At 42.5% G+C, this 72,089-nt stretch overlaps 2 protein-coding genes across 2 annotated transcripts; both read left to right on the top strand.

The window, feature by feature from the left end:
* Positions 1 to 21,349: 21,349 nt before the first annotated feature.
* LOC124284248 (coiled-coil domain-containing protein 158-like) lies at positions 21,350 to 59,764 on the top strand. Its single transcript, XM_046720317.1, is given in 26 exon segments — positions 21,350 to 21,740; positions 24,488 to 24,525; positions 26,180 to 26,262; positions 28,447 to 28,629; positions 28,896 to 28,965; positions 31,564 to 31,673; positions 32,302 to 32,629; positions 33,622 to 33,698; positions 34,462 to 34,494; positions 35,679 to 35,789; positions 36,039 to 36,153; positions 37,333 to 37,452; positions 38,235 to 38,432; positions 38,873 to 39,148; positions 39,150 to 39,672; positions 40,271 to 40,336; positions 41,402 to 41,514; positions 48,272 to 48,430; positions 48,741 to 48,833; positions 50,414 to 50,575; positions 52,796 to 52,950; positions 53,482 to 53,603; positions 54,077 to 54,250; positions 56,262 to 56,456; positions 57,096 to 57,203; positions 58,018 to 59,764. Coding segments are annotated over 26 exon segments (3,933 nt in total). The 5' UTR covers positions 21,350 to 21,505; the 3' UTR covers positions 58,104 to 59,764.
* An 873-nt stretch (positions 59,765 to 60,637) lies between these two features.
* Positions 60,638 to 61,111, top strand: LOC124284231. The gene has a single exon (XM_046720294.1). The coding sequence runs from the start codon at positions 60,638 to 60,640 to the stop codon at positions 61,109 to 61,111; it is 474 nt and encodes a 157-aa protein (XP_046576250.1).
* The last annotated feature ends 10,978 nt before the right edge of the window (positions 61,112 to 72,089 follow it).

Below are 72,089 nucleotides of genomic sequence, written 5' to 3'. Positions count from 1 at the left end.
CAATTCCGTAATATATCAGCGCTCCCGGTTGTGTGAAATGGTTTAAAAACATAATTTGGAACCGGACTGTTTCCAGTACTAAGCAACTAAAAGTAACATTTTCATATTGATTGAATCAGTGTTAGACATCATGTACTGTGGCAGTGTACCTTCACACACAGGCAACGAGCCATTCCACAAAGCCGACTGGTTGCAGGTGCGAACCAGATGTCCTGTAGATCTCCTGTATCCCAAGTCACAGGTATATGTGACTGTAGACTCATACAGGGTGGAGGTGTACATCCTCGTCCCATGCTGGGTGTCCGGGGGCTCGCCGCAGTCCACACCTGCAGAAACACAAGCCATTATTATGTTGTAGGCCTCACAGAGGTCCCAAGTCGCCCAACGACGTTCCATTCTATTATCCCGATTGCAATACACGTACATCACATATCATATTACATCTTTAACTTGAAAACGTAAAACCGTTATAAAGGAGCTACATATTTGATATTTTATGAGACGTTGGGTCACCCATGATCATAGGCTCAAATCCCATGTCTACCCTGATGTGTGTCTCGCTTCTTAGCGTCGTAAGTGTACTCGTGGGTTGTACTCGTGGGTTGAAGCACGGACAGTTGGAAATGTTTCTGAGGCAACTACTAGTATTGCTCAAGGCAGCGTCATATTCTACCAACAGCAGGTCATACTTACGCTGACATTCGACTCTGGTATCAAAGAACTGGTCAACGATCCAAGACCTTTCCTTCCCGCACAACTTCCTGCCTTTGTGTGCCGGAACCACAGACTCGTACCCAGGGTTACACACCTCGTCAACTGCCGTGAGGTACCACGTCTCCGTAGTCGACAAGCCGGCGTTAGCGTCGATAGGAGCAGGGAGTACAGGGCAGGACGCTGGAGATGTAGAGCACAACATGAAAACATTACACTTCATGGGAGAGTTATCATCAATGAATGTACGAAGCACCGGGGTCGCCCATCTACAGGGAGAGTTATCATCAATGAATGTACGAAGCACCGGGGTCGCCCATCTACAGGGAGAGTTATCATCAATGAATGTACGAAGCACCGGGGTCGCCCATCTACAGGGAAGAGTTATCATCAATGAAGGTACGAAGCACCGGGGTTGCCCATCTACAGGAGAGTTATCATCAATGAAGTTATCATCAATGATCAATGAATGTACGAAGCACCGGGGTCGCCCATCTACAGGAGAGTTATCATCAATGAATGTACGAAGGGTCACTACGGGGTTATCATCAATGAATGTCTACAGGGGTCGAGGAGAGTTATCATCAATGAATGTACGAAGCACCGGGGTCGCCCATCTACAGGGAGAGTTATCATCAATGAATGTACCGGGGTCGCCCATCAGGAGAGTTATCATCAATGAATGTACGAAGCACCGGGGTCTACTACAGGAGAGTTATCATCAATGAATGTACGAAGCACCGGGGTCGCCCATCTACAGGAGAGTTATCATAATGAATCATCAACCGAATGTATCTACAGAAGAGTTATCATCAATGAAGGTACGGGGTCGCCCATCTACAGGAGAGTTATCATCAATGAAGGTACGAAGCACCGGGTCGCCCATCTACAGGGAGAGTTATCATCAATGAATGTACGAAGCACCGGGGTCGCCCATCTACAGGGAGAGTTATCATCAATGAATGTACGAAGCACCGGGGTCGCCACTACAGGGAGTTATCATCAATGAAGGTACGCCCATCTACAGGAGAGTTATCATCAATTATCATCAAAAGGTACGATGTACGAAGCAAGCACCGGGGTCGCCCATCTACAGGGAGAGTTATCATCAATGAATGGCCCATCTACAGGGAGTTATCATCATCAATGAAGGTACGAAACACCGGGGTCGCCCATCTACAGGAGAGTTATCATCAATGAAGGTACGAAGCACCGGGGTTGCCCATCTACAGGAGAGTTATCATCAATGAAGGTACGAAGCACCGGGGTTGCCCATCTACAGGGAGAGTTATCATCAATGAAGGTACGAAGCACCATTGCCCATCTACAGGAGAGTTATCATCAATGAAGGTACGAAGCACCAGGGTTGCCCATCTACAGGAGAGTTATCATCAATGAAGGTACGAAGCACCGGGGTTGCACCATCTACAGGTTGCCCATCTACAGGGAGAGTTATCATCAATGAAGGTACGAAGCACCGGGATTGCCCATCTACAGGGAGAGTTATCATCAATGAAGGTACGAAGCACCGGGGTTGCCCATCTACAGGGAGAGTTCATCAATGAATGAATGTACGAAGCACACGGGGTCGCCCATCTACAGGGAGAGTTATCATCAATGAATGTACGAAGCACCGGGGTCGCCCATCTACAGGATCAATGAAGGTACGAAGCACCGGGGTCGCCCATCTACAGAGTTATCATCAATGAATGTACGAAGCACCGGGGTCATCCGGGGTCATCAATGCCCATCTACAGGAGAGTTATCATCAATGAAGGTACGAAGCACCGGGGTCGCCCATCTACAGGAGAGTTATCATCAATGAATGTACGAAGCACCACCGGGGTCGCCCATCTACAGGGAGGTTATCATCAATGAAGGTACGAAGCACCGGGGTTATCATCAATGAATGTACGAATCTACAGGGGAGAGTTATCATCAATGAATGTACGAAGCATCCGGGAGAGTTATCATCAATGAATGTACGAAGCATCTCTACAGGAGAGTTATCATCAATGAATGTACGAAGCACCGGGGTCGCCCATCTACAGGAGAGTTATCATCAATGAAGGTACGAAGCACCGGGGTTGCCCATCTACAGGAGAGTTATCATCAATGAAGGTACGAAGCACCGGGGTCTACAGGAGAGTTATCATCATCTACTAGGAGAGTTATCATCAATGAATGTACGAAGCACCGGGGTCGCCCATCTACAGGGAGGATATCATCAATGAAGGATATCATCAATACGAAGCACCGGGGTCGCCCATCTACAGGAGAGTTATCATCAATGAATGTACGAAGCACCGGGGTTGCCCATCTTCAGGAGAGTTATCATCAATGAATGTACGAAGCACCGGGGTCGCCCATCTACAGGGAGAGTTATCATCAATGAATGTACCAAGCACCGGGTCGCCCATCTACAGGAGAGTTATCATCAATGAATGTACGAAGCACCGGGGTCGCCCATCTACAGGGAGAGTTATCATCAATGAAGGTACGAAGCACCGGGATTGCCCATCTACAGGGAGAGTTATCATCAATGAAGGTACGAAGCACCGGGGTTGCCCATCTACAGGGAGAGTTATCATCAATGAAGGTACGAAACACCGGGGTTGCCCATCTACAGGGAGAGTTATCATCAATGAATGTACCAAGCACCGGGGTCGCCCATCTACAGGGAGAGTTATCATCAATGAAGGTACGAAGCACCGGGGTCGCCCATCTACAGGGAGAGTTGTCATCAACGAAGGTACGAAGCACCGGGATTGCCAATCTACAGGGAGAGTTATCATCAATGAAGGTACGAAACACCGGGGTTGCCCATCTACAGGGAGAGTTATCAACAATGAATGTACGAAGCACCGGGGTTGCCCATCTACAGGGAGAGTTATCATCAATGAAGGTACCAAGCACCGGGGTCGCCCATCTACAGGGAGAGTTATCATCAATGAAGGTACCAAGCACCGGGGTCGCCCATCTACAGGGAGAGTTATCATCAATGAAGGTACGAAACAACCTGATTCTGGGCCAAACCTTATGATCGAGACTAAGCATTCGCTTTGGGTCGAGGGGCGGTTGGGTAGCCTAGTGGTTAAAGCATTCACTCCCCATTCGTTTGATTCCCCACATGGGTACAAAGTGTGAAGCTCATTTCTGGTACCCCCCTCGGTGATATTGCTAGAATAGTACTAAAAGCGGCGTGAAACTAAACTCACTCACTCACTCACTTTGGGTCGACTTCCAGGGTTTACACACAACACACAATGAAATTAAGGTGGTGTTCGGCACCCATAACGTCAACAACGTCTTTGCGATTTCTTGCAACAAGTAGACACGTCGGTATATAACTGAAAAACGTGTTGAATCAACACACATGCTCATTTGATAACAGTACATTGATTGTATACACATGGAAAAATGTATCGCAACACCCCATTTTTTCATAGTACTAATATATTACCATTAACCATAACAAACCTAAGGAACTTAACCAAACCTCAATCTAACTTATTATCTGGATACATGGACTCTTAAGGAATAATTAAAAGGCAAATATAAACGAAAAGGAACAAAAAACTATACTGTAGTTTATTCATGGAAACCAACATGGCTAAAACTTTACTAATTTTGCAGTGCTGATAACCATTGTTGAGTGACGTGCGGTCATTTTATAAATTCTGGGATACAATCATGGAAAAATCACACAAGTATCAATAACCGAACACAAAAACAAAATCTGGTGTAACCCCACCATCTGCAATAACATCCCGCATCCCCCTCTTCATTATCTGCATCAGAAGTCAACTTAAATCATTGCGTTTATTCTTGTTGGAGGGTGTGCTCCAATACATCAGTATTTGTTTGTATTCTGCGACCCACAATATCCCAAACATGCCTTATGGGATTGAGATCCGGTGTCCTTGTGAGCCAAGGTAGAGTTGCGACCCACAATATCCCAAACATGCCTTATGGGATTGAGATCCGGTGTCCTTGTGAACCAAGGTAGAGTTGCGACCCACAATATCCCAAACATGCCTTATGGGATTGAGATCCGGTGTCCTTGTGAGCCAAGGTAGAGTTGCGACCCACAATATCGCAAACATGCCTTATGGGGATTGAGATCCGGTGTCCTTGTGAGCCAAGGTAGAGTTGCGACCCACAATATCGCAAACATGCCTTATGGGGATTGAGATCCGGACTCCTGGTGAGCCAAGGTAGAGTTGCGACCCACAATATCCCAAACATGCCTTATGGGATTGAGATCCGGTGTCCTTGTGAGCCAAGGTAGAGTTGCGACCCACAATATCGCAAACATGCCTTATGGGATTGAGATCCGGTGTCCTTGTGAGCCAAGGTAGAGTTGCGACCCACAATATCGCAAACATGCCTTATGGGATTGAGATCCGGTGTCCTTGTGAGCCAAGGTAGAGTTGCGACCCACAATATCGCAAACATGCCTTATGGGGTTTGAGATCCGGCGCCCTGGTGAGCCAAGGTAGAGTTGCGACCCACAATATCGCAAACATGCCTTATGGGGATTGAGATCCGGACTCCTGGTAAGCCAAGGTAGAGTTGCTACCGCCTTTTGAGGTAAGAAATCATTAACGACACGCGCACCATGTAGCCTAGCATTGTCATCCGGAACGACTGGATTTGTGTGTAGAGGATGACCATCGAAATATGGTAAAACAACCAGTGATGTACCGTTCTCATTCAGATTTTGTCGTCAAAGTTTTCAGACATGTCAGAAGCACCCTTCAATGAACTCCTGCCAAACTCGCCAAACGTTACTTCCTCCAAGATATTCCGTTCTGCATATGCAGAATTTCTGCTGTGCCAAAGCTAGGCCATCAGTAATGAAGAAAACAAATCTACTTTCATCCGACCCTGCCCCATGACCTCAAATTCCAGTGACGTTGAGGTGAGCCTGAAGCCAAGCTAGCCGAACTGCTTTGTGCTCAGAGGATAACCACGGCCGTGTGACAGGACATCTGGCTCTATACCCTGCCGACTGTAGGCGAATTTAGACCCTTATGCTGGACAACGTTGACGTAAAGGACATGAAGTCTTGTGATTGTGGGTAGACCTGAACGTCACAAGGTCAAGCTACAGTCATGTTAGAGTGAGTGAGTGAGTGAGTGAGTGAGTGAGTGAGTGAGTGAATATGGTTTTACGCCGCTTTTATCAATATTCCAGCAACATCACGGCGGGGGGACACCAGATATGGGCCTCCGCGTGACGAGCGAACGCTTTAGCCACTAGGCTACCCAAACGTGTCAGAGGCACTCCGTGACCATCGATGAACCCTCGCTCCATATTTGCTTATCAACAAAGAAAACAAACGATTTTCCGAGTAACTGAGCTGTAAGAACAATTACTTAATCTTAATATTTGGTTAGTCACGGAAGCACGTATTTTACGTGATTCTCATGTAGGGCTTCAATGAGTCCATTTTCTTGGACTCGAGTACTCGAGGGGTGAGACTCGACTCGGACCCGAGTACTCGAACTTCACACCTTTCAAACAAACGATAGCGTAAGCGGCACACAAGTGAACACTTACTTCATTCCGACTTCATATCGTCGTGTGACTAACACATTTCCTATTGGTCAGAATCCGTATTTGGATTTTTACTTGCCAAATGGGTTGTTTTTTTCATCGTACTGGTTGTACTGCCTGCATAACGCAGTAATATACCGCACAGGCGGCATTTGGTTATTTTTCTCTTTTCACTATCCAGATCAAGACGCCCATACATTTGATTTTTTTATCGTTCTCCATGTCTGTTAAGATAGTTAGCTAATCATTTTAAGAAGTGAAATCTCATAATGATTACTCTCATCTGCAGACTTGTAACAACTAATACCATACAGCCACACCTTATGAGGAGTAAACTACTTAATCTAGGCCTTAATAAAAACATTATTAGATGGGTTAAAGAATTCAGGGTACATAGAACTCAGTATGTCAGTGTCAATGGCTATCAATCTTCTTTCCTCTCAACCTCTACTGGAGCTCCACAGGACTGTGTTCTTTCATCCGTACTCTTCGTTTTGTATACCAATGACTGTTACTTGTCATTAAATGACTTGTTTACTGTGAAATTCGCAGATGACGCCACTGTTACTGGCCTAATTTCTGATTCTGAACCTTATTATCGTCAAGTCATTGACAAAACCGTTTTTATCAAACCTTTATTCAAAGTGTGTTGACCTACAATTTTCTGTGTTGGTATGGGGCCTGTCTGATCGCAACAAAAACAAACTTTTCAAAATTGTTAATACTGCCGACAAAACTTCGAGTATATTCCCTTTATCTATGAGCGCCAGATTGTCAAAAAGGCAACTAAAATTAGATTTGATAGTTAACATATTTTATCTCACCATTTTGAAGTACTTCTTTCTGGACGCTGCTGTCGATTACCTTCCCTCAAAACAAACAGAGCTCGACAGTCTTTCATACCATTAAGTATTCGTGAATGCAACAAATATTTTGCATTATCAACATGTGATAACAACTAGAATTATTCAGCCTTTTTTACCTATGTGGTTAATTGAATTATATCATGTCAGTTTTATTGTGTAAATAGCTTTCGTTTTGTGCATGTAATTATTGTGTATATTTTTTGTTAATTGTGTACATATTCATTTTGAGACAGTTTGGATGTATAAGAATTTCCTCCGGGGTAATAAAGTTATATCTTATCTTAATATTAGACGTTAACGGCCGCTCATGCTTATCACATGGCAGACAGACAGTCTGTCATTGTAATCCAATAATTCGAGTTATCTCCCCTTTTCGAGTCCTCGAGTCCTCGAAAATGGACTCGAGTCCAGCTAAACCCGACTCGTCCTCGAGTACTCGAGTACCCGTGGAAGCCCTATTCTCATGTTTGATCGTAGCACGTGTATATCTAAAATCTGTGTATGATGTGTCCGAAGGGTCAAACTATTTATACAAACAAAATTATTAATGGCTATGTGATGGGTTAAGAAAGGGTGTTGCGATACTTTTTCCCATGTGTATATATTGAATCTGAATACACAATGCTAGGAGGTGGTCAGATGGTGAGTGGTGTTTAACTTACTGGTCAGTCTGGTGTCACATGTGGATTTACAGATGTTGTTGAGGTAGATCTGGTTAGACTCACACTCGCCATTCTTGGCCCTCAAGAGACAGTCGCACGCATTGTCCACGGTGTACACATCTGCAGTAAACACACTTAAATATAGCCATTGTCACGAAGTCAGCACTTACCAGCACACCTGCAGTGGTTGTTACAGGACCAGGGGCACGTGGTCAGCACCTATCAGGACACTGACAGTGGTTGTTACAGGACCAGGGGCACGTGGTCAGGACCTATCAGGACACTGACAGTGGTTGTTACAAGGATTAGGGGCACGTGGTCAGCACCTACCAGGACACTGACAGTGGTTGTTACTGGACAAGGGGCACGTGGTCAGTACCTATCAGGACACTGACAGTGCTTGTTACAGGACCAGGGGCACGTAGTCAACACCTACCAGGACACTGGCAGTGGTTGTTACAGAACCAGGGGCACGTGGTCAGCACCTACCAGGACACTCGCAGTGGTTGTTACAGGACCAGGGGCACGTGGTCAGCACCTACCAGGACACTGACAGTGGTTGTTACAGGACCAGGGGTACGTTGTCAGCACCTACCAGGACACTGACAGTGGTTGTTACAGAACCAGGGGCACGTGGTCAGCATCTATCAGGACACTGACAGTGCTTGTTACAGGACCAGGGGCACGTGGTCAGCACCTACCAGGACACTGACAGTGGTTGTTACAGGACCAGGGGCACGTGGTCAGTACCTATCAGGACACTCGCAGTGGTTGTTCCAGGACTAGGGGTACGTGGTCAGTACCTACCAGGACACTGACAGTCCTTGTTACAGGACCAGGGGTACGTTGTCAGCACCTACCAGGAAACTCGCAGTGGTTGTTACAGGACAAGGGGCACGTGGTCAGCACCTACCAGGACACTGAGAGTGGTTGTTACAGGACCAGGGGCACGTGGTCAGCACCTACCAGGACACTCGCAGTGGTTGTTACAGGACAAGGGGCACGTGGTCAGCACCTACCAGGACACTGACAGTGGTTGTTACAGGACCAGGGGTACGTTGTCAGCACCTATCAGGACACTGACAGTGGTTGTTACAGGACCAGGGGCACGTGGTCAGCACCTACCAGGACACTGACAATGGTTGTTACAGGACCAGGGGTACGTGGTCAGCACCTACCAGGACACTGGCAGTGGTTGTAAAAGGACCAGGGGCACGTGGTCAGTACCTACCAGGACACTGGCAGTGGTTGTTACAGGACCAGGGGCACGTGGTCAGCACCTACCAGGACACTCGCAGTGGTTGTTACAGGACCAGGGGCACGTGGTCAGTACCTACCAGGACACTCGCAGTGGTTGTTACAGGACCAGGGGCACGTGGTCAGCACCTACCAGGACACTGACAGTGGTTGTTACAGGACCAGGGGCACGTGGTCAGCACCTACCAGGACACTCGCAGTGGTTGTTACAGGACCAGGGGCACGTGGTCAGCATGTAGGCGGGATTCAGCTCACACTGGTGGATACTGGCCCAATAACCACACCGGAAGTCGCTGTCTAAACAGGCTGGAAGACAACATCCAACACTGAGCATCATATTATGAATTCTTTAGCCTTTGATGTAATTTCCATGAATTTGTAATTTCATTTAATAATGAGTGAAGGAATCGTTGTTACATGACCTGTCCTAACGTAACCGTTTATCAAACCTCCTCAACGAGTGACAATGGTTTGTTTCTTCTATTCATGTCTGTCAGTTAGTATAAGTAAGTTGGCGAAAAGATCCGCCATGTTCAAGGAATTGTTTTACCTTGAAGGAAGGGAAAGGATCCGCCATGTTCAAGGAATTGTTTTACTTGAAGGGAGGGAAAGGATCCGCCATGTACAACAAGGTGTTGTTTTACGTGAAGGGAGGGAAAGGATCCGCCATGTACAAGGAGTTGGTTTACTTGAAGGGAGGGAAAGGATCCGACATGTTCAAGAAATTGTTTTACGTGAAGGGAGGGAAAGGATCCGCCCTGTACAACAAGGTGTTGTTTTACTTGAAGGAAGGGAAAGAATCCGCCTTGTACAACAAGGTGTTGTTTTACTTGAAGAGAGGAAAGGATCCGCCATGTACAACAAGGACTTGTTTTACTTGAAGGGAGGGAAAGGATCCGCTTTGTACAACAAGGTGTTGTTTTACTTGAAGGAAGGGAAAGAATCCGCCTTGTACAACAAGGTGTTGTTTTACTTGAAGAGAGGAAAGGATCCGCCATGTACAACAAGGAATTGTTTTACTTGAAGGGAGGGAAAGGATCCGCTTTGTACAACGAGGTGTTGTTTTACGTGAAGGGAGGGAAAGGATCCGCCTTGTACAACAAGGAATTGTTTTACGTGAAGGGAGGGAAAGGATCCGCCTTGTACAAGAAGGAGTTGGTTTACTTGAAGGGAAGGAAAGGATCCGCCATGTACAACAAGGTGTTGTTTTACTTGAAGGGAGGGAAAGGATCCGCCTTGTACAAGAAGGAGTTGGTTTACTTGAAGGGAGGGAAAGGATCCGCCTTGTACAACAAGGTGTTGTTTTACTTGAAGGGAGGGAAATGATCCGCCTTGTACAACCAGGAATTGTTTTACTTGAAGGAAGGGAAAGGATCCGCCTTGTGGAAGAAGGAGTGGGTTTACTGGAAGGTAGGGAAAGGATCCGCCATGTACAACCAGGAATTGTTTTACTTGAAGGGAAGGAAAGGATCTGCCATGTACAGAAGGAATTGTTTTACTTGAAGGGAGGGAAAGGATCCGCCATGTAAAACAAGTTGTTGTTTTACTTGAAGGAAGGGAAAGGATCCGCCATGTACAACAAGGAATTTGTTGTACTTGAAGGAAGGGAAAGGATCTGCCATGTTCAAGGAATTGATTTACTTGAAGGGAGGGAAAGGATCCGCCTTGTACAACAAGGTGTTGTTTTACTTGAAGGAAGGGAAAGGATCCTCCTTGTACAACAAGGAATTGATTTACTTGAAGGAAGGGAAAGGATCCTCCTTGTACAACCAGGAATTGTTTTACTTGAAGGAAGGGAAAGATTCTGCCATGTACAACAAGGAATTGTTTTACTTGAAGGGAGGGAAAGGATCTGCCTTGTACAACCATGAATTGTTTTACTTGAAGGAAGGGAAAGGATCTGCCATGTTCAAGGAATTGATTTTCTTGAAGGAAGGGAAAGGATCCGCCTTGTACAACAAGGTGTTGTTTTACGTGAAGGAAGGGAAAGGATCCGCCTTGTACAAGAAGGAATTGTTTTACTTGAAGGAAGGGAAAGGATCCGCCTTGTACAAGAAGGAGTTGGTTTACTTGAAGGGAGGTCAAGGATCCGCCATGTACAACCATGAATTGTTTTACTTGAAGGGAGGGAAAGGATCCGCCATGTACAACAAGGTGTTGTTTTACTTGAAGGAAGGGCAAGGATCCGCCATGTTCAAGGAATTGTTTTACTTGAAGGGAGGGAAAGGATCCGCCATGTACAACAAGGTGTTGTTTTACTTGAAGGAAGGGAAAGGATCCGCCATGTTCAAGGAATTGTTTTACTTGAAGGGAGGGAAAGGATCCGCCATGTACAACAAGGTGTTGTTTTACGTGAAGGGAGGGAAAGGATCCGCCATGTACAAGGAGTTGGTTTACTTGAAGGGAGGGAAAGGATCCGACATGTTCAAGAAATTGTTTTACGTGAAGGGAGGGAAAGGATCCGCCTTGTACAACAAGGTGTTGTTTTACTTGAAGGAAGGGAAAGGATCCGCCATGTTCAAGGAATTGGTTTACTTGAAGGAAGGGAAAGGATCCGCCTTGTACAACAAGGTGTTGTTTTACTTGAAGGAAGGGAAAGAATCCGCCTTGTACAACAAGGTGTTGTTTTACTTGAAGAGAGGAAAGGATCCGCCATGTACACCAAGGAATTGTTTTACTTGAAGGGAGGGAAAGGATCCGCTTTGTACAACAAGGTGTTGTTTTACTTGAAGGAAGGGAAAGAATCCGCCTTGTACAACAAGGTGTTGTTTTACTTGAAGAGAGGAAAGGATCCGCCATGTACAACAAGGAATTGTTTTACTTGAAGGGAGGGAAAGGATCCGCTTTGTACAACGAGGTGTTGTTTTACGTGAAGGGAGGGAAAGGATCCGCCTTGTACAACAAGAAATTGTTTTACGTGAAGGGAGGGAAAGGATCCGCCTTGTACAAGAAGGAGTTGGTTTACTTGAAGGGAAGGAAAGGATCCGCCATGTACAACAAGGTGTTGTTTTACTTGAAGGGAGGGAAAGGATCCGCCTTGTACAAGAAGGAGTTGGTTTACTTGAAGGGAGGGAAAGGATCCGCCTTGTACAACAAGGTGTTGTTTTACTTGAAGGGAGGGAAATGATCCGCCTTGTACAACCAGGAATTGTTTTATTTGAAGGAAGGGAAAGGATCCGCCTTGTGGAAGAAGGAGTTGGTTTACTGGAAGGTAGGGAAAGGATCCGCCATGTACAACCAGGAATTGTTTTACTTGAAGGGAGGGAAAGGATCCGCCATGTAAAACAAGTTGTTGTTTTACTTGAAGGAAGGGAAAGGATCCGCCATGTACAACAAGGAATTTGTTGTACTTGAAGGAAGGGAAAGGATCTGCCATGTTCAAGGAATTGATTTACTTGAAGGGAGGGAAAGGATCCGCCTTGTACAACAAGGTGTTGTTTTACTTGAAGGAAGGGAAAGGATCCTCCTTGTACAACAAGGAATTGATTTACTTGAAGGAAGGAAAGGATCCTCCTTGTACAACCAGGAATTGTTTTACTACTTGAAGGAAGGGAAAGATTCTGCCATGTACAACAAGGAATTGTTTTACTTGAAGGGAGGAAAGGATCTGCCTTGTACAACCATGAATTGTTTTACTTGAAGGAAGGGAAAGGATCTGCCATGTTCAAGGAATTGATTTTCTTGAAGGAAGGAAAGGATCCGCCATGTACAACAAGGTGTTGTTTTACGTGAAGGAAGGGAAAGGATCCGCCTTGTACAAGAAGGAATTGTTTTACTTGAAGGAAGGGAAAGGATCCGCCTTGTACAAGAAGGAGTTGGTTTACTTGAAGGGAGGTCAAGGATCCGCCATGTACAACCATGAATTGTTTTACTTGAAGGGAGGGAAAGGATCCGCCATGTACAACAAGGTGTTGTTTTACTTGAAGGAAGGGCAAGGATCCGCCATGTTCAAGGAATTGATTTACTTGAAGGGAGGGAAAGGATCCGCCTTGTACAACAAGTTGTTGTTTTACTTGAAGGAAGGGCAAGGATCCGCCATGTTCAAGGAATTGTTTTACTTGAAGGGAGGGAAAGGATCCGCCATGGACAACAAGGTGTTGTTTTACTTGAAGGAAGGGAAAGGATCTGCCATGTTCAAGGAATTGATTTACTTGAAGGGAGGGAAAGGATCCGCCATGTTCAAGGAATTGATTTACTTGAAGGGAGGGAAAGGATCCGCCTTGTACAACAAGTTGTTGTTTTACTTGAAGGAAGGGCAAGGATCCGCCATGTTCAAGGAATTGATTTACTTGAAGGGAGGGAAAGGATCCGCCATATACAACAAGGTGTTGTTTTACTTGAAGGAAGGGTAAGGGTCTGCTCTGTAAACAGGATAATTTGACTGCAGCGAATTGAGTGAAAGGAGTATCTGTGTAAATGTATTATCCTAACGGAAGGAACAGCCATGTGCAGCCACAAATAAAGTTGTTTAATAGCTTCTAATATGTCACGAGGATTTATAGGCATAAGAAAGTCTGCACACAGATACTCGCTTCCGAATTGGGGAATTATACCTGCTCCGAGTTAACAAAGCGTCTTCCCTCTTCACTACGTTCCAGGCATATGCTGTGAGGATATGCAAATGTATGAGGTCCTTTGTGTATGTTCATTGACATTGTGCATACCTGTATTACATTGATTGTAATCGCGGATTTTCTCCCCAAATCGATGATGTACACAGATGTTTAGGCGACTACTCGTGAATCAGGGTAAAATGGTGTCGTGGTGGGTGTAACTTCATCGACCTGTTGTGCATGTCATCGTTCTTATATCGAGTCTTATATAGTCAGCCTTTACATGCAATAAAGGTGAAAATGTTCAAACTGTAATATTCAACAGTCAATTATATATTTACAGTGAAACATTCACCAAGCAATTATGTACCTTGAATTTATGTTGAACTTCAAGGATGGATGATTGGTTAAATAGTATGATATAACATCTGTATGAAACTTTACATGAAACTTGAAAGATTAAATTCATCACTTTCGCATTTAATACCATACAGTTCAGATAATACATGTATGTTAGCAACACCTATGTGTGATGCAAGAGTATTTACGTGAACACTGAACATTGTGTGTTTTGGATGCAGATGTGTGTTAACAATCAAGTCCAAGCAACACCAAACAGGTATCGCTACAGGAACGCTACAGGAACGCTACAGGAATGTTGTAAGGATCGCTATCGGAACGCTACAGGAACGCTACAGGAATGTTGTAAGGATCACCATTGGAACGCTACAGGAACGCTACAGGAATGTTATAAGGATCACTATTGGAACGCTACAGGAACGCTACAGGATTGTTATAAGAATCACTATTGGAACGCTACAGGAACGCTACAGGAATGTTATAAGGATCACTATTGGAACGCTACAGGAACGCTACAGGATTGTTATAAGAATCACTATTGGAACGCTACAGGAACGCTACAGGAATGTTATAAGGATCACTATTAGACAGGAATGTTATAAGGATCACTATTGGAACTGCTACAAACCTTACAGGAATGTTATAAGGATCTAACGCTACAGGAATGTTATAAGGATCACTATTGGAACGCTACAGGAACGCTACAGGAATGTTATAAGGATCACTATTGGAACGCTACAGGAATGTTATAAGGATCACTATTGGAACGCTACAGGAACGCTACAGGAATGTTATAAGGATCACTATTGGGACGCTACAGGAACGCTACAGGAATGTTATAAGGATCACTATTGGAACGCTACAGGAATGTTATAAGGATCACTATTGGAACGCTACAGGAACGTTGTATGCATCGCTATAGGAACACTATAGAAACTACTCACCTGCGCTTGTAGTTTTAAACCCCAAACAGAAGCTCACAAACATAAGTTCAAAAACCTCCATTCCGTTGAGACATCACGGGCGGTACATCATTGAACTTTAAATCCAAGACTCTCACAAAGCACACCAATAGTCCACGAAATAGTATCCGTGAAAGTTCCCAAGTTGGAACCACAAACGACGAACAGTTCCCTTCTACCCATGGTAAGTGTAATTCAATAAATCGATCGTAATTTATGTTCCCTTTTCACATAAAACTCCTGGTCATGATGATGTTGTAGTCGATGTAGATGTAACAATGTGACGACGTCCCCAGGGCAGCCATGTAGCCACCTGGACACGCGACCCGGCTGTGGTCCCAAACCCAGTGGTACAAGTACACGATGTATTGTAGGTCGTATTGACGTTTTCTTAGTTGTTACTTGACATCAATGGCAATAATTACTTTTCTGCGCTAACACACACGATATGTAACCAAGTCAGCACGGAACTACACACTGTAGATACATCGGGCCCTTTCACAGGCTAGCACTGTGAAGAGAGTATTGACATTCGCTCAATTGGGTAACATTTTATTGTTTATTTTGTTTGAGTGTTTCTTTTCGCTTACGTTTTAACAAGATTTTCTTTTCGACAGAACACCCCGTGAGTTAAACGTCATTAACGTCCATGGAAAAATCTAATTAGTTGTTGATCAAACTTCCTCACTGCTTGATTTGTTTGTTTGTTTGTTGACTATAACTGTGATCAACAACATCCCAGCTGATGTGGGCAGTCAGTAAATAACAACACCTGGGCCAGACAATATCAGTCGTGGTACTAGTAGTGTCATTTATTACATCCTCTTTGTGTGTTTTTGTGCCCAGAGGACCAGCTCATCGCGTGTGGAGACGGCCATTTCCACTAATGTACGTTCCTAGCTGTATGTAATACATGGCACTTCGATATATAGCCCAATGCATTCTTTTAATGCAGCATATGCCAGCTATACCGTATCAGCAGATAAATGTACCATCCATAATTTATGTTAGCTATACCGTATCAATTGGTAAATATAACAGCCATATGTTAGCTATACCGTATCAGTAGGTAAACATACCATCCATATGTTAGCTATACCGTATCAGTAGCTAAATATACCAGCCATGTGTTAACTATACCGTATCAGTTGGTAAATATACCAGCCATGTGTTAGCTATACCGTATCAGTAGGTAAATATACCATCCATCAGTATCAGTTAAATATACCAGCCATGTGTTATCCGTATCAGTAGCTAAATATAATCCATATGTTATATACCATCCATATCCATGTTTAGCTATACAGTATCAGTAGCTAAATATACCATCCATATGTTAGCTATACCAGTAGCTAAATATATCCAGTAGGTAAAATATACCAGCCATATGTTAGCTATGTGTTATCAGTAGATAAATATACCAGTCATATTAGCTATACCGTATCAGTAGGTAAATATACCAGCCATGTGTTAGCTATACCGTATCAGTAGCTAAATATACCAGCCATGTGTTAGCTATACCGTATCAGTAGGTAAATATACCAGCCATATGTTAGCTATACCGTATCAGTAGGTAAATATACCAGCCATATGTTAGCTATACCGTATCAGTAGGTAAATATACCATCCATATGTTAGCTATACCGTATCAGTAGGTAAATATACCATCCATATGTTAGGTAAACATACCATCCATATCAGTAGGTAAATATACCATCCATATGTTAGCTATACCGTATCAGTAGGTAAACATACCATCCATATGTTAGCTATACCGTATCAGTAAGTAAATATACCATCCATATGTTAGCTATACCTTATCAGCAGCTAAATATACCATCCATGTGTTAGCTGTACCATATCAGTAGCGAAATATACAGGCTATGTACCGTATCAGTAGCGAAATATACCAGCCATGTGTTAACTATACAGTATCAGTTAAATATACCAGTTATATACCGTATCAGTAGCTAAATATACCAGCCATGTTAGCTTAACTATACCGTATCAGTAGGTAAATATACCATCCATGTGTTAGGTAAATATACCATCCGTATCAGTAGGTAAATATACCATCCATATGTTATATCAGTAGGTAGCTATACCGTTATCAGTAATCCATATGTTAGCTATGCCGTAAAAATATACCATCCATATGTTAGCTATACCATCAGTAGGTAAATATACCATCCATATGTATATAATTAGACCATCCACTATACCGTATCAGTAGGTAAACATACCATCCATGTGTTAACTATACCGTATCAGTAGGTAAATATACCAGCCATGTGTTAGCTATACAGTATCAGTAGATAAATATACCAGCCATGTGTTAACTATACCGTATCAGTAGCTAAATATACCAGCCATATGTTAGCTATCTACCTGCTTCCTGTCCTGGGACACATGGACACTCTAACACGCCATTATGTCAGTGGTTTCGTGTTTGGATTATTGTATAAGTAATGCTTGAGTGAGTGAGTGCGTTCGTGCGTTCGTGCGTGAGTGAGTGAGTGAGTGAGTGAGAACAGCATTTCTGTTATATCATGCTTTATCGGTTAAGCGTGGGAGGCAAGCCGGAAGTGATGCGGGTCCCTGACATTTGATGTCAGGGGGATAAGGGATTCGTAGTATGTGTAGTATAGTGACGCAGCCGCTAGCACTGAACGCAGTTGCGTTGACTGTACGCAGTATTTAGGTAGAAATAACTTCTTTACCCTGAAAACAGTATAGACCCGTGAAAATCCGGGATAGAATTGGCCTTCAGTAACCCAAGCTTGTTACCTGTAAGAGGCAACTAACGAGATCGGGTGGTCAGGCTCGCTGACTTGGTTGACACATGTCATTGTATCCCAAATGCGTAGATCGATGCTGTTGATCACTGGATTGTCTGGTCCAGAGTCGATTAGTTACAGATCGCTGCCAATATTGCTGAGTAACAACCAACCAACTGAAAACATTAACATCATGTCCGCAATAAACACATTTGGAAACAAGTCACCAGATCACTTGACCTGTAAGCAGAAGCGTATGCCGAGTTTGTGAGCCACGTTATTGTAACCTTCGTAATGGTACTTCAATGTTAGGGTAGTTAACGATGCCATGTATATCTACAGTTACGTATAGTAACCACTTCTCAGATCCAGATACCACGAACTGTCTACCAGCTGGTCGCACCTTCACAACAGGCGCTCCATCACCCATTGTGGTCCAAGCTTCATGGGTGCAAGGTAAATAACCAGGGATTAAAATTAAAACTCGTTACAGTATAAATAGCACTTAAGAGCGTCACCACTATAATCATCGGTTTGATCCCTCCATACTGTAGTTTCCAAGCGGTAAACGTGGAATTCCATCAAGTTGATTTCGGTATAAATCTGAAACACCAGAAGCAGGTGTCATAACGAATTTAACCACTCACTTCTTTTTGTGGCCTATCCATATCTTTGATATTATCATCCCATCAAAGCAAAACGGAACAAGTAATTTTCCCATTGCCCATTGCAGAAAATACTGTGCAGATGTGGACCATAATGAGCCTACCAGCACCACATGGGTTTTTTATGATGTGTGACCTTGCTGACTGGGTGACCTTGTACTCATCGCTGCTGCTGTCGAACAATAGAACATGACGATTCTAATGGATTGTTTACTACCCAAGCAATTGCTGCAATATTGTTGAGAGTGGCGTGAAGCAATATTGTTGAGAGCGGCGTGAAGCAATATTGTTGAGAGTGGCGTGAAGCAACATTGTTGAAAGTGGCGTGAAGCAACATTGTTGAAAGTGGCGTGAAGCAACATTGTTGGGAGTGGCGTGAAGCAACATTGTTGAGAGCGGCGTGAAGCAACATTGTTGAGAGTGGCGTGAAGCAACATTGTTGAGAGTGGCGTGAAGCAACATTGTTGAGAGCGGCGTGAAGCAACATTGTTGAGAGTGGCGTGAAGCAACATTGTTGAGAGTGGCGTGAAGCAATATTGTTGAGAGTGGCGTGGCGTGAAGCAATATTGTTGAGAGTGGCGTGGCGTGAAGCAACATTGTTGAGAGTGGCGTGAAGCAACATTGTTGAGAGTGGCGTGAAGCAACATTGTTGAGAGCGGCGTGAAGCAACATTGTTGAGAGCGGCGTGAAGCAACATTGTTGAGAGTGGCGTGAAGCAACATTGTTGAGAGTGGCGTGAAGCGATATTGTTGAGAGTGGCGTGGCGTGAAGCAATATTGTTGAAAGTGGCGTGAAGCAATATTGTTGAAAGTGGCGTGAAGCAATATTGTTGAAAGTGGCGTGAAGCAACATCCACCCACATTATCGTTTCGGATCACGAGTTAACCAAGTCACACGCAATGTAAATTCCCGAAACAAGCTCGCTATATATCCAACATATCCAGGTGGAGGGTCGGATTCTGCTTTGCTGACAGCTACCAACAGTTGAGTGAATGAGTGAGTTGGGTTTTAGCAATATTCCAGCAATATCATGGTGGGGGACGCCAGACATGGGCTTCACACATTGTACCCATGTTGGGAATCGAACCAGGGTCTTCGGCGTTTCCAGTTGGTGAAGCCCATGGAAACGACACTGTAAATGACAACCGAGAAACATAATTGGGATGAATATGACAATGGAAAAGTGTCTGGCACGCCTAGCCGTGAAGATCCTGGTTATCTAGAATTGATCTTCAGTAACCCATAGTGTTGGGAATTGGTTAAAATCTAATAATTGATGATTGGTCCATTACAACCGATCAATCATCGAAAATAATTGGTTAGCGTCATTTATCAAATGTTCCTGTTATCTTTGTTAATGCACACAAAAAATAAAGAAAAAACATGTAGTAATTTGGGTTTCTTGCAAATTGCATAAAGTCCATTTGCAAATTTTGCATATTTAAATGATCATTAGTATGTTAGGAACACATATTTCCTTGATTCTTTAAGATAAATTCAATCATGACTTGGAACGAGCTTGTAGTGCTTATGAAATGTAAATTTAATGATACAGACAAAACCATCCCTGTGAAAAATATTGTTAATGCAAACAAGTGTTCCAAGATCGGTCGTGTTCGATTACGAGAAAACATGTTCGATTGCTTGGTCGTTTAGTCACTGCGAGCAATCTTCGATTATTTCAATTAATCGGACCACCACCAGTAACCCATATGCTTGCCGTAAGAGGTGACCAACGGGATCGGGTGGTCAGGCTCGCTAACTTGGTTGACACATGTCATCGTATCCTAGTTGGGTAGATCGATACTCATGCTGTTGATCATTAGATTGTCTGGTCAGATTCGATTATTCGTTCTTGTTACGACTCGTGCAGCTCTAGATCTGTTTTGTACCCGTTGGGGTCTGTTGATGGAGGTTGTTCCGGAAATCAGAGAGTTACAGTAGTCAAGCCTGGAGGTAACATAACATCGGATAAGGAGTTTAGTGGTCTCGATGTACAGATAGCGCCTGATCTTCCCAACACGCCGAAGATGTAGTGACGCAGCCCTCGCTATGGCCAGAGAGTGGGAGTCTGGTGACATGGAACTTGAGAATGTCACGCCAAGATTTTTCACCTGTTGTGATGGAGCAATGGTGTCTCTACCAACTGAGAGTGAGGGATTAGAGATCTTGTTTTGTTGTACCTTGGTGCCAATTATCATGAATTCGGTTTTGTTGTCGTTTAGCTGGAGAAAGTTGGTGGTCATCCAGGTGCGGAGGTCACTGATACACTGCTCTAGAACTGCAACTGATGTGGTGTAGTTCGATGGACTGATACCTGTATAGAGCTGGTTGTCATCAGCATAGCCGTGAAACTCGAGGTTGTACTTCCTGATGATGTTGCCGATGGGGAGAATGTACAGGGAGAACAGGATCGGGCCCAACACTGAACCCTGCGGTACGCCGGGCTTTAGCCGGGATGGACTTGAAGCTTCAGCATCAACTTTGACCCTTACAGTTCTGTTGGTGAGATATGATCTAAACCACTCTAGGGCAATGCCAGTGATGCCTACAGTGTGTTCCAGCCTCTGTAACAGGATGCTGTGGTCCACCGTGTCGAAGGCGGCGGAGAGGTCCAAGAGTGTGCGTGCGTGCGTGCGTGTGTGTGTGTGTGTTCAGGGGTTCGAACCCCCTTTTGAAAATGACCCCCTTTTGAAAGACCACATTGAAAAAAAATTGCTCCCCTTTCAAAATTCCTGGATACGCTCATGCATTCACAGTTCACCATGCATCTTAATTTGTTATATTTATATATGAAAGTCATAACATGAATATATATTAAAACGATGGAGCTCGTAGCTGATCCCATAAATTCACACGCCTGTAGGGACACGACCGGGTTCCTCCTCACAGCCGCACAGAATGCGCATTCAGCCATGTTAAGACTTTAACAATACATGGATTACCTCCCTTCCACAGGTCAATGCGCCTGCGCTAGCGGAAACCCGCTTTATACAAAACAAACTGAATTTACGAAGTTTTATCGAAGTGTGTGACTTTGTTGACACGAAGTAAGTCAATATCAGTGATCATGACATACTCCTGACTGTCAAAGCAGTCAAACTGTATATGTCTCAACTCATGATCAAACATGGACACAATGAATTCTTCGTTTACAACTGTGCCCACAGTGAGCATGATCCCAGGGCAAGGGACGCCGTCGTCTGCATCAACGCCTGCAATGAACAACAACAGTGCCATGGATGACGGTTCTAATCTTACTGCTGCGGGTTTAAGACAGAGTAGTAGAGAGTTTGCTGAACAGATAAGAAGACTGGAACTGGAAGGAAATAAGCTACGAGAAGTGACATTAGCTAGTTTGGCAGGTAAGGACTAAGGTAATGACAGCCAGGCAGGACTAGGCATGTCAAGGGAAATCCGCCAAGTAGGAAACCTGAACTTCGTGGAAAGTTTGTGTTCGTGTCATGCAGGAGAAATGATCTTTCATGTCAGACAGCAGGGTGTCGATTTCACTTTAATGGCAAACATATGATATTTTTTCTGACCGGGAGGTATGACTCTAAACAATGTCAATAAAGCAGAAGACCTACTTCATGGCAGAAGTGAGCATGGATGCTCGATGGGTTAATAATCTTAGCCTTAGGCGGTTGACTAATGAAAGCTAACCTGGATTACAGTCTTAAGGTAATCTGACATCAAACAACTGAAGGTGTATTCCATTTCTCAGGGAACAAATTGTTTTCACGAGTTCACTGATATGAATGGAACAATATTTTCCTCAATATTAACATGCTAACAAGACTTAGTGACTCTAAATATCTTTAGTGAAATATCAGTGTTTTGTATAATTATTCATAAATTATACATAATAATTCTGAAGACTTACATACATACATGCTCATATTGTGTACTAATTTTGTTGTGGATACTTGTAATAATAACTAAATCATGATAATAATAATAACCATGATACATTTTGAATGAGATGAAATATTTTATTCTTCTTTTTTTGTGAAATATATTTTTACAGAAGACCCACTTTATTACGCTCATCAAGAATTGATTAGACAAACAGTTTCTCAAGATAAAATACTGTAATTATTAAATTAGTGTTTAACATGTTTAAACATATTTAAAATGTGCTACACAGCACAGTTCAACTTTACATGTTCATCAAAGTGGTCATCAAACCATTGTACCTGTTCTGCTGTAATTCAGAGTATTATCATGATTATCAAACCTAAGGAGGGATGAATGCAAATTACAAACACATATACCCTGAATGATATTGCAACAACAAATTATCTTGCCCACATATTTCACGCTGCCTTTGTACAAAAGTTAAAATATATTGAAAATTGATAGAAAGCATTTGTTTGAAAGTGCTGAGGTCAAGTTGTGCAGTGTTGCATGATTTTTATTGACATGTTAAATGTGTGTGGCTTTTTGCATCATGGTGGGGCATATAGGATTTATTCTTCCAGTGAGGACTATATTTCCTTCCCAGGGGAAATACTTAGTATTTTATCTGGATCATATCAACAATCATGTCTCAAGATTTTGACATAGAGCTTAGATAACATTGAATCCCCATGATAACACCTACTAATAGCAGGACTAGGTCTCTAAACCTTAAACATCACAGTCAATACTTACACACCTGGGCATGCAGAGTAATATGCATCTCGGAGTATGACAGTAGTGTTTTAATTACAGTACTTATTACCAAGCGCATTTGTAGTGCAGCACTCACTTTGTGACCACCAGTTATTGTTTACGACATCCCAACATCATTGTTGACATCATTCTAATTTTTATTGTTATTGTGATGTGAGGTAGAAATGATGTGATACTTGAAATGATGTCACTTTAGAAATGATGCCACACAAGAAATGATGTCACACAAGAAATGGTGTAACACTAGAAATAATGTCACAGCTGAAAGCAGTTGATGTTGGCTGACAATTTTGGTTGTGATCTGGGCATTGTTTGGAAGAGGAGTTCAAAAGGAATAAGAAATAATGGATAAAACATAAATCTTTACACTCACATTTGTGTCATACTTGTTTTCTAAAACCTATCTAAGAATTCAAGTATTACCCACACTCTCATTCACGAAGTACAGGAATCCTGACAGATGTGTAAACAATCAGTATTGTCCACATGCTGTTATCATCATATCTGTACATGCAGAAAGAAAAATGTTCTTTATCATGAAGAGCCTCCCAAATTGTAATGTCTTCTAGTGTCCCTCAGATGAATGCTTAAGGTTTAATAGATATTACTCAAGTACATACAGTTTAATACTAATAGACAGGGTAGGGGTTCAGTTGTTCACCAAACTTTGTTTCTTATCTGAACAACTCACAGACATCATTAACAGAGCGTGATAGCCAATGGAATAGGTACATGTACACCGTGCAGTAATGGCTAGTGGTAACAGGAAGCCTTTGCCAGCCTTATAAACCAGCTTGAATCTGTCAATATCCTATTGTCTGGTACTTTTCTATTTGGGATGCATGTAATTTCACAATGCAGGATAATATTTACAGCTGTGCTATGATCACTTTGTGACGTGTAAGAACTGAAAAAGATGGCAGAGTAAGGTGCTGTTATAAAACTACATTTTTCATCAATCAATAAGCATGAGTGGATTGCTATTTTGATCTGTGTAATGCACACAAAGTGCGTTACTGTAGAGTGCAATACACAGTGTGATGGCATCCCATGTTGGCATGTGAGTGAGTGAGTTTAGTTTAAGCCGCTTTTAGCAATATTCCAGCAATATGACACCAGGGGACACCAGAAATGGGCTTCACACATGTACCCATATGGGGAATCAAACCCGGGTCTTCACCGTGCTGAGAGAATGCTCTAACCATTAGGCTACCCCACAGCCCCTATGTTGGCATGTGGAACATCCTTATTATGTGCTTGTCTCATGTATCTAGTAACCCGTGTAGGTATTCCACCTTGTATCCATGTGATATCAAATGCTGTAACAGTAATTGTGGTTATCTGCAGTAATCGGTAGTAACAGGCATACTCTAATGAAGACTTCAGACAACCTTCGAACACGTGGATGTCATGTTGTCATGCTCTTACATTTCAGGAAATCTGAGCATGGATGCAACCGATACCAGTTTTGAGGTGAGTCAGTCTCCCTAGACTACTAGTCTAAACTGTCAAACAAGGTCTGCAACCACTGCCAGTTGCCGGCAGCCCGAGTCCAGTACATGTCTATTGGTTTGTGTAATCTCAGGTTATAATCATGACAATAGTCCATATGAAATAAACAAAATATCCTTTCTGGATGGTATTTTGTTGTTTCATTAACCCATTTTTAAGTTTGCTGCATAGAACAGTATTGACAAGAAGATAGAGTGAATTAGTTACTGTCATAAGTAGGGTTGTTATGATTCATTCACATATTTGGTGAATTGAATCATATCCAATCATGAATTCAATTTGTTATTCGCGATCACTAGAATAGAGTATCAGTATTTTTTCAAACAGAGTGTTTTCACTTGAATTCTATGTGATATTTATCATTCTAATTCAACTTAGTATGTAACACGAGTTCTGATTGGTCAATGCTATAAATTTCCGACCACATATATCAGCATATACGGTCGCAATTTGAAACCCGATTCACCAAAACCTTTAAATGTATCCCTACACTTTTGGGGTAACGCTGCTTTGCAGGACATTGTCATTTGCAGAAGCCATAGGTCAAATAACTGCCCTATCCAGGTAAAATGGGTGGAATTTGTGTTAAAAACGACAAAATAGTATCATAAATTTAATTTTAAGTTCAAACAACTAACTCGCAACGGGCTGTTGACCCAACACTGTTAGATCATGAAACAAGATTATGACGTCATTATGGAGCGTGACGTCACCTGCTGTGATGTCATTTGACAACAGAACTGATAATGGCCCGTAGTTAAGGAATCAGCGGGCCGCTCGTTTCTTTAACTAGAGGGCGGTTTCATCATAATTCCTTCCATTTTATCGATAATACTATGATCTCTTCATCATTGTCAGATTTAGTCTGTTTGCACATAATAAACGTGTGTAGTTTGAAAAGGGAACTACTTTTTCTGGCGATGGTGTAAGTTCAAGGAGTGATATGATTAACCTTTGACCTAGAGGAACTTTGACCTGGTTTAAATAATGAATTCTTTATCGAAAAAACAGCGTAAAACGAGTTGAATTAGAATGGGGATAACTGTACTGTGTTTGGCTGAATTGGGGGGCGTATACTGGTGGTTATATAGCAGCAAATTTAGCGATATATCGATATCGCTTGCTTGCGTCGCCGATATAACTAAATTTGCGGCTATATAACCACCGGTATACGTCTCCAATTCATCAAACACAGTACAGTTATCCCCTAAAAACGATGTATGCAAAATGGAATATATCCAAGCCAAGCTGGGTAATAGTCAACATTCCTAGATCTTTAATTTGACTGTAATGTGGTTACTGGTCATTGCCGTGATAAATAAGTATGGTCGGTTTGACAACATGTCAAAGAATGTGTTTCTTTTTGTTTCACAGAATATCATTTATGATACATCAACTGCTGGCTTGTTTTTGTGTTCATTACCCAATATTCATGATATGTACAATATTTGCCTCAAAGTGGATTCCTCCTTTAAGTGGCATCCAAGTGCAGCCCTAGTGAAAGGATGTGTTCAGCATGTTCGGTACTCATTGATGCATTTGTACCTTATGTTTTGCAATTTGCATAATCATCTTGATAATAACAATAATTGTGTACTGAAACCCTATTTTCCAGACTGTGAAGCCTGTGGTACCTCCTGCATCCCTTGCATCTCTCATTGACATTTCATCCGAACAAAAGACTATCTCAGACCTCAGGTACTGTGTTTATATCTAGACCCAACTGCACCATGTCAGACCTCAGGTACTGTGTTTATATCTAGACCCAACTGCACCATGTCAGACCTCAGGTACTGTGTTTATGTCTAGACCCAACTGCACCATGTCAGACCTCAGGTACTGTGTTTTATGAGACCTCACCATGTCAGGTACTGTGTACTTTTATGTCTAGACCCAACTGCACCATGTCAGACCTCAGGTACTGTGTTTATATCTAGACCCAACTGCACCATGTCAGACCTCAGGTACTGTGTTTATGTCTAGACCCAACTGCACCATGTCAGACCTCAGGTACTGTGTTTATGTCTAGACCCAACTGCACCATGTCAGACCTCAGGTACTGTGTTTATGTCTAGACCCAACTGCACCATGTCAGACCTCAGGTACTGTGTTTATGTCTAGACCCAACTGCACCATGTCAGACCTCAGGTACTGTGTTTATGTCTAGACCCAACTGCACCATGTCAGACCTCAGGTACTGTGTTTATGTCTAGACCCAACTGCACCATGTCAGACCTCAGGTACTGTGTTTATGTCTAGACCCAACTGCACCATGTGTTTAGACCTCCTCAGGTACTGTGTTTATGTCTAGACCCAACTGCACCATGTCAGACCTCAGTGTTTATGTCTAGACCCAACTACTGTGTTTATGTCTAGACCCAACTGCAGACCTCATGTCAGACCTCAGGTACTGTGTTTATGTCTAGACCCAACTGCACCATGTCAGACCTCAGGTACTGTGTTTATGTCTAGACCCAACTGCACCATGTCAGACCTCAGGTACTGTGTTTATGTCTAGACCCAACTGCACCATGTCAGACCTCAGGACCCACTGCACCATGTTTATCTAGTCTAGACCTCAGATACTGCTACCCAACTGCACCATGTCAGACCTCAGGCTCTGTGTTTATGTCTAGACCCAACTGCACCATGTCAGACCTCAGATACTGTGTTTATGTCTAGACCCAACTGCACCATGTAAGACCTCAGGTACTGTGTTTATATCTATATCTAGACCCAACTGCACCATGTGAGACCTCAGGTACTGTGTTTATATCTAGACCCAACTGCACCATGTGAGACCTCAGGTACTGTGTTTATATCTAGACCCAACTGCACCATGTCAGACCTCAGGTACTGTGTTTATATCTAGACCCAACTGCACCATGTCAGACCTCAGGTACTGTGTTTATATCTAGACCCAACTGCACCATGTCAGACCTCAGGTACTGTGTTTATGTCTAGACCCAACTGCACCATGTCAGACCTCAGGTACTGTGTTTATGTCTAGACCCAACTGCACCATGTCAGACCTCAGGTACTGTGTTTATGTCTAGACCCAACTGCACCATGTCAGACCTCAGGTACTGTGTTTATGTCTAGACCCAACTGCACCATGTCAGACCTCAGGTACTGTGTTTATGTCTAGACCCAACTGCACCATGTCAGACCTCGGACATATATTCCTTGATTTGAGACCCAACTGACATAGAAGGGTTCCATGTCATTACATATATTCCTTGTTTGAGGAAACAGACTTGGCATGCACTTTGTCTCTTGGCATGCACTTTGTCTCTGAAGCGTTTTACTTAGTGACATTTTGTTAGTTTTTATTCTAATATTTGGACCTGTATCATTTTGGTTAAGAATTCTATTCACATTAGTTGAATCTGGTAGGTCGTCATCGAACTATTCCGATTTTAGATTGACTTTGTCTCAGAACATGCATACAGGTTACCAAGATGAAAATATGGTGAGCAAGTGGTGCAGCAGTCTGTGTGAGTTGCCATCCTTGAAGTTTGGTTTAAGATCATTTGTGGTCAGTAATCAGCCAGTCAGAATCAAGAATCCCACTAAGTTGCTTGAATCATGATTTAAACTATATGGAATTACCACAAGCTTATGCTTGAAAATGTCCACTCAGCCTGCTGCAGGAAATATTTATTTGCACTATTCTATCCCTTCCCTGTATTCACACTATGTAGTACTGTTGTCCACCTCAGCAAATATATATAGATACCAATATGTTCTGTTTAATGGCATTGAATATTCATTGTCTTGTCAGCCATGGTTGACTGTTGTTTGGGCACTGTTGGAGCATTTAGTGTTACATTGCTGACTGTCGGTATCCAGTGACTCAGTTACCATGGTGACTGTTGCCAGGGTGCAGCTGGAGCAGCAGCGGAAGGAAACTGACCGGCTGCAGTCCCAACTGCTCACAGACCTCCCTCCCAGTCACAGCTTCACCAGCGTTCCATCCAGCCCCTCCAAGTCAGCCTTCTCCACACTGCCACCCACACCGGAACTCTCCACCTCCAGGAACAGAGCCTTCGAGTTTGTTCCACCGTACGTTCCACACTCTTAACCCATGGGTTCCACCGATTTTCACTGGTCTTAGTGATATGGTTGCCTTATGATATGTTACTGGTAACTTGCTACTTTTAAAGCTACTAGAGCACTTGCACATTAACAGGAAGGCTGGTATGTGTTTAAATACCTTATTATATATGTAGATGTTGTTTAGCAAGATGACAAGCTGTGTATTGTTAATGTTAATGCCATATCTACTGCGACACGCGTTGTTTGACATGTGTTTCCTAACTTGTGTGTAGATCCCATCTGGAACGAGCTCTCAAAGAATCTCAGGAACAAGTGTCTGACCTCAGGAAGAAACTTCAGGAGGTGAGGCTTCCAGATATGGGAAGTTCTTTCTGTCTTAATGACTTGTGAAACTGGCCTGTTCTTCTCTCCTACATCCAAGTTATCTCTAAACCACATTCGGTAACAGGTTTTATGCCCTTCTTTAGAGGGAGATATGGTTTCTTATTCCCCTTTGAAGAGACATCTGCTATGGGAGTACAGCTGTCTACAATCTGTTAGACTGCATGTGTTAGCATGATTGTACCCTACTCCTCAGTCCTGTATCAGTTTGGAAGCACATAGCAGTAGATGATAGCAGCTCAAGTTGATATATGTAGGAACACTTTCTCAGAAGAAACACAGGATGATCAGATAGCTCTCAGTAGCCAGTGTGACTGGTAAGCTGCGACTTGTATAGCACTGGAATGTATGTGTCGGGGATGGGGGATCAGGGGTGGGGGTATGTAGCACCTGCCCAGGTGGCGGTGTAATCAGTTGTCTTGGTTTGTTGACACTTGATCTTGATAAGAGTGGTGGAGGGATTAGGTCGATATGAGGGCAGATGAAAGTGAAGTGGGGCTTGGTTTTGACATGACTGTTGTAATGTAAACCATGATCAACAATGCCTTGAGGACAACTTCAGTTTAGTGTTTTCTCAGGCTAGACAGTCCTTGTGCACCAAGATTTAAAATAGAATTTAAATGCTGTTTTAGACTGGATTTTATGACCATTTCAAACCTGAGTTATGACCATGAAAATCTGTGGGCAGCTTCTGTCATTTGACTTTCAGATAAGCCTGCTTGTCATTTTGCTAAAGTAAACTGAAAACAATATGCTGTGTTGGATGTAGAATATTCATTGTACCATGAAGTTGGAAATATCTATTGTAATTGCTTAATCAGACATATCAAATCACAACACCTGTTCTTGAAACAGGCTGCATGGCTCAGGAGGTTAGTATTGATAAACTACTTCCTTCTCAGTCAGTGTTGGTAGACACTTGGAATAATGATGGGTGTAGTGATAGGCTACAAAATACAGTGCTGCATTCGCTGGTATATGTTTTCATTTTGTAGAGAAATGTTCCACTGGTGACACTGTTAGTGTTGGATTATCACATGGCTGGACTTTTTGTCTTGGATATTTATTCTGAATTAAGAACACAGGGGCTTAATGCAAGTCTGTTGATGTGCATGTCATATTGTTTTTCATCTGTTTACAGACATACTACTGACAGTATTTCTTTACATCAAATTGACTGTATCACTTGCTCTCCATACTGCTTTGGTGTCAGCATGTGAAGGATAAATATGCGGACAGAAAATGGATTTCATGCTTTGGGATATATTCTCACTGACAGTTTAACATTACATGACATATCTACAGTGAGACCCCAGATACCCGGACCCCAAATATCCGGAAACCTCTCCTTCCGGTCAATTTTCATTAAAAAACAATCTCTTACGTTATAAAAGTGACTGTCTATAACGGATATGCGGTTTCCGTTCCCGGACGGTAAATTTTACAAACCAACTGGTTAAAGCAACACAAAATTGACTCACTTATCCGCACCAAGCTTTGATCTACCGCTGACCGTGTGAAGGGAAGCGCGAGAGTCCCACGTGTTTTGACACAAGACAAGGTCTGCTAATCCGGATTAATGATTGATCAGCAGGGTATTGGTGGTGATTAGTAGGCCTGTCTGACACAGAGTAAATTGTCGTTGTCAAATCAAAACGACCATGCTGTTCTGGAAGTGATTTTAAACCAGAAGTGTATGCTCGCTACTGTTCAAACACCTACTATATTATTGTGCATGTTTGAACTTGATCGCCAGGAAACGTGTGCACAGCTGATTGCTATTTCCGGCTCAAATACACACGGTAATCTTAATCCCTGCAAATAATACAATGCCTTGCAAAAACAACTTAGAACATAAAAGGTAAATAATCTTGTCTAGTGATGTTTAATTGCAAATTTGACGTCATTACTGACAATGTTGTCTTCTGTTGTTTGTTCCCGCGAAGTGATATGATGTTGTTTTCTTACCCCTGGAAAAAAGTTTAACAAAAGCGTAACTCATGAAGATAAGCTGCCCCCTCCTACACACTGCTTTTTTATCCTCAAATTCGGCTTATAGACAGTAATATACGGTAAGCCTGGATGACAGAAATCCAGATATCCGGATATTCAGTTATCCGGACGATTTATGTAAAAACGAATGTGTCCGGATATCCGGGGTCTCACTGTATATGTTAATGTGTAGACACATCCAACATGAACAGTTGGAACAACACATGAATGGCCTGTGTAAGATGTGTCATAGGTAAAGGGCTAGCCTCAAGGAACTCTGGGTAGGAAAGTCATTGGCTTCATACGAAAGAAACATATTGATATTGCTATCTAGGCTTTGATGAACTCAGGCCAGTAATCTGTTCAAGCAGATTAGTATTTTGTAACTCATCTGAAAGAAAATGGCACAAACTTTCTATTCAATTTGCAACTGAAAAAAAAGGCATGACTCTCATCACTTTCGGAAAAGATTTCAACGCATGATTTAAGAACAGACAGAACCATCAGCGTGTTGTCACCTTAATTCAGACAGACACTTAATAAAAAAAATGACTTTTTTTCCTGCAGGTTAATGACACAACTGAAAGCCAAAAGCGCCAGTTCCGTGTCAACATTGAAGAGCTGAAGTCCAAACTGCATGAGACGATTGTGAACCGAGACACAATACTAGAACTCAGGTAGGACCCGCTGACACTGCAATATAGCTGTAGGTCTACAACTCATGGGCAGGGATATTTCCATCATTTGTCTACTGGTGGAATCAAAACTGAAAGAATTCTTTGCTTATGTGATCTCTGTTGACAGTTGTTAGAAGTAGAGTTTAAAAATTGACACTTCCTGCCAGGTTAAACGTTGTTCCTACTTGGGGCTGGACAGCCCACTGACGATAGGATGGAGGAGTACTGGAAGATGGTCCTACCCCACAGTTTTAATCTGAAAATGGGATATTTTTCATTTTGAATTCCTGGGCCAGTGGATTTTTACCAGGGTTAGTTACATTTACAACCCACAGCCACTTGGGCCAAATACAAAGTCCTGCCACTGAGAGACATAAGATGTGTATACATTGCCTGATTACTTGTGTTCATGGATCGAATAGCATTTGTAGTGTAGAGTCAGGCTTGGTTGATGGTGTGTCATTGTTACACACAGACACAATTGTTGATCAAAATACTGAGTACTCATGTTTGATTTTCAGCCTTCAAACAACTGGAATATTGCTGAGTGTGGCTTTACACAACACACGTTTTGGCATGTTGCTAGTGTTACCTGTGTTACCTGTGTAAGTTTGTACTGTACTTACAGACAGAAGGAGGCAATGAGCCAGGAGGCTGTCATCTCTAAGCTCAAGGCCTCTCTCCAGCAACAACATGAACGCAATAAGGGTCAGGAGACGTCCCTCGCAGATGCCAACAAGAAGCTGGAAGCTATCAGCCATACCAGCCACATCGCCAACACTACCATCACTCAGATCCAGACACTGCTGGCTGAGAGGGAGAAGTGCCGAGGAAAGCCATTCTTCGAGTCCAACTTTGTGTCCAGCCAGGGCCCAGCCATGTTGATCCACACTCTGGAAAGATGTCTGCAGGAACTGGACACGGAACTGGATGCAAAACGAAAAAAAGTTAATGAGGTATGCATTATAAGGCTCACTGTTGTGTTACTGTGGTATGGGGTACTAGGTTCACTGTTGTGTTGCTGTGGTGTGGGTTACTAGGTTCACTTTTGTGTTACTGTGGAATGGGTTACTAGGTTCACTGTTGTGTTGCTGTGGTATGGGTTACTAGGTTCACTGTTGTGTTACTGTGGTATGGGTTACTAGGTTCACTGTTGTGTTGCTGTGGTATGGGTTACTAGGTTCACTGTTGTGTTCCTGTGGTATGGGTTACTAGGTTCACTGTTGTGTTACTGTGGTATGGGTTACTAGGTTCACTGTTGTGTTACTGTGGTATGGGTTACTAGGTTCACTGTTGTGTTGCTGTGGTATGGGTTACTAGGTTCACTGTTGTGTTACTGTGGTATGGGTTACTAGGTTCACTGTTGTGTTACTGTGGTATGGGTTACTAGGTTCACTGTTGTGTTCCTGTGGTATGGGTTACTAGGCTCACTGTTGTGTTCCTGTGGTATGGGTTACTAGGTTCACTGTTGTGTTCCTGTGGTATGGGTAACTAGGTTCACTGTTGTGTTACTGTGGTATGGGTTACTAGGTTCACTGTTGTGTTACTGTGGTATGGGTTACTAGGTTCACTGTTGTGTTCCTGTGGTATGGGTTACTAGGTTCACTGTTGTGTTACTGTTCAAAACAAATCATTTCTGTTCAAAACAAACAAGACATTAATGTTATTCCATGGGCCATTTTAGTTAGTTTGACCGTTTCATTACTAATTCCTCAAATGTTTGAAAATGTGAAACAATCCTTTCGTGTTTTATTATATGGGATATTTATAATTGTCTTCAAAGAGAGCTCAACTTGTAATACTGTGGCGATAAGGTTTTGAACCACCTACCTTTTCTACTTATCATCTGACTTTGTTAACTTTGTCACTGGGGAACCGCGTGCACCCTTCTCCGATTCCTCTGTCAAATGTATAGGTGCTCTGGTATATATATGTTTAAATGTTTCAGGTCCAGCAGGATCTGGAGAACTCTCAGTCCATGTCTTCTCAGAAAGTACAAACGCTTGCCAAAGACTATCATGAGAAGTAAGTGTTCATGTGTGTGTTAACAGAGATCATACATCACTAAGATCATACATCAGCTATCTTGCTGGGATTCAAGATTCAATCTCTCTCTGTTTCTGAATTAAGATCGTAGGAGATCAGATCACGTGTCACTTAAAAATGGAGATGTCTACATTAGCTGCCAATTAAACACCTTTCTCCAGATTTATGAATGTTCATCCCATTGAAGAGAGAGGTAGATGATGATTGTTGAGGCAATCAGTTGTGCAGTAACCCCATGTTGACCTTTTGAGGTCATTTGATTACAAAACACAATCACACAACCATATTGCCATCTGGTGGGTGATGGCCTACTTGGCTGTACATAGGGTCTGTAATGGTATGTTCTTATAGTTTGTTTAGTGGTAGTGAGGACAGAGATCTGACTTTCAGGGGATTGTTCTATGTTAGAATAGATCTCCAGCAACTCATGATAGGCTTAAGGGCTCCAGTGTATGGTTGAACACACTCAGTGATGGCATCGTCATAGCCCAGTCGGGTGGACCACACGTTAGCACTGTCCGGCCCAGATTTGTATATTTGTACAAGCGGCAGCCATATTGCTGAAATATTTTGAGTGTGTCATTAAATACCGAATAACAACAAACCACAGTGTAGCTGATATAAAACATTGTAGTGAAACAAAAAGACAACTGTAGACAGATTTGTGGGTTGCCAGATCCTGATGTCGTTGTTTTAAACTGCTGTGAAAAATGAATGCATGATTTTTCTTCCCCTTTTTCAGTTTACAAAGAGAATCAGAAGATGCTTTGAAAAGGTAATTAGGTTTTTGCTAACTGCAGGCTTTCTTCTTACATGCTCCTTAGTTTTTGTAAGAAAGGAGTTTTTTAGCCTTGAATGTTCTCATTTTTCTAGGTTGTCATGAAGTAGGGCACATGTTCCATTTTCCAATGATTAAAGGTGGATATGATAATTCCACTCTATGCAAGTCCTTCCACATGATTGAAATCTCTTCACCATGCAGGTCCTCACACCTCTGTGATATCCTTCCACCATGTAGGTCCTCACACCTGTGTGATATCCCTCAACCATGTAGGTCCTCACGCCTGTGTGATATCTCTCCACCATGTAGTCCTCACACCTCTGTGATATCTCTCCACCATGTAGTCCTCACACCTCTGTGATATCCTTCCACCTTAAGGTCCTCACACCTCTGTGATATCACTCCACCATGTAGTCTTCACATCTGTGTGATATCACTCCACCATGTAGTCCTGACATCTGTGTGATATCCTTCCACCATGTAGTCCTCACACCTCTGTGATATCCCTGCACCATTTACGTCCTCACCCCTCTGTGATATCCTTCCACCATGTAGTCCTCACACCTCTGTGATATCCCACCACCATGTAGTCCTCACCCCTCTGTGATATCACTCCACCATGTAGTCCTCACGCCTCTCTGATATCACTCTACCATGTAGTCCTCACATCTCTGCGATATCCTTCCACCATGTAGTCACACCTATATGATATCCTTCCACCATGTAGTCCTCACCCCTCTGTGATATCCTTCAACCATGTAGTCCTCACACCTCTGTGATATCACTCCACCATGTAGTCCTCACACCTCTGTGATATCACTCCACCATGTAGTCCTCACATCTCTGTGATATCCTTCCACCATGTAGTCCTCACACCTCTATGATATCCTTCCACCATGTAGTCCTCACATCTCTATGATATCCTTCCACCATGTAGGACTAAAGCTTCTTTGATATCCATCCACAATGTAGGTTGTCATGGGAGGAGATATATCATTTCACTTCATGATAGCCTCTGGATCCAGGATTGATGTAATTAAGCAGGGTATACAGGAAGTACACAATAACTACATCAGTGTACATGTGTCTGTCAAACCGTGGTGAACAAGACACGGCAGTTCCTGTGAAGCAGTGTACAATACCAGAAACCATTTCAGCTAAACTTCTTTCTGTGTCAGAGTGACTCAGATGACATCAGAACATGAGCTGCAGCTGGAAACCGCCAATGAGAGAGCCGTGAACGCCCGCAAACAGGCCACGTCCCTGCAGAATCAGCTCCAACTCCTTCAGTGAGTCCTGTACTCTGATGTTTGTTCCTGATTAGATTTGTGTCTGATGGGGGGAATTGTTCATGTCTGATGAAAAGATGTTTGTCTAAAAAGGCAAGATGTTTGCATTTAATGAAGAGATGTTTGTGTGACATGTTTGTGCGAGTGTGACATGTTTGTGCGAGTGTGACATGTTTGTGCCTTATGGAGAGATGTTTATGAGTGTGAGATGTTTGTGCCTTATGGAGAGATGTTTGTATGCTGCTGCAGGAGCCAGTATGACCAGCAGATTAAGCTGAAGGATGACCTGATCACGGATCTTGAGACGAAGGTGCGGCAGCTGAAAGAGGAACATGCTGACGACCGAACCAAGTGGCAGGAAAGGGTAACTGTGCAGAGCAACTAAATCATGCAGTCCAATGTTTGTTTCACCCTTGCACCCTTCTGGTAGTATTCAGTGTCTTCTTAACTCCAACATATAGGATCAATAAATTAATGTAGGGACATAAAAGCGGTGACTGACATGATCTGAAATGTGTTCTAAAGAGACAAGTCTTACAGCTGTTAATACTATTTTGATACGACACGTGAAGATCGGGGTGAGAATTGGTCTTCAGTAACCCACGCTTGTTGTAAGGGGCAACTAACAGGATCAGATGGTCAGCCTCGCTGACTTGGTTGACACATGTCATTGTATCCCAATTGCATAGAATAATGTGCTTGCTGTTGATCACTGGATTGTGTGGTCCAGACTTGATTATTTACAGACCGCTGCCATATAGCTGGAATATTGCTGAGTGTGGTGTTAAACAACAATCAATCAGTTATTTTAATACAGTTGAAGGTATAGCATCATGAGGCGGGTGGACTGTGAAGTTGCTGATGTCTTATCCATAATGAAAATGACTGTATTACATATTTATCACTTACACTACGACTCCGTCCTTTGTCCCATTATTTCACTGCAGAATCCATAGTAAGAAATTCTGGAAATAACAGATGATACTTTTTGGTAATTAAGCTATTGAGATTACGAAATGGGAAAGACACTGGCTTTTATGTTTTTGACCCCATAAACTCAATATATATGGATTCAATTCTTACGTACATTGATCGTTCAACAATAGGAACTTTTCTCCATAAATCAGTAACTCACAAAAATATTTAGACAACGATATAAAATCAGTGATATCGTTCAGTGTAATCGTGAAACATGTGTATCTTTATTATCAGCTAATCAGAACACAGGTGTCCTCCATCGGCCCTGGTTTGTTCTTGGTTCCTGAAAGCAAAGATTCCAACCGAACCATCTGGCAACCGAACCATCTGGAATCACTTGCAATTAATTTCATCTAGTCTGGTGTCCTGTAGACACAAATCTGGAACAGTGTCACAGTAATGCACAAGAAATGTCCACTCTTACTGCTTGCTCATACTGGTGACTGTGATTTACATTAGGTCAACAATTGAAGAAACAAGTTTTTGCAATAATCTTATGATGAGAATAGAATAGGTATGATAATAGGTATTTGAGCGTATTTAGTGGTAACGTGTGTTCCAACAGAGAGACACCCTGGAGACCAGCATGGACAAAGTGCAAAGAGACATGAGTTTGATGAGAGCTGACAGAGAGGATTCTGTCAGGAAATGCGGTGCCATGGAAACGCATATACATGACTTCCAGGTAATATATATAGTTATATAGTATGTTACCCATGTGTATTATAGAGATCAAGTTAGAGGGGATAGCATTAGAACCTGGGATTTTAATTACTTTGTGGGTTATGACCAGGTTTGTGAAACATAAAAAATTACATCATGTTTGACGTTAATTCTCTTGTGAAATTGTCTCCTGAAATTTGTTAGACTTTCACCAGTATATGTATAAAATTGATTAATGTAAAAATCCAGGAAGTTGGAGACAAACCTATGTTGTCATCTCATGCCTGTGACTGTTAGGCATTGCATCAAGTTTCTACTATAGATGAAGTCACTGCACAACTCTCACTGTCATGTTTGGGAGGGTTCTTATGACATTATCAAAGTCTGTGGTCAAATCTGTGCAGCCTAGAATCATGTGAAATCATACTTGATAAGTAGTGCATATGTACATCTGTTTAGCTATGGCATCACTGCATAGCAAAGTATGATGTTATTGATGGAATGTTGCTGCTCATTGAGCAGATTACCTGAACACAAGCAGTTGCTCCATTTTGTTAAGCCTTTAGCACACACAGAAATAAATATTATTAGACATATGAAAATATGTGGTTAAGATATTTTTAGTTTTTATCACATTTCAAGTCGGTTAACACAATAGGTGATTTCTCTATGTATCTGTACAAGTGTGGAAGGGCATGATTGTAACCAACTAAGCATGATTGTAAACAACTAAGCGTGATTGTAACCAACTAAGCTTGATTGTAAACAAGTGCACCTACATGTATATGGGCTGTGTGCCGGCAGGGCTGTGTGTCCAGACTGGAGGCGGAGCTGGGGATGGAGCGTGTCTGCATTAAGAAGCAGCTGGAGCGTGAGGAGGAGCTGAGGAGCAAGCTGCTGGTGACAGAGAACTCGCTGACCAGCAGGCAGCAGGACGTGGAGAGGCTGGAGAAGATGCTGGATGTGGTCAAACAGGAGTGTTCTTCACAGCTGCAGGATCGGGTGAGGTCTGCAGATGTTTGTTTGGATCAGGAGTCGGAACATCCCTGGCTTGCCCCACAGCTAACTATAGGGAGGGTCAAATCAATGATCGTGTGCTGTCAGACGTCTTCTGAAAATATCTTTCTGCTCTGAAATAATCTGCTGAATCCATGAGTGTAGATGTTTTGTAACAATTGTTTGTGTAGTTTGATGAACTTAATCGAACACAAAATCCACTCAAAATAGTGAGTATAGTGTTACACTGTTTTAGCAATATTCCTCCAATATCATGGTTATAGATACTAGAAATGGGGGTCTTCATTGTGACAAGTACATACTTTAATTACAAAACTTCTTCACATCCCCACTTAAGTTAAGTATGTGGGACTGATAATATGATCCAGACTTCATGGTTTACAGACTGCCATCTTCTTACCTTGTTCCTTGACAATTATCTTCAGGTGTCGACAGCGGAGAAGACTGAACGAGAGCGCAGTAATGACCACATCCGGAGCCTGATGGCGCAGCTGACCAGCCAGACAGAGAAGTGCAGCAAGGTGACCGTGGAACTAGAGGTAGCCAAGTCTGAAATGGCCACCTTCAAAGAGCAGGTGAAGGAACTTACCGAGAAACTCGAGTCTGCTCGAATCCAACTTGACTCTGCTATGAGTGAAAAAAGACATCTATCTGAACTGGTCAGTGACAGGAAGGGAGATGTGGAGCGAGTGTCAAAGGAAAAAAGACTATTATTTCAGTCTCCTGGAACAGAAGAATGAGGAGCTTGCACAGCTTAAGGCAACCAAAGAAAAACTTCTAATGCAGGTGGATGAGAAGGAGAGAAATGTTTTGGCTTTGAAGCAGCAGTCAGACAATATATCCCAGCTAGTGGAAGCCAATTCTAAAACCAGTGAAAATATTCGTGAGGAGAAAGAAAGGATTATATATTTGTTAAATGAAAAGTCGGCAGCAGTCGATGAATTGAGGACGGGGCAGGACAGCATGGGGAAGAAACTGCGATTGAAGGAAAAGCGTATACGAGAGTTGGAGGAGGAGAGGATGAGGCTGACAGAGGACTTGGCTCTCAAGGTGCAGGAGATGGACATCATGCATCAGGAGAAAGACAACCTGTTCAAGGAACTTAAAGACAGTCGGCTAGAAGTCGCCAATATTACCCAGGCTAAAGACATGATTAAGAAGGAGCTATCGAAGCTGAGGTCAAGTTATGAGAAGGAAATTAGTAAACTGCAATCAAGGTTAAAAGGTAATCAAGATGCTTAGTGGCGTATTGCGTCCTCACAGAGGACTAGTAGAAAGTTCTCAAAGGTTGTAGCTTGTCCTGCTTGAACGAGACAAGTCAGTTTTTTCATTTCCAATTTGTAGCACACATGAAGCACTGAGTACTGGCTCAGAATTTCTACCCTTTATCATGTTTATATACCGGTACTACAAGTAGTGAGGACGACCATCAGTTGACTTTCACTTGTCCTCAGCACAATCTGCTTGTCTCGGTCCAGTGGACTAGCACATATTTCAAATACTGTGCTACCATGAACATGTAGCAGGATATCTGTTGTGCAGCAAAACCTTGACTGAAGGGCAGGACTCTTAGGTTATGTTGCAGAAATTTTGAATGTCTTTAAATTAAATCCCAGATGTTACTTGGATGAAGTAAGGGGTTGATATAGTTTGACCTTTTTACAGGTTTGGTTTTGTGATTAAAATGTTTTGTATAATTGTGTTGCTTGGCAGTGACAGAAGTTGTTTAAGTAAGATGCTGATGTATGCTGACGTACCTCTGTATCTTTGTGTTGGTCAGTGCCTGTAGCAGGACTAATAACAGTCGATGTCAATGGTTACAGGAGCAGAACATGATGTGAAGTTAGCCCAGAAGACTCTGAAAAGTAAAGACTCTGTAGATAACAAAGGTGGGTGGAGGCGATATCATTATCCTCATCAGCACTGTAACCATGGTAACAATATACTGAGTTTTCAGCCACCAGTCCTAGTCCTACTTCTCACGTTTATTGGGTCATGAATGCTAGGGAACCTGTTGAGTCTCTGTCTACTGTCTTGTCTTGTGTGAAGAATATGCATACAATTAAGGTTATCCTGGTTTATTGCTCTCTGGGAGGTTGCTTTTTTTTCTTACATATTCACTTTAGAATGCCAACTAAGCAGATATTTTCATTTTTATGTTTGCATCTAAAGGGCACGTTTCAGCAGTGCTAGCTCAGTGACTTTTAAAACTTTCCAAAGATGTCATATTATTTCAACTTCAAAACATTACTGTTATTATTCACTATTACATCAGGCAAACTTAAGATAACGCTTTTCCAATTTAAACATTGATTGTGAGCAGGAGGTTAATTTTCTGCAGGGTATTAGAAAATGTAAGGCATGTAATTCTGATTATATGGAATATGTACACCATTGTTTTCTGATATATTCAGCTTACCTTTGTTTTCCTGAGACAAACATGCCGCAAATCTAAATGTTGTATACATATATAATATAATGATTAGATGTATTTCTTTAAATGTCCACCTATTATGTTTAGCATGCATGCAATTGACTCTCAGTTACACTTTGACATATGTATGTCCAGAAAGGCCTGTCCTGTACTCACTGTAATACATGATGACATGTTGCTGTAACCCAGGACTGCATGCTTCTGTGACCAGGATAACTGGTGTTATACTTCTGCGTATTGCTGTAACCCAGGACTGCATGCTACTGTGACCATGATAACTGGTGTTATACTGCTGGTGTTAACCTGCGTGTGCTGTACTGCATGCTACTGTGACCATGATAACTGGTGTTATACTTCTGCGTATTGCTGTAACCCAGGACTGCATGCTACTGTGACCATGGTAACTGGTGTTATACTTCTGCGTATTGCTGTAACCCAGGACTGCATGCTACTGTGACCATGGTAACTGGTGTTATACTTCTGCGTATTGCTGTAACCATTGTAACGTTATAATTCCCAGCTGTGAAGTATGCTGACAAGATGCAGAAGGAGATCACCAACAAGAGAGGAGAACTTGATTCATTATTGTCAAAAGTCAGGAAGTTTGAAGACAAACTGGAAACATTAGCTAAGGTATATATTTCTGTAACCTCAGTTTTATACTTAAAGTTTGTTCAGGATCACCCTTTTCAAAGGAAATATGTCGGAGTGTGTGCATCTGTTGAAATAGCCAAAGACAGTATTGCGTGGAGACATGTTTTAAGAACAAACGTTTATTTTCATATGCAACAAAATGACAGCGATCATGTGTGAGATGATCCTGGAAAATGAGAGTATCTAACCAAGGCTGAAATGTCTAAAATATTGACAATTTAATTGTCCAAAAATGACAACTGTCATAAGCGCATATGTGGTTCACATGATGCGATCATTATCTGGCACCATTCCCTACTGGCAAACAAGGATAAGTTGAGCACCTACCGGACAATTGACCCATATTAGCATGTATGAGTGCTGCCCATTGGCATTGCAATTGTTAGCGAAGGGGCCCCAGGTTGTCCACGATCAAGTGCGACTTGCTACACCGACATGAGAGTCTTATGAGTCTTATGCACTACATCTGCTCTACCTTTCACAAGCCAAATGGGTTTGCTCATTGTCGTGCACCGCCTACTTCTTGTAAACTCATTCTCTGCGCTGGTCCAACTTATCCGTGTTTGTCAGTAGTTCCTGCAGAGTTGCTAGGACAGGCAATCATGGGAAAGCAATCAGCAACTTGTTCCACATTTGTAGCAAACGTTTCGGAGACCGCACTCCCCATGCACGATGGTAAGGTGTATTCACTCCCTGTGTAGTGTGTGTACCTGTGTAAGGTGTATTCAGTCCATGTGTAGTGTGTGTACCTGTGTAAGGTGTATTCAGTCCTTGTGAAGTGTGTGTACCTGTGTAAGGTGTATTCAGTCCCTGTGTAGTGTGTGTACCTGTGTAAGGTGTATTCAGTCCCTATGTGTGTGTACTTGTGTAAGGTGTATTCAGTCCCTGTGAAGTGTGTGTACCTGTGTAAGGTGTATTCAGTCCTGTGGCGGGTAGTGTGTGCCTGTGTAATTCAGTCCCTGTGTGTGTGTACCTGTGTAGGCGTGTATTCAGTCCTGTGTAGTGTGTGTACCTGTGTAAAGTTGTATTCGGTCCCTGTGAAGTGTGTACCTGTGTAGGTGTATCCACTCCCGTGTAGTGTGTGTGTACCTGTGTAAGGTGTATTCAGTCCCTATTTAGTGTGTGTACCTGTGTAAGGTGTATTCAGTCCTGTGTAGTAGTGTGTGTACCTGTGTAAAGGTGTATTCAGTCCCTGTGTAGTGTGTGTACCCATGTAAGGTGTATTCAGTCCCTGTAAAGTGTGTGTACCTGTGTAAGGTGTATTCAGTCCCTGTGTAGTGTGTGTACCTGCGTAAGTTGTATTCAGTCCCTGTGAAGTGTGTGTACCTGTGTAAGGTGTATTCAGTCCCTGTGAAGTGTGTGTACCTGTGTAAGGTGTATCCACTCCCTGTAAAGTGTGTGTACCTGTGTAAGGTGTATTCAGTCCCTGTGTAGTGTGTGTACCTGCATAAGTTGTATTCAGTCCCTGTGAAGTGTGTGTACCTGTGTAAGGTGTATCCACTCCCTGTGTAGTGTGTGTACCTGTGTAAGGTGTATTCAGTCCCTGTTTAGTGTGTGTACCTGTGTAAGGTGTATTCAGTCCATGTGTAGTGTGTGTACCTGTGTAAGGTGTATTCAGTCCCTGTGTAGTGTGTGTACTTGTGTAAGGGTGTATTCAGTCCCTGTGTGGTGTGTGTGTACCTGTGTAAGGTGTATTCAGTCCCTGTGTAGTGTGTGTACCTGTGTAAGGTGTATTCAGTCCTGTGTAGTGTGTGTACCTGTGTAAGGTGTATCCAGTCCCTGTGAGTGTGTGTGTACCTGTGTAAGGTGTATTCAGTCCCTGTGAAGTGTGTGTACTTGTGTAAGGTGTATTCAGTCCCTGTTTAGTGTGTGTGTACCTGTGTAAGGTGTATTCAGTCCCTGTGTAAGTGTGTGTACCTGTGTAAGGTGTATCCACTCCTGTGTAGTGTGTGTACCTGTGTAAAGGTGTATTCAGTCCCTGTGTGTGTGTGTACCTGTGTAAGGTGTATTCAGTCCATGTAAGATGTATTGTCACCTGTGTAAAGGTGTATTCAGTCCCTGTGTAGTGTGTGTACTTGTGTAAGGTGTGTTCAGTCCCTGTGTAGTGTGTGTACCTGTGTGAAGTTGTATTCAGTCCTGTGTAGTGTGTGTGTACCTGTGTAAGGTGTATTCAGTCCTGTGAAGTGTGTGTACCTAATGTAAGGTGTATCCACTCCTGTAAAAGTGTGTGTACCTGTGTAAAGGTGTATTCAGTCCCTGTGTGGTGTGTGTACCTGCATAAGATTGTATTCAGTCCCTGTGAAGTGTGTGTACCTGTGTGGGTGTATCCACTCCCTGTGTGTGTGTGTGTACTTGTGTAAGGTGTATTCAGTCCTGTGTTTTAGTGTGTGTGCCTGTGTAAGGTGTATTCAGTCCTGTTTAGTGTGTGTACCTGTGTAAGGTGTATTCAGTCCTGTGTAGTGTGTGTGCCTGTGTAAGGTGTATTCAGTCCTGTGTGTGTGTGTGTGTGTGTAAAGGTGTATTCAGTCCTGTGTAGTGTGTAGGATGTATTCAGTCCCTGTTTAGTGTGTGTACCTGTGTAAGGTGTATTCAGTCCATGTGTAGTGTGTGTACCTGTGTAAGGTGTATCCACTCCCTGTGTAGTGTGTGTACCTGTGTAAGGTGTATTCAGTCCTGTTTAGTGTGTGTACCTGTGTAAGGTGTATTCAGTCCATGTGTAGTGTGTGTGTACCTATGTAAGGTGTATCCACTCCTGTGTAGTGTGTGTACTTGTGTAAGGTGTATTCAGTCCCTGTGAATGTGTGTGTACCTGTGTAAGGTGTATCCACTCCCTGTGTGTGTGTGTGTACCTGTGTAAGGTGTTTATTCAGTCCCTGTGTAGTGTGTTGTACCTGTGTAAGTTGTATTCAGTCCCTGTGAAGTGTGTGTACCTGTGGAAGGTGTATCCACTCCCTGTAAAGTGTGTGTAAACCTGTGTAAGGTGTATCCACTCGCTGTGTAGTGTGTGTACCTGTGTAAGGTGTATCCACTCCTGTGTAGTGTGTGTACTTGTGTAAGGTGTATTCAGTCCCTGTTTAGTGTGTGTGTACCTGTGTAAGGTGTATTCAGTCCATGTGTAGTGTGTGTACCTGTGTAGGCTGTATCCACTCCTGTGTGAGTGTGTGTACCTGTGTAAGGGTGTATTCAGTCCCTGTTTAGTGTGTGTGTACCTGTGTAAGGTGTATTCAGTCCTTGTGAACTGTGTGTACCTGTGTGGTGTGTATCCACTCCCTGTGTGTGTGTGTGTACCTGTGTAAAGGTGTATTCAGTCCCTGTGTGTGTGTGTGTACCTGTGTAAGGTGTATTCAGTCCCTGTGTAGTGTGTGTACCTGTGTAAGGTGTATCCAGTCCCTGTGAAAGTGTGTGTACCTGTGTAAGGTGTATCCACTCCTGTGTGGTGTGTTATTACCTGTGTAAGGTGTATCCACTCCCTGTGTAGTGTGTGTACTTGTGTAAGGTGTATTCAGTCCCTGTTTAGTGTGTGTACCTGTGTAAGGTGTATTCAGTCCATGTGTGTGTGTGTGTACCTGTGTGGCTGTATTCAGTCCCTGTGAGTGTGTGTGTACCTGTGTAAGGTGTATTCAGTCCCTGTTTAGTGTGTGTGTACCTGTGTAAAGGTGTATTCAGTCCTGTGTGGTGTGTGTACCTGTGTAAGGTGTATCCAGTCCCTGTGTAGTGTGTGTGTACCTGTGGAAGGTGTATTCAGTCCTGTTTAGTGTGTGTACCTGTGTAAGGTGTATTCAGTCCTGTGTAGTGTGTGTACCTGTGTAAGGTGTATTCAGTCCCTGTGAAGTGTGTGTACCTGTGTAAGGGTGTATCCACTCCTGTAAAGTGTGTGTACCTGTGTAAGGTGTATCCACCTCCTGTGTAGTGTGTGTACCTGTGTAAGGTGTATCCAGCTCCTATGTAGTGTGTGTGTACCTGTGTAAGTTGTATTCAGTCCCTGTGTAGTGTGTGTGTACCTGTGTAAGGTGTATTCAGTCCCTGTGTAGTGTGTTGTACCTGTGTAAGGTGTATTCAGTCCTGTGTGAAGTGTGTGTACCTGTGTCAAGGTGTATTCAGTCCATAAAGTGTGTGTACCTGTGTAAGGTGTATTCAGTCCCTCTGAAGTGTGTGTACCTGTGTAAGGTGTATTCAGTCCCTGTGAAGTGTGTGTACCTGTGTAAGGTGTATTCAGTCCCTGTGAAGTGTGTGTACCTGTGTAAGGTGTATTCAGTCCTGTGGTGTATGTACCTGTGTAAGGTGTATCCACTCCCTGTGTAGTGTGTGTACCTGTGTAAGGTGTATTCAGTCCCTGTTTAGTGTGTGTACCTGTGTAAGGTGTATTCAGTCCATGTGTAGTGTGTGTACCTATGTAAGGTGTATCCACTCCCTGTGTAGTGTGTGTACCTGTGTAAGGTGTATTCAGTCCCTGTGTGTAAGTACCTGTGTAAGGTGTATCCAGTCCTGTGTGTGTGTGTGTACCTGTGTAAGGTTGGTATTCAGTCCCTGTGTAGTGTGTGTACCTGTGTAAGGTGTATTCAGTCCCTGTCTAGTGTGTGTACCTGTGTAAGGTGTATCCAGTCCCTGTGTAGTGTGTGTACTTGTGTAAGGTGTATTCAGTCCCTGTGAAGTGTGTGTACCTGTGTAAGGTGTATCCACTCCCTGTGTAGTGTGTGTACCTGTGTAAGGTGTATTCAGTCCCTGTTTAGTGTGTGTACCTGTGTAAGGTGTATTCAGTCCCTGTTTAGTGTGTGTACCTGTGTAAGGTGTATTCAGTCCCTGTGTAGTGTGTGTACCTGTGTAAGGTGTATTCAGTCCCTGTGAAGTGTGTGTACCTATGTAAGGTGTATCCACTCCCTGTAAAGTGTGTGTACCTGTGTAAGGTGTATTCAGTCCCTGTGTAGTGTGTGTACCTGTGTAAGTTGTATTCAGTCCCTGTGAAGTGTGTGTACCTGTGTAAGGTGTATCCACTCCCTGTGTAGTGTGTGTACCTGTGTAAGGTGTATCCACTCCCTGTGTAGTGTGTGTACCTGTGTAAGGTGTATCCAGTCCCTGTGTAGTGTGTGTACCTGTGTAAGGTGTATTCAGTCCCTGTTTGTGTGTGTGTACCTGTGTAAAGGTGTATTCAGTCCCTGTGTAGTGTGTGTGTGTACCTGTGTAAGTTGTATTCAGTCCCTGTGAAGTGTGTGTACCCATGTAAGGTGTGTGTGTATCCACTCCCTGTAAAGTGTGTGTAAGTACACCTGTGTAAGGTGTATCCAGTCCTGTGTGTGTGTGTACCTGTGTAAGGTGTATCCAGCTCCTGTGAGTGTGTGTACCTGTGTAAGGTGTATTCAGTCCCTGTGTAGTGTGTGTACCTGTGTAAGGTGTATTCAGTCCCTGTGTAGTGTGTGTACCTGTGTAAGGTGTATTCAGTCCCTGTGTAGTGTGTGTACCTGTGTAAGGTGTATTCAGTCCCTGTGTAGTGTGTGTACCTGTGTAAGGTGTATTCAGTCCCTGTGAAGTGTGTGTACCTGTGTAAGGTGTATTCAGTCCCTGTGAAGTGTGTACCTGTGTAAGGTGTATTCAGTCCCTGTGTAGTGTGTGTACCTGTGTAAGGTGTATTCAGTCCCTGTGTAGTGTGTGTACCTGTGTAAGGTGTATTCAGTCCCTGTGAAGTGTGTGTACTACCTGTGTAAGTGTATTCAGTCCCTGTGAAGTGTGTGTCTACTCATGTGAAGTGTACCCTGTGTAAGGTGTATTCAGTCCCTGTGTAGTGTGTGTACCATGTAAGGTGTATTCAGTCCTGTGAAGTGTGTGTACCTCAAGTGTGTCTACCTGTGTAGTGTATTCACTCCCTGTGTACCATGTAAGGTGTATTCAGTCCCTGTGAAGTGTGTCTACTCATGTAAGGTGTATTCAGTCCCTGTGTAGTGTGTCTGTGTAAGGTGTATTCAGTTCTGTGAAGTGTGTCTACTCATGTAAGGTGTATTCAGTCCCTGTGAAGTGGGTGTACTGTTATAGTGACCAATTCAGGACAGCCATCGTCCAAATATATAAAAAGTCCAAAACCTATGTAGTCCAGATATGTGAGACTTAATTTGTCAACGCATGGCATATGGTACTGGACTCGACTGGGGATTTAGCTCGGAATTAAGACGCAGTATATGTTGACAATATGTTGACAAGACTCAAAATTCGTTGAGCTCACAACCAAATACATAAGTATAAAGGTGAGCAGAGTTCATGCTCATCCCCAGGGCGTTTCCTAGGAGCGGCATTATCCTGCTCGTGGTCGTCCCAACACACAGACAGTCGGCATCCCGGACTCGTACCCTTCACCGTCTAGATGTGAGCATACTAAGTATATATGTACAGTTTTGGACAACAATGGACAGGCAACGACTCATCAATGGATTGACAGAAAGAACAATAGCACATCCTTGACCAGTTGATGTGATGGCAGACACGGCCAAGGGGGGGGATTACCAATGAAGGTTATAAATGTCTTATACAATAATTAATGGGATGACAAGTCAATGTACAATGCGGTAGTGATAAGGATGTACAGTAGTGATTAAGAATACAGGTTAGCGTCATATCAATTATTACAATAAAGTCTCACATATCTGGACTACATAGGTTTTGGACTTTTTAAATATTTGGATGATGGCTGTTCTGAATTAGTCACTATAACAGTACCTGTGTAAGGTGTATCGACTGTATCTCTTTGCAGGAGAAGCTGGTGGTAGAGAAGGACAAGGAGAGTCTGAAGAAGTCTCTCAGCAAGTCCATGCAGCACACCCAGGAGCTGGCGGAGCAGCTGGAGGCCAGTGCTGCCAAGAACCACGATCTGAGAGAGCGCATGGCTCTCATGGAGGCCAAGCTGGAGAAGGTAAGTCATTTCTCATTGCGAGGTGTGTCTGTGTATATATCTTACTAGCTGTCTTCACCAATATGCTGGTAGGACCAGTTACAGTTGTATAGGCAATGTATGCAGATAAGTTTAAACTTAGATAAGGCTGTCTGTCTGTGGAGCTTCTGTAAGCAGCCTGCACGTGGAGCTTCTCTAAACAATCTGCAAATGGAGCTAATTATGTTACACCATATTTGACTACATCTGCTCAATAGCTAATTACATATAACCATGTTTGACAACTTCAGCTCAGTAGCTAATTATATATATCCATGTTTGACAACTTCAGGCTGGTCTGAAGACGGCAACAGCACAGGCCAAGATGGAGCAGTTTGAACAAGACATTGCCAGACTCAAGATCAACCACCAGCTGGATCTCAAGGTCAGACAGTCACATTTGCATCACACACAGCATGTTTACTATCACACACAACATGTTTACTATTACACACATGTTTACTATCACACACATGTTTACTATCACACACCACGTTTATGATTACTCATGTTTACTATCACACACCATGTTTACTATCGCACACATGTTTACTATCACACACACCACGTTTATGATTACTCATGTTTACTATCTTTAGGATGTTTACTATCACACACAATGTTTACTATCACACAATGTTTACTATCACACACAATGTTTACTATCACACAGTGTTTACTATCACACACAGTGTTTACTGTCTCACACACAATGTTTACTATCACACAGTGTTTACTATCACACACATTGTTTACTGTCACACACGATGTTTACTATCACACACACAATGTTTACTATCACACACAATGTTTACTGTCGCACACACAATGTTTACTATCACTCACCATGTTTACTATCACACACAATGTTTACTATCACACACAATGTTTACTATCACACAGGATGTTTACTATCACACACATGATGTTTACTATTACATACATGTTTACTATCACACATGTTTACTATCACACACACAATGTTTACTATCACAAATGTTTACTATCACACAAAATGTTTACTATCACACACAGGATGTTTACTATCACAAACAATGTTTACTATCACACCATGTTTACAATCACACACAGGATGTTTACTATCACACAATGTTTACTATCACAAATGGCATGTTTACTATCACACAGCATGTTTACTATCACAGACAATGTTTACTATCACACAGCATGTTTACTATCACAGACAGTATGTTTACTATCACACACCATGTTTACTATCACAGACAGTATGTTTACTATCACACACCATGTTTACTATCACAGACAGTATGTTTACTATCACACACCATGTTTACAATCACACACAGGATGTTTACTATCACACAATGTTTACTATCACAAATGACATGTTTACTATCACACAGGATGTTTACTATCACAGACAATGTTTACAATCGCACACAGGATGTTTACTATCACACAGTGTTTACTATCACAAATGGCATGTTTACTATCACACAGCATGTTTACTATCACAGACAATGTTTACTATCACACAGCATGTTTACTATCACACAATGTTTACTATCACAAATGGCATGTTTACTATCACACAGCATGTTTACTATCACAGACAATGTTTACTATCACACAGCATGTTTACTATCACAGACAATGTTTACTATCACACAGCATGTTTACTATCACAGACAGTATGTTTACTATCACACACCATGTTTACTATCACAGACAGTATGTTTACTGTCACACACCATGTTTACTATCACAGAAAGTATGTCTACTATCACACACCATGTTTACTATCACACACAGGATGTTTACTATCACAGACAGTATGTTTACTATCACACACAGGATGTTTACTATCACACACAGCATGTTTACTATCATAGACAGTATGTTTACTGTCACACATTTACTATCATGCACAGCATGTTTACTACTGCATGCATTACCTGACTAGGTTCTACTATATGTTTACAGGAGGCTGAGCAAGTAATAACTGGCAAGACGCCCTACTCTGCCATACCCCCTACAGGTCGATCCAGTAGAACACATACCCCTGCGTCCCGGAAGGGGAGGGAGTCCGGCGGTTTCACCTACCCCCACAAGCCAGCAACCAGCATTCAAGCACAGGAACCAAAGGTAATGCTGGCAGACATCACATCAGTGGTGACAGTGGTGCTCCTCTATATCTAGAACTGTATGTGGCTTACCATCTACGGTTGTACTGTCAAATCACTTCTCAGCTCAAAGCATATCGTTCCTGAAGGGGTGTCATTAAACTAATTCTTGACCAATGACTTAGTTTTCACAGACTGATTTCAAACACTAGTCACAAGCATAAATCTGGAATCTTAACCAAGAGCAGTCATTACTGACAATATTCATCGCTGGATTATCTAATCCAGACTTCATTATTTACAGAAGCCTACCAAGGTGGAACTTAAAGAAGAACGTGAGACAATTGCAATAATTTGCTGGGTGAAAGATAAAGTCATCAGAAACATGTACTCCAATTTTTTTTCAAACATACGGGTATTTATGCTTTAGTCGTGAAAACAGTTTCTGTTATCTGAGCTTCAGCCATTATGCATATTCCGTTGGAACTCACGTGACCTTTCCGCTTGTGACGTCATATGTGACTAGAGCCGGCCATATTGCCAAAGACCAAGCGCTACAGTAATACAAATCGTGTAGTTTCTGTCGTTTTTGTTTTGTAAATTCTACGGTGGTGGTGTATTGCGTTGCCTGCATCATCTAACAATGGAAAGAGCCACCATTTCTTCCGACATGATTTAGGCAGGATAAATGTTCCAATTGAACGGATTTCTGGTCAAATTGCCCCAGGGTGGTGTTCAAAAGGATTTGTTTAAAATGATATGCCATACATGCATAGTTTTTGTCAACTTTGATGTTATGTTTTGCATATATAATTTATATATATAGTTATGAGTTTACTAATGGAACATTTATCAGAAATATTTCTTCCTAATAACCTTTAAATGAAGAATATAATATCAAAGATGACAAAAACTATGCATTTATGGTATATATTTACTCATTTTAAATACATTTGACCAAATTAGGATCAATGACAAAATTTGCTTGGGCATTTTGTAGCTGGGGCAGTTCGACTGATACCCATGAGCTATATATTATCAAAATCAGTAAGAGATTTCACATAAGCTTGAAAATGTTTCGCTGTATAACGTTCGTCCCGGCTTTGAGCCCTAAATGCTGCAGTCAACCCGACAAATTGCCGATTACATCGGCAAATCATGAAGTACTTGTTACATTCATTGTTTTCTATTTTGTCCAATTACGCACGTCGGCATCAGACTCGCAATTTGTCAGTTGTGTGTGCCAAGAAAGTTGTTCTGTATGTTATTCTAAGGTTATGACCGAGCACATAACTATTTACATAAGAAAAAACTAGGGAATATACATTGTCCTGACTTGTATATTATGATTCACCAGTTTTCGAGGAATAACTTATCTGCGTTATATTATCTCTACTCAAAATGGCTGGGATCTTCTATGGAAACTTAATACGTTATTAATGAGAACTAGGATCCTAATATTTTTCAACAAAATAATTCCAGAGTAATTTTTGCAGCAGATAATTTCTATTTTCCCCCGTCTGAAGCATAATCATTTAAAAAAAAAAAATCCCAGACACCCTGCAGTCACCCATTTGACACAAAAGGAACTGCAAACACATTTTATAAAAATATTTTTAGGCACTAGTCATTTATTTATAGGGGTGGGTGTGATTGTTGGACTGTATCACATTTTGCTGACAAATAATATTCCTGGTAATTTATATGGCCTATTTTTTATATTACTTTAACATCAAGCGGTGCCTCCATTTCACTTGATTCTTCTTCATCTTCACTGGAAGATTATCTTGCAAGATGTAAAATTGGATCGTATTGATACGGTCTAACATCCATTTCAGAAATGACATCAGAACATCTTTTATTGCTTTAGAATCAAAAGACACTATTCAGTTGTGAGGTAAAATCAAGGAGAAAGCCATCAGCAACAGGCACATATGACGTCATGTCATGTGATACCCTCTCTGCTCATTAACTGTGGGGTGTTTCCGTAGTAGGCGGAAATACAAGTACATTTTTTGCATGTTTATTGTGAGTTTACAAACTTTTTGTTCAAGTTTAATCACGGAAGGTGACTTTTAGAATGCCTTTTCCCCTATGACAAGTTTTATTTTCGTTAGTATTCTCCTTTAATGTAAAAAGTGTTCCTGCTGAAACCCAAGTAAATTGCTTGTTAAACGAAGACATATTTGAAATCTATTTAAATGACTGAGTTACGATTCTCTTTGACAACCCACATTCCCAGGAACCCACTGAGAACTATGCTGTAGTGGGCCAGGAGTTGAAGGATCTGCTGAAGGAGATGAGGTCGTTGATTGCTGGACAAAGGGAGGTAACTCAGAAGTCAAACCTGCATCCTTCAGTGTACCATTCCTCACCTGTACAAGCAAGAGATAGAAGGTACATCATTTACCTGTTTCCTTTCCCCACCTTATATACAGCATTGGTCCTTACATCCCCATGTTCAAGATTAGTTCAGGTCCCCAACAACCCATCTTCAGATACCACTCCTTTAACATGTCATGAGGGCCTGGTCTCAGCTCCATGGTGTGGATCACTGATCACTGCCACCCAGTGATATACAGGCTGCAATCAAAATAAACAATAGAAGCAAAGTACATGTATTCAATGATCCTGGGCCTAGATTTTCGAAGCTCTCTTAGCTCTAAGATAGTCGTAAGTGCCATACATTAACATTAACTTATGACTATCTTAGCGCGAAGAGAGCTTCGAAAATCTAGGCCCTGGTATTTACTATTTAGAGAGGAGGTCCCTGCATGTGCTAGTGCCTATTTTAAGTCGTGCAACACAGATGATGCATGACTTTCCTCACCTGCTCATGTCCAACGTCTTTGCTGTATGGTCATGTGCAAGTAGTAAAACTGCAGCTTGACAACAAACTTGGTTACAGTTTGCTTCATGTTCTCTCAGATCTAAGGATTCTGGGTCATCTCCAGACATAGACTCCCTGTCCGACTCTGAGATCGAACCAACCTGGCTCCGGGCAAGGGCAAGGTCAAATATAGACTTTTCAGGGGTGTCATCAGTCCGAGGTAAGATCTTGTCATTTGCTTCGCTTACAGAATTCATGGTATTGATGTTGACAAGCACTGCCATGTGCAACACATTTGGTCTTTAAGTATACTGCTACATCTCCTCAAGTTGTACTGAGTCAGTTAGGACCCCATCCCACAAAGGGGAGTTACTGCTTTGACCATCATATGTATGTAGTATGAGGGAGTATGTGATATTGTCGGTGTGTTGAGCTTGCTTTTTAGCAAGGACTCTAGGTTTAAATTCTGTGCTTCTTGTTGAAAATTGTTAATTTTACAATTTACATGTTTCTACAAAATACTAAACTTCTTTCATCTCTTCATCTATATATTTGGAAAATCAGTTAAAATTGACATTGCTCATCATTTTCACTTCATGAATTTCAGGGATGTTCATTGGTATCTGCACAGATTTCACTTCAAGGTCACATAAGAAAAACTGTTGTTTCAAATTCAGTTTTAATTCATTCCAGAAGTCACCTCGGCCCCACAAACTCCACAGCGTCGTCATCGTAGGAGCTGCTCTGCTGATCTCAGCAGTTCACGGAGTAAACCTCGACAAGACAGTCGGTACGAATCAAGTCGTATATCAGCTGGCAGCTCGCCGGGGCGGTCAGCGTATATCGGTTCTCCTTACAGAAGCAGAGGTAAGCACATTGACTCTGGTCAGCCTGTACAACATCTCCTGGATACAACCAGGATTTCAAACTGTCTACCTTAGTAAATATCATCCCTGACCAGGTCTAGGTAAATATCAGCATGTTGACGTCTCCAACACTCTGCCCTGCCTAGGAAGTGCTTCACATGTGTATAGGGGAGACAGAGTTGCAGTTTGCAGATAATATTGTGCATTATGTGTAAAGGGGATGGTCGGTGAATAGATCCAAATGGCTGTATGTTTGTTGAGGGAATTTACTGGACTCAAATGAGGACTGAGATAAGGATACATTGAATGTTTATGAAGGAGAATAGAAGGTGGGTGGAAGTGCTAGCCTATCTATGTGTCTACCAGTTACTAATTGACCTGTACTGCTTGTACCTAGTTGTATCTCACAATACCTCACAGCTCTGGTTTAAGCCCTTCTTTGATGGTTGTAATAATCATCTGAATTAAAGAAGATGACCTCCATTAAAATCATCTGAATGTTGACTTGATTATTGGCCATTGCGTGACGCTGTCATGAGGGTTGTATCTTCCATATAGGGGATGGTAATGCAGTCTTGTGGTGCAGCTATTAGCTCATATTTGCTCTAACTAGCTTATCTCTATTTCATCATAGCCATACATTCCTGTTTTTGTTTTAGTATCACTGTGAAATATTTAGTTTTGTATACATAGTAGGTGTATATGACCATCTTAGTTGAGACATTTAGTCAACTTCTTCTTTAAACATTTGTTTGTTAATGAGTTACCTCCCTTACACTGATTTCATCCCAATCTGTGAGATTTGATCAACAATAGAAACTCACCTACATTCAGTGGGGTCAAACATTTGCTTATATTTAAGAAAACTGATCTTGTAAGGACTCTACAGTCATATAGTTTGCTCTTTGAATATTCACTTGGTCTTGTAAGTCCAGAAAATGCAAGTGATGAAAGGGACAAAGGGTAATTCCTGTTCACATGAACACAAGATTTCATCATGAACCGCTAATGTGGGCCAGAACATGTATTATGGTTGAGTCTAACTACTAGCACTCTGGACAGAGGAACATGACCAGTTCTGTCTGGGAGTCTTTGACTAATTCATCAGGCAGTGGAGACCATCAAAATGGTGTCCGACTGTTTCAGTGATTTGCTAGGGGAAAATAACCCAAGGCCATTTTCATGATTTTGTCAAGGTTTGACTGGACATTATTCTTCATCATTTTGTTTGAAAACAAATCTGAGGACATTTTGGATGAAGTTCTAAAACCTGCCAACCATACTAATACAATCCTCCCTAAGAAAACCCTTGGATTTGTTCTGGATCTTGAATATGTTTAGATTTTGCAAGGAATGTTATTCATGGTTACTGGACCTTAAAACAAGAACTATGCACCATTATACCATAATCTAGCATTACAAAAACAAGGAACCCGCAAGAGGAAATCCTCACCAGTTGACCACACTCAAGTATGCGGTTTAGGACTGAACTGTGTACATGGTTGTCCTGTGCGAAGGAATTTGATAGGTTTTATTACAGTTGGTTGCAGTTCCAGGGTTTTACACTTCATATTTCTTGATTTCTGATCAGCTCAATATGAATAACGTTCCTATTTCATTGTAAAATGTAAACATATTTAGGATTTAGTGGTGCAATCTGAAGGTTTTCTTTGGTAGATCTGTAATAAGTGCATGTGTTGGAATGTATTATGTGCATGTGTCAGCCTGTATTAAGTGCATGTGTTGAACTGTAATAAGTGCATGTGTTGGACTGTAATAAGTGCATGTGATGGACTGTATTAAGTGCATGTGTCGAGCTGTAATAGTGCATGTGTTGGACTGTAATAAGTGCATGTGTCGGGCTGTAATAAGTGCATGTGTTGGACTGTAATAAGTGCATGTGTTGGACTGTATTAAGTGCATGTTTCGGACTGTAATAAGTGCATGTGTCAGGCTGTATTAAGTGCATGTGTCTGACAGTCAGTGATCCCCTCTGTGTTCCTGCTCACCAGATGGCTCCCTCTCTTGTCATCCATCCTTCTCTGGGTCTGCCAATACCCTTCTTACCTCACTCTGTACCCCGCCCGGTGCACTCCGCCATCAGACACACCCTGCTACTCACCTTGTTGTCTCACCTGTAGACTGCACACCTGTGTCACTTTCACCTAACCCAGATAGAGACATGGACAGCGAAAGCTTTCATCCAGGTAGATGTTGGCAGCTGTGGTATGAACTTGATTGCTGGTGTTTATACCAACATTTGTCTTTCAGAATGAAAAGGCCTTGAGTTTTAGTGTTCCCATTTCAGTGTAAACCTTGTAATTTGTTTTATATATAAAAAACCATTAATACATTATTCATGTAAATGTATTGTTCCTAAATTGTGTCACAAACTTTATTTTTGAGTTCTTGAATTGTTTGTGTGACAAAAGTTGATTCTGTATTTACATTCCTAAGTCCCCATATTTGTCACCATGGTAGCACAAAGAAAAAGTATGACCTGTTTATCTTGTCTGTTCGGTGTGCTATATGTCATCTCAGTGCTTGCCCTTTCCTTTTACCTGCCTCTAAGTTTGGTAGATGCAATCAAGTTCTACCACTAATACATGTAGAATTTGTTCTCTCAGTCTATCTCTTTCTTTCTGTTTTAATGTTCACTACCAAGTTGTTTTTGGAATGATGTGTTCATATTTCTTATTTACTATGATTCGATGCTGTCTTTAAGTGGGATTATAGAAGTATCATTGTTCTAATCAGTGCAACGTAAAGTGCAAATTCACAAACCAAACTGATTGCAGTGGTGAATCTAGTCTGCTGTGATATGTACAACTTATTTCTGTGTGCAGCGTCCATGTCCTCCCTGACCCCAGACACACAGGTGCTGTGTAAGAGACTGGAGGAGAAGATCGAGAACCTCACCAAGATGGGAGGCAACCTGCAGCGTGAAAACAGAGGTAGGTCACACAGTCAACCTGCAGCTCGAACACAGCGGTAGGTCACACAGTCAAACGGTGGCGTGAGACCAGAGGTAGTCCTTGTTGTGTTGGAGACAATCTACAACATGAGACCAGATGTAGTCTTTGTTGTGTTGGAGACAATCTGCAACATAAGACCAGAGGTAGTCCTTGTGTTGGAGACGATCTGCAACATGAGACCAGAGGTAGTCCTTGTTGAGTTGGAGACAATCTGCAACATAAGACCGGAGGTGGTCCTTGTTGTGTTGGAGACAATCTGCAACATGAGACCAGAGGTAGTCCTTGTTGTGTTGGAGACAATCTGCAACATGAGACCAGAGGTAGTCCTTGTTGTGTTGGAGACAATCTGCAACATGAGACCAGAGGTAGTCCTTGTTGTGTTGGAGACAATCTGCAACATGAGACCAGAGGTAGTCCTTGTTGAGTTGGAGACTGAGTGAGTGAGTATGGTTTTACGTAGCTTTTAGCAATATTGCAGCAATATCACGTCAGGAGACACCAGAAATGGGCTTCACACATTGTACCCATGTGGGGACTCAAACCAAGGTCTCGAGAGTAACGAGCAGACACTTTAACCACTTGACTGAGATGTCTAATGTGAAACGAGTAACATGATCAAACGTGTAAGCATTGAAATTGCTCTTCCATATTTAGTATTAGTCACAAGTCACAAGTCTGTTTTAAGTTTGTTTGTGTGTCCTAGGTTCTGATGCAGATATCTCTGTTTATCAGAGCAGCAGCAGAACATTCCACAAACATATGGTTGTAGATATGTCCTCTTCTCCTGTTCCAGAAATGGCCAACTTAATGACAATGCATGGGAGGAAGATAGATTCAGTGCGGGAACATGAACGCAAACTACGGAAGAGTCCCAGATAATGTCGGACTGTTCCAGATCCGTCCAATACTAAACATTTCTGTGATACCCCTGTACAGTGAAGCTGAGGAACACTGTTCTCCACACCTTTTTTAGGTTTTATTTATTTTGACTATATATTGGTCCTTCTTGTATCAGGAGTAGTTTCTCTCTAGGATGATGAGTGTCACATGCAAAACTGTCAAACCTGAGTGAGGAGGCTACAGTCGCTCAGGGAATACATGTTACTCTGTTTTAGTTCAAACATGCAGAAGTCATGTGTGGAAGTACATGGTTGATATTATCATTACCATTATACTGTTGAAAGACAAGCATCCATAATGAGTCTTGTAAGTCATAATGTTTGACGATTCATCTAATATTTCTGAACATTTTCCTGAGAGAAGGCAATCAATTTTCAGATAGAAAGGAAATGTATACTACATCTGTATCACCAACAAAAGGAAAATGATTTAAAGTGTTTGTAAAAGTATTGCATGTCTGATTATGTTGCCACTCAAGTACATCTCTAACAGGCCAGTATAGTATCAGATGTCCTGTAGAGACCAGATAAGCTGCACCCAGAAGATGGAATGTCTGGTATGGTGATCTCTACTGGATGAAGTCATAGTTCTACTGTTACATGACCAGCATCAGCAGCACTGAGTGCCAGTTTGGTTGGTGATTATCATCATCAGAGGCCCAGGTGGAATCTGACAGGATAATGGTGGGAAGCTGGTCCGTGTTGATCTCCTGAAACCAGGTCCACTGGGTGGCAGTTGTGCGCGTCTCTTATCAAGATGTTTGAAATGAGGGATAATAATTTGAAATTGAATATATGATTACCCTGCAGCATCTCACCATTCCATGTATTCAAATGTGAAGGTAGAAGTATAGTTTCACTCATTTCATTTCTTCTGAAGTATTAAATCATGCCATATGTCAACAATTTGCGAGATACTTTTCACCATTTGAACATAATTTTCTGACCAGTATTACATAGTTTTCTGCAACTTCATAATTCAACATTTCCAGTGGCCGAGCCAGGCCATTTTACTACCTCATCCTGTCTACACAGAATTCCTTTGTAACCCACAAGCAGAGATGCAGCATGAGTTTTTGTTGTTATAAATTAGACTGAAACCATAGAAGCATGTCCCTCCATGGATGTAGCAGAAAAAAACTGTCGGTGTGAGTAGCTGTCATCCGTGTGAAGTCTGGTGAATGAAAGGATCAAGTCACCGCTGTATGCCAGTATTTACAAGAAAGGACAGGATCACTCCTCTCTGACAATCAGTTCTGTAAGGACCAAGTATTTTATGACACCTACCACTGTGAATGTATGACAGACCATGTTGGTTTCTTGCATCATGAGATACTGAATGCCATATTTATATTTATCATTGATGTTCATCCCAATATATACATATTGTTATGGGTGGGTGGGAGACATTTACGTCATTGATAAGTTTGGTACAGAAGCACAAGAAGTAGCATTATATACTTGGAAACATGTTAATGTAAATAAGCCTGCATGAACTTGTAAAGTAGTCCAACAGTATTTCTGTAAGGAAACTTCTATGGGTTTGTATGTACTTATTCCATATGGTTTACAATATATCGTATTTGTATCTATTTTATTGTCTTTGTACAATGTCGGCAATAAAGCATTCACTGAAATGAGTCACATGGGTTCTTCTGCTCGGCAATATGCTCAATCATACATCGTCTGTAAGGACCCACATTAACCACTGATGTCAGCAGATTGTGCCAAACTGGAAATATATTCTTATATACATCCTCTCTGGTTCCTGTAGGATGGGACCACCAAGATGGCCACTCATCACAATGAGCACTGTTTTGTCTGGTCCAGATTTGAGTACTACCAGGCCCTTGGGTCATGTTACGCCAAGCTCGTGTGGTCAAGATTCAAGTATTCACTGGCAGCCGTCATATAGGTGGAATGCTGCTGAGTGCCGCGTTAATCAACACTTGAGTTACTTTGGATGTGTAGGGCTTCAGACTGAGTGTAACCACCAGGAGTCAGCTCTATGCGTGGGGCTTCAGACTGAGTGTAACCACCAGGAGTCGGCCAGAGTGTAACCACCAGAAGTGGCTCGATGTGTGGGACTTCAGACAGAGTGTAACCACCAGGGTCGTGCTCTATGTGTGGGGGCTTCAAACAGAGGATAACCACCAGGAGTCGGCTCTATGTGTGCGGCTTCAAACTGAGTGTAACCACCAGGAGTCAGCTGTGGGGCTTCAGACTGAACCACCAGTGCTCTATGTGTGGGGCCACCAGTGTAACCACCAGGAGTCGGCTCTATGTGTGGGGCTTCAGACTGAGTGTAACCACCAGGAGTCACCTACTTCAGGAGTCAACCACCAGGAGTCTCGATGTGTGGGGCTTCAGACTGAGTGTAACCACCAGGAGTCGGCTCTATGTGTGGGCTCTATGCTTCAGACTGAGTGTAACCACCAGGAGTCGGCTCTATGTGTGGGGCTTCAGACTGAGTGTGGGGCTTCAGACTGAGTGTAACCACCAGGAGTCGGCTCTATGTGTGGGCTTCAGACTGAGTGTAACCACCAGGAGTCGGCTCTATGTGTGGGGCTTCAGACTGAGTGTAACCACCAGGAGTCAGCTCTATGTGTGGGGCTTCAAACAGAGTGTAACCACCAGGAGTCGGCTCTATGTGTGGGGCTTCAGACTGAGTGTAACCACCAGGAGTCAGCTCTATGTGTGGGGCTTCAAACAGAGTGTAACCACCAGGAGTCGGCTCGATGTGTGGGGCTTCAGACAGAGTGTAACCACCAGGAGTCAGCTCTATGTGTGGGGCTTCAGACTGAGTGTAACCACCAGGAGTCAGCTCTATGTGTGGGGCTTCAGACTGAGTGTAACCACCAGGAGTCAGCTCTATGTGTGGGGCTTCAGACTGAGTGTAACCACCAGGAGTCGGCTCGATGTGTAGGGCTTCAGATAGAGTGTAACCACCAGGAGTCAGCTCGATGTGTGGGGCTTCAAACAGTGTAACCACCAGGAGTCGGCTCGATGTGTGGGGCTTCAAACAGAGTGTAACCACCAGGAGTCGGCTCTATGTGTGGGGCTTCAAACAGAGCATAACCACCAGGAGTCGGCTCGATGTGTGGGGCTTCAGACAGAGTGTAACCACCAGGAGTCAGCTCGATGTGTGGGGCTTCAAACAGAGTGTTACCACCAGGAGTCGGCTCGATGTGTGGGGCTTCAGACAGAGTGTAACCACCAGGAGTCGGCTCGATGTGTGGGGCTTCAAACAGAGTGTAACCACCAGGAGTCGGCTTGATGTGTGGGGAAAACACAAAGTAACTACTGATCAGAGTGAATCTTGCTTAAACACTCTATTCCAACCCCCTTACAACACACGTCCATCCAATCCTGGCCCAACTAAGGGATGCAAACCCAGCTTGGTCTCAGGCACAGTACCCATTACAAGAAACAAACTCTTCTTAGCTCTTCAGAGATAGAAATTGCTAGCGAGACAACTAGTTGCAGATTTTTCTTTATTATTTTACCTATTCCTGTATTGAATAGTGTAATATGTTTTGATTCCATTGCCAAAACATGCAATTGAGAGTCACTTGTAGATGTTCCTAACTTGTCAAGTAGACCTTTGACCTGTGTCAGTACAAGTGACATTAAACTAACATCTCGTAAGTGCTGATGATGGACGCTAGATGCTAGGTAGTTAACGTGTTTGATGAGGTTTCTAAACACAGTAATTCAGTTTTACAGCACTGTGAACACCGTCCACCATAAACCAGAAACTGAGTGATGGTCACTATAGAAGCCTACACATAACCATATCAGGGCGCTGTTGACCCACACATTGACAACTTAGGAACAGACTACCCCTAACACCAGGATAATGGATCTGTTTACCCCTGTCTATTGGATTACTGTCCAGACTGTTCCCAAGTGGAGATATTGGACTATTTTCAAGTTAATTATTGTAGATAAGATGGATTGTTTTCTTGCCGGTGTCGAAGAATGGCGGCGTTGTCATGTGGCTATTTCTCCCGTGTCATCGACATCTTGTTTCACAACGTCTCCGGCAACGCTTCGGTCATGTGGGGGTGTACGTGCGTTACCTGTCTGCAGTACACCGGAAATACCTTGTTATCACCAGTCTGCACTTGAGCGAATTGTGAGACACGTGATTTGCTTCCAGTCCTCAGACATTTTCGCAATAAAGCTTCGTGTTTGGTCGTAATTACAACAGTTATTCCATTGTCAGTCGTATGGAGGACAAGATGGAGGACAAGTGCTTTCTGGAGTGTACAATCACGCTACGATGTGTAATATTACAGCTTATACACTTTCCCCTCACTACATGCTGACACGCTATCACTGGACGCTGACATTAAACCAGAGTCATCCACTCTGCTGATATATTCTGTAAAGAGTCAGACTAACCAGAGGTTCATGGCACGTACTCTGGAACACAATTAGACACGTCACACATGGTAGGGATTTCCTATCATCCTCCATTATCCAGCGGGGTGTAATATCTTCATTCCTTCAGATGGTCTAACGAAAGCCGGCGCTTACGAACAAACGATGAAGGAACTTATCCGACCGGAACTCCAGAGCTGAAGTTGAAGATCTCAACACACTAAGCACATTGTGAATGGTGGAATGGAGCGGAAGTCACCCGGCTGTTGTTGCTGCTGCTTGCCGTTGCTTCATGACGTGGGGAAAGGGTTTGGTGGTTGATGGCGGGTCGCCGTATGACAACTGCGTGGAAGTCTGCTTATGATACCTATTATTGGTCTGTCTAGTCCAGACTCGACTATTTACAGGCCACCGTAATACAGCTGGAATATTGCTGTCCTAGCATCAAGAACAAAACTCACACAATCCAATCAACAGTCATGTAGGTATAAATATTGTCATTGTTTTGTTATACTTTCGATTCTCTTGATAAACAACCAGCTCAACCAATCATGGTTGTTGTAATGCCTAGTCATTGTTGTAATGCCCAATCACTGTGTTCTGGGAATCGCTTACCATAATGTTGCGCCTTCCGTTACAAAACAGCTGAACCAGTCGAGATTGTCCCATTTGTGAAATCCCCAATTCTTGCTAAGTGATCTTTATTGGTGTGAAACGACCAGGTTACAGCTTTAATATGTATATGTCTCAATGGGGACTGTGAGCATGCTATCTTTAATGCTGAAATGCTTGCAATCTGGCTTTGTGTATCATTGACAATGTATTCCTGAAGCCGACCTCGGCCTCACGGGAACTACTCTCCTGTCAAATGCGGTGATTGTTTAAAAAGGGTTTTGAAAACAGCATGTGTACCGTTATCTCCTACCGTGTGTTTGACAGAGACGTCTTTGATGATGGTGATATTGCAGCTGTTGATGCTCCATGTATACTCTTAAACATGAATGCCCGTATTGTCAGATCCATCGTCTTGTGTTCATCTGCATGTTAACTCACATTAAAGTGTCCGATCAATCCATTCATGTGATTTCTTCCCGCCCAACTGAAGCGTAGATTAGGTTATGAACGGAACTTTTGTTGGTTTCGCACTTCAACCTCAGTGCTTGTTCAGCTGTCTTTAAAGTCTCAGCCACTTTTAAAGTTTTGGAGTAAGGATCCCCGTAGCGATCGGAACCAATTGTGGATGGTACCCTGCACAGATCGATCTTATATGTCTATATCTTTATGTCGTGTAGAGAGTAAGATAGTCGTAACGATGATATTTCTTTGGGAAACTGGCCCTGGCAGTAGGATTACGGTAGTCGGAGGGCTAACATCACTTGTGGAACGGGACGAAGGCTATAAGACTGGAAAAGAATCGAGCGTAGATTCCAGTTCAACTGGACACTCTGGGAGCAAGGAGGTCCGTCCACGTGTCACCGACAATCGCTTCCGATTTTAAACCCGATTTGTGTCTTCTCCGTTAATTCTGTCGCCGGCTTGCATCCGATAAGGAATGTCGCCTCTATGGTGCTTGTGTGGTTCACGTTCCCTGCCTGCGGTTACTCATCACATTATTAATAAAGCCAAATAAAGCTGGATAATTTGAACCATTTATTGTGTGTTTCTTAGATACGTGATGTCAGTGTGCATTGATTGGTACTTACATCGAAGCCACATGTACATCAATGAGCGGGGGTGCAGCTTTCTTTAACCAGTGCGTTACGCCACCGATCGTGTGAAACTGCTTGTTTTCCTGTCTAGGACAAGGCTGTATAGCTCTTTGACGAGAGGTCAGACCAGTAACACTGTCCAGCACACGTGTTTTAACACATCAAAACATGACACATGGTCACCTGTGTACCCGAAACTTCGGGTTATGAATATTTTCTGATGTTTAAATTGAATTTGAGATCAAATCATATTCCGCTATAATAATAAGGTGTCAAAATTGAGGATTTGTATGTGTGCTAATGAACTCCCAAGTTTGCTGCACGGCTGTCACATGTATCTGAAAACGACGACAACGATGAGGTAATTGTCGTGGCGGACGTCACTACGATGTGTCGTGGATGTCACAATGTGTACCGGCCGCTGAGTTCATGTCGTCTTTTTCTTCAGAATGTGTCGTAAATGTCAGAACGTTTTGTTATCAGCCCAGCCATAAAAAAATCTTTGAAAGATTTTGATGAAGTGCAAATGTGCTTCAATATTCCTATTGTCATTGAAGCAAAATAGATTTTATAGAAAAGTATGACCTAGGCTTTTAGATCAACTCATGTTTGTTGATAGCTTAGCTCGATTCTGAATAGCCACCGCGAAGTACTGTTGGCATGTGGATATGGCTTATTGAATGGGCGAGATTATATACTAATTGAGAGTGTGTTTTGAAAATATCACCTCTCCTGCTTTGAGTGGTTTATTTTGAAAGAAAACCTGTCGTGCAATATTATGAATTAGAACTTTCCATGATTAAAATTTAGTTTTCTAATAGTTTCTGCATTTAGCCTTGACATGAAAGTGTGTTTTTGTGTCGTGAATTCAATATACTGATTCCAACAGAAGAAAATATTACCCTCAGGAGATCCTAACAACGACTGAAGGTCTGGCCTTGTATGTCCCGAGTACTTCCCTAACACATCGTGTTATGTTCTCTGTTTGTATGCCATTACTTAATAAAAGTTGAGGTAAAACAACCCGACCTGTACAAGCTCCGACTGTGGCCTCCAGCACACGCCACAACCAACTACTTCCTTATCACCTGACGGACAACTGAGGCCAGAGTATATCACTTTACATTGCGTTAGGAAAGTCATAGCGATCATTGTCAACACAGTACTTTAAAGCTAATGAAGATTAAGGACGACAAATCGCTGCTTTGAGTTAAATGAATATTACGTTTCCAGACAGAATCTTCCTGACAGTTGTGCACATGATGTATTTTGATAACCTTTTGTATGTATATCAACAAGAAGTCATAGTTAGAAGTTGAAGAAATTTACAACATTTCAACTCAAGCCTTCCAGCTACTTGTTATTTCACCAGTCGTTCAAACGTAGAGATTATGTGATTGTTCACATCATGGTCTACTCCTGCCGTCATAGAGACAGCTGTACAGACGCATCATGGTCTACTGCTACCGTCATGTAGACAGCTGTACAAACACATCATGGTCTACTACTGCCGTTATGGAGACAGCTGTACAGACACATCATGGTCTAATGCTACCGTCATGTAGACAGCTGTACAAACACATCATGGTCTACTACTGCCGTTATGGAGACAGCTGTACAGACACATCATGGTCTACTGCTACCGTCATGTTGACAGCTGTACAGACACATCATGGCCTACTACTGCCGTTATGGAGACAGCTGTACAGACACATCATGGTCTACTGCTACCGTCATGTAGACAGCTGTACAAACACATCATGGTCTACTACTGCCGTTATGGAGACAGCTGTACAGACACATCATGGTCTACTGCTACCGTCATGTTGACAGCTGTACAGACACATCATGGTCTACTACTGCCGTCATGTAGACAGCTGTACAGACACATCATAGTCTACTACTGCCGTCATGTAGACAGCTGTACAGACACATCATGGTCTGTAGACAGCTGTACAGACACATCATGGTCTACTACTGCCGTCATGGAGACAGCTGTACAGACACATCATGGTCTACTACTGCCGTCATGTAGACAGCTGTACAGACACATCATGGTCTACTACTATCCGTCATGTAGACAGCTGTACAGACACATCATGGTCTACTGCTATCGTCATGTAGACAGCTGTACAGACACATCATGGTCTACTGCTATCCGTCATGTAGACAGCTGTACAGACACATCATGGTCTACTACTGCCGTCATGTAGACAGCTGTACAGACACATCATGGTCTACTGCTATCGTCATGTAGACAGCTGTACAGACACATCATGGTCTACTGCTATCGTCATGTAGACAGCTGTACAGACACATCATGGTCTACTGCTATCGTCATGTAGACAGCTGTACAGACACATCATGGTCTACTACTATCCGTCATGTACAGACACATCATGGTCTACTACTGCCAGAAGTACAGACACATCATGGTCTACAACTGCTGTCATAGAGACAGCACATTGTCAACTACCGTCATGAGAGACAGCTGTACAGACACATGCTACTACTCCGTCATGTAGACAGCTGTACAGACACATCATGGTCTACTACTGCCGTCATAGAGACAGCTGTACAGACACATCATGGTCTACTACTGCCGTCATAGAGACAGCTGTACAGACACATCATGGTCTACTGCTGCCGTCATGGAGACAGCTGTACAGACACATCATAGTCTACTACTGCCGTCATGCGTAGACAGCTGTACAGAAAACATCATGGTCTATTACTACCGTTTCTCATGTAGACATGTACAGACACACATGACACACACATCATGGTCTACTGCCACCGTCATCATGGTCTACTACTCGCCGTTATGGCGACAGTAGCTGTACAGACATTATCATGGTCTACTACTGCCGTCATGTAGACAGCTGTACAGGGCTGCATAATATCATGGTCTACTTAATGCCGTTTATGGGTGATAGCTTCGTATTGTGACTACTATCATAGTGGTCTACTACCGCTTCGTCATGTAGGATAGCTGTACAGACATCATCATGGTCTATTATTGCCGTTATGGAGACAACTGTGCCAGACATCATCATGGTCTACTGCTGCTGTCACCGGAGAACAGAGATCATCATGGTCTATTGCTATCGTCATACAGCTGCAGACATCATACTGCTATCGTCATGTAGACAGCTGTACAGACACACATCGTCTACTGCTATCATTATACGACAACTGTACAGACAATATCATGGTCTATCAGTTACCGTCATGTAGACAGCCGTACAGTATACACATGGTCTATGGTCAAGGCAGTAGATTAACTGTACAGACACATCACATGGTCTACTATCGTCATCGTCAGAGAGACAGCTGTACAGACATTATCATGGTCTACTGCTATCGCCAATAAGCGACAGCTGTACAGACACATCATGGTCTACTACTGCCGTCATGGAGACAGAAGTACAGACACATCATGGTCTACAACTGCTGTCATAGAGACAGCTGTACAGACACATTGTGGTCTACTGCTACCGTCATGTAGACAGCTGTACAGACACATCATGGTCTACTACTGCCGTCATAGAGACAGCTGTACAGACACATCATGGTCTACTACTGCCGTCATAGAGACAGTTGTACAGACACATCATGGTCTACTGCTACCGTCATGTAGACAGCTGTACAGACACATCATGGTCTACTACTGCCGTCATAGAGACAGCTGTACAGACACATCATGGTCTAATGCTACCGTAATGTAGACAGCTGTACAGACACATCATAGTCTACTACTGCCGTCATGTAGACAGCTGTACAGAAACATCATGGTCTATTACTGCTACCCTCATGTAGACAGTTGTACAGACACATCATGGTCTCCTGTTGCCGTTATGTTTATTCTACACAAGTTGACATGAAGTACCATGTAAGTTACCTTCCCTTGTAGGTTTGCCATAAATATGGAATATTCTGATTCAGTCCGACTCAGCTTTTCATGTGTTTTCTCAGTAGGACATGTTTACCCCTTTGCGTTACGGATGTCAATGTCCATTTTTATAATCCTGTTTACACTTTTGACTTCCGCGCCCTATGAAATCTGCTTCGGCGGATAATTTCTTGCTCTGGCGTTTTTGAAGATATACGCTAAGATGACATTCCGAGACTGTGTCCTAATCAGGGATGGTCGGGAACGAGCACAGGAATTATGTTATGCTTAGTTTATTATTTTATTATTTATTATTTTTAGTTCTTATCATCATGATGAATATTGATACAGTCATATTCATACCAGCATACCTTTGTATGTCTTGTTGGCAAACACACGACTTTGACGTCAGAGTTGATTCTTCAGTCAGTTTACACAACATTAAATCAGTTCACGTGGGAGCAGATTTTCCCAAGAACAAGTTATGAAGCGCAATGCAAACATTCCATTATAATCACACGTATACGACGCTAGTATCAAGCCTTGAGTATATGGTCACCAGTGTGGCGCACACCAGCCACTGACTTCACTTCTTGTCTGGCCAGTTGAGGCAAGTTAAACCTGTAAACTACGAACTCCAAATAAATATTTTTAGCAAGCTACCCGAGTGGTTACCAGGGGTACCCGAATGGTTACCAAGGCTACCCGAGTCGTTACGTACACACTATATGGCGGTATATTCCAGCCTTCAAATAAGCAATGCACCATTGTATCGGGCCCAAACAATATCACACACAAGGGTCTCACAAAAACAACCAAATGTGATCAAAAAAAATATTTAATGTGGTTGGTTGTGCATGTGATTGTGTGTGTGTGTCAAATAAAATATTTTATGTGGTTGGTTGTGCATGTGATTATGTTTGAGTGTGTGTGTTTGCGTGTGTGTGTGTGTGTGTGTGTAGCTTGGATACTGCCTGTCTATCTCTGTCTTGTATGTCTGTGTGTCTGCCTCTGTCCGTGTCCGCTAGTGTCTGTATTGTAGCTTGGTAGGCAGGTTATTGACGGTTAATTACATTTAAGCATTAAGTTTCATCATCATTCGACTGATCGTGTGATGTCTCTGCATGTATTGGATAACACCGTTCAGAACATGAACTGCAGCTCTCTACAGGAACATGACCATCACAGTATGTTGTTGACAGTATCCAACCGGGACTCAGTAACATGCTCAACGTTGGAAGTACTTCTACAGGAACATGACTATCACAGTGTGTTGTTGACAATATCCAACCGGGACTCAGTAACATGCTCAACGTTGGAAGTATTTCTACAGAAACATGACTATCACAGTGTGTTGTTGACAATATCCAACCGGGACTAAGTAACATGCTCAACGTTGGAAGTACTTCTACAGGAACATGACTATCACAGTGTGTTGTTGACAGTATCCAACCGGGACTCAGTAACATGCTCAACGTTGGAAGTACTTCTACAGGAACATGACTATCACAGTGTGTTGTTGACAATATCCAACCGGGACTCAGTAACATGCTCAACGTTGGAAGTACTTCTACAGGAACATGACTATCACAGTGTGTTGTTGACAATATCCAACCGGGACTCAGTAACATGCTCAACGTTGGAAGTATTTCTACAGGAACATGACTATCACAGTGTGTTGTTGACAATATCCAACCGGGACTCAGTAACATGCTCAACGTTGGAAGTATTTCTACAGGAACATGACTATCACAGTGTGTTGTTGACAATATCCAACCGGGACTCAGTAACATGCTCAACGTTGGAAGTATTTCTACAGGAACATGACTATCACAGTGTGTTGTTGACAATATCAACCGGGACTAAGTAACATGCTCAACGTTGGAAGTACTTCTACAGGAACATGACTATCACAGTGTGTTGTTGACAATATCCAACCGGGACTCAGTAACATGCTCAACGTTGGAAGTACTTCTACAGGAACATGACTATCACAGTGTGTTGTTGACAATATCAACCGGGACTCAGTAACATGCTCAACGTTGGAAGTATTTCTACAGAAACATGACTATCACAGTGTGTTGTTGACAATATCCAACCGGGACTCAGTAACATGCTCAACGTTGGAAGTATTTCTACAGGAACATGACTATCACAGTGTGTTGTTGACAATATCCAACCGGGACTCAGTAACATGCTCAACGTTGGAAGTACTTCTACAGGAACATGACTATCACAGTGTGTTGTTGACAGTATCCAACCGGGACTCAGTAACATGCTCAGTAACGTTGGAAGTATTTCTACAGAAACATGACTATCACAGTGTGTTGTTGACAATATCCAACCGGGACTCAGTAACATGCTCAACGTTGGAAGTATTTCTACAGGAACATGACTATCACAGTGTGTTGTTGACAGTATCCAACCGGGACTCAGTAACATGCTCAACGTTGGAAGTATTTCTACAGGAACATGACTATCACAGTGTGTTGTTGACAGTATCCAACCGGGACTCAGTAACATGCTCAACGTTGGAAGTATTTCTACAGGAACATGACCATCACAGTGTGTTGTTGACAATGTCCAACCGGGTAACATGCTCAACGTTGGAAGTATTGTACTGAATATACATCAAGTGTCACCTGCGACCCATCTCTGGATACATGCTTGTGTTAAACACGTGCACCTAAGTCCTGCATACACTATCAAAGTTGAAAGAAGTTGCTGAATGGATTAACTAAAGCCTTTTATTTTTCATGAACGTTCTCGTGATAGTCTAGCTCAGTTTGAAACTGATCAAAATGTTTCTTGCAACAGTGGGGCGTCGGGGTAGCCATGTGGTTAAAGGGTTTGCTCGTCATGCCGAAGACCCGGGTTCGATTCCCCACATTGGTACACAACTCCACCACCAAAGAAGGCAGAAGCTGGAAACGTAATGGTATTCTGAGATTTCTAGGGTGTCATCTTGGTTGCTGTTCTTTCTTAATTTCAGACATTTAGCACGATTAAATTCATACGAAGAGACGTCGAAAGCTGAGAAAAGATGCCAAGACCATGAGCCAGAGCACGAATTAGCCATTGCCATCCAGTCAAGCTCCGTCAGGCTTCCATTTGTTTCCAGCCACAAAGAAAGCTCTGTCGGGAACCCATATCGACTCTGCGAATATCAGTCTTCATAATCAATCATAGTCAACTCCGTACGCCGTTGTTGTCCCTAGTCCCTAGTCCGACCTAGTGTCTCACTACGCACTTATTTGTGAACCCCGTACTCCGTTGTTGTCCGACTTTGTGTCTCACTACGCACGTATCTGTCAACTCCGTACTCCGTTGTTGTCCCTAGTTCCTTGTCCGAGCTAGTGTCTTTCTACGCATTCAGTAATGAGCGTCTGTGTGGATGACGATCCTCCACCAGTAAGCATACCCCTGTCCGTTACTGTCCCCAAAGTAATATATATGATGTAAATCACACATATTCAAACTTACAACCCGTATGTGTAGCTCGAATAATGTTCAATGTAGCATTAAATAGAAAGCTCAAAGGCTCCACGTAGAAATATGCCCAGCAATGCCAACGTTCTCTGGAACTTATAGAATAATTACAGCAATTAAATAAACAAACACCCGTCACAAGCTGAATGAACAAACCTATGGTCAGCTGTATATAGTTGGTATAACATATTTCCCATTGTCAAATACGGTTTGGTCTGAACTAAAAACTTTCAAAACTGTACAAGGAAACAAAACTTTACAGTTTCTTTTTGTGCAAATGTTCTTAACTTTATTTAAATCTATTACAAAATCTAATTTCCTCATTCATTCGACCTTATGATGTCCTAAACCGCCCTGCCTTTTGAGAACCAGTTTTTGTGATAATCCTTAAAGAGGTTTAAGATGCGGACAAGGAATAATTTCTTTAAGCAACCAACTCAAAGAGACGAACAAAATCCAAATATGGTGGCACCTACTTAGAACTCTTTCA

This window comes from Haliotis rubra, unplaced genomic scaffold (assembly GCF_003918875.1).
Source record: "Haliotis rubra isolate DU_JTF1 unplaced genomic scaffold, ASM391887v1 Scf331, whole genome shotgun sequence".
In the NCBI taxonomy this organism is placed as follows: Eukaryota; Metazoa; Mollusca; class Gastropoda; order Lepetellida; family Haliotidae; genus Haliotis; species Haliotis rubra.
This window is presented reverse-complemented; position numbering and strand designations above follow the sequence as displayed.

What these genes read in the sequence shown, in the direction of transcription:
- LOC124284231 (XM_046720294.1), top strand. Translation starts at nt 60,638, where the DNA reads ATGTGTGGGCTTCAGACTGAGTGTAACCACCAGGAGTCGGCTCTATGT.